The 71,395-nt window shown below is 38.8% G+C and overlaps 1 long non-coding RNA gene across 1 annotated transcript; it reads left to right on the top strand.

The window, feature by feature from the left end:
* The first annotated feature begins 18,375 nt into the window (after nucleotides 1-18,375).
* Nucleotides 18,376-19,994, top strand: LOC140014393 (uncharacterized). The gene is made up of 2 exons (XR_011821163.1): nucleotides 18,376-18,458; nucleotides 19,731-19,994. It is a non-coding gene; the product is annotated as an uncharacterized lncRNA (long non-coding RNA).
* The last annotated feature ends 51,401 nt before the right edge of the window (nucleotides 19,995-71,395 follow it).

Consider the following 71,395-nt stretch of genomic DNA (forward strand, 5'->3'; position numbering starts at 1 on the left):
TAGGTGTGATCTTCTTACTGCTGCACATCAATTCATGGCGTTGAAGGTTACCCATACTTTCTTTTGTCGCTCATTCATTTTAGTCTTTGTTCATGCATTGTGTAACCTTCATGAGCGCAAGGTGCTTTGGCAATAGTTAGTAGGGGTGAGTCCATAGGGGGAGCTGACAGTTTTTTTGGGGGGATTTTAATGTCATTGCTTGTGCGAATGAGAAAAAAGGGGGCCGTCCGTTTCGCTTTTGTGAGACTGAGTCGTTTCTGAATTTTATGGATGGTGTTGGCTTGATAGATTTGGGATTCTCAGGGGCTAAGTTTACCTGGTGTAATAATCGCATGGGTAGAGCCAGAATTTGGAAGCATCTAGATAGGGTTCTTATGAACCAGCAGTGGTTGAACTTAGAGGTGAATACATCTATGGCACACTTGAATAGAGTTGCCTCGGATCATTCTCCCTTGTTAATCACGTGTTCCTTTGCTTCAGGTGGAGTTCCTAAAAGCTTTTGATTTTTGGATGTTTGGAGGTCACATGCTGCATTTCATAAGGTGGTTAGTCAAGCTTGGGAGGTGGAATATGAGGGTCAGCCTATTAAGGTTCTGCTATTGAAATTAAAGGCGGTGAAGCAAGCATTGAGGTGGTGGAACAAGGAGGTTTTTGGAAACGTCCTCGATCGCGTCAGGGAAGAGGAAGTGAAGGTCCAGACATTGGAATGCTTCTTGGAGGAGAGGCCAACAGAGGAGGGTCAACATCAACTTATCTAGGCACAGGGTGATCTGAAGGCGTCCCTGCTACAGGAGGCCGGCTATTGGCGTTAGAAAGCATGCATTCAGTGACTAAAGGAAGGTGATGCTAATTCTAGGTTCTTCCATGCTCAAGTTAAGCAGAGGAGGGCTCGTACTTATATACAAAGAATGAAGGATAAGAACGGGGAATGGATTGACGAGTCCTCTAGGTTTGAAGAAATGGCAATTGCGTACTTTCGCTAATATTTTAGCGCAGTTGGATCATTCATTGTTAGGAGTTTGTGACGACTGAAAAATTCGCTCATATTTTCTTAAAATTCCCTCTTATTTTGATTAAATTCCTTCTTATTTTGATTAAATTACTTTATAATATCTTTACTACTCATTTACTCCCTCAATAGTTGTAATGAATAATAGAATTAAGAGTTTTGCCCTTAGTCTTATAGTTAAGGTAAAATAGGGTTTTTGCGTATTTTGGTAGTGTGATTAATTGTGGAGGTATTGTACTAAATTTGGTGGTTAAGAGTGAGTTTTATATAAGAGAAAACGTGTAATTAGAAGTTCTAATAATAAGCTAGTGAACCATAAGTAAAAACACAAGTACAAGAGAGCTAAAGAAAATAGGCTTGAACCGACGTGCACCGTTTGCTACCGAATGAGTACACCACTTGACCACTACTTTCTTACCCTAATCTCCTTGTTTTTATTTCATTTAATTTCCTCTAAATTACCCTTAAGTCAGCCACCATTTTTGACTAAAGAAAAGTGAGAAAAGAGAAAAAATAAGAAGGAAATCTTAAGTGACAAGTGTCAAGGATCCAAGCAACCTTTGACCCAAAACATTTCCTTTCTTCTTATCTTTCCTTTTGGCTAAGTTTCCTTCATTTTCCTCTTGTGTTGGACGAAATTTGGGAAAGAAATAAGAGGGAAAACCTCCAACTACAACCTTGAATCTTACCTTGTTTGAGTTGAAACCACAAAACTAAACCGATTAAACTAGCAACAAGGAGATAAGGAAGCTTGTTGTGGAGAGAACTACCTTGGTTCTTCACTTTCTTCAAGTGTTTTAGAAGGTATAAGTCTAAAACTTCCTTTTTCTTTCTTGTTTTAGCAAAATATAGGATAGATGCCTTGAATCTTGAATTATGTTGGATGATACTCTAGTTTTGGTGAAGATTAGCGAATTTCAGCTAGGGTTTGTGATTTTTCTGCTTTGATTTATGATGTTTATCTCTAACATGTTGGTATTGAGCTTGGAAATGGAATTTATGAGATGATTAGTGGCTTGATTGTGAAATTTAGTCTTAAAAGATGAAATTTCAGCTTTGTCAAGCAATTTCCAGCTTTGATAAGTAGACTAAATCAGCTTTTGGAAAAAATATGAAAGTTATAGGGATTTGAGTTAACATTCTACCTACAAAATTTCAGATCAATTGGACCATTTTAGCTTATGATTTGGCCAGAACACTTCTGACTATGCAAACACTCTAATTTTCCCGACCTGTTTTTCATGTGCTTCTGACCATCCATTTTTTACTCTAAAAATGCGAGAACTGGGTGTCAATGTCTTCATAGAAAATGTAGGTCTATGTCTTAGCTTCGAAACGGCATACAATTTACCTCTATCCGATATACCTAGCTACAGTTATGACCAAAAAAATCGAAGGATGACAAATCTGCCATTTATAAGTTCTTCTTTAAATTGGTTTCCAACTTTGGTCCTTGGTGATAAGTTATTATTTGGTTTGTTTGGTTGGTTTTGAGGCCTTGAATAGATGAATGCTGTTTGGTTATCACTTGTGGTTGAATTGGAGGTTTGTTGGCTTGTGAATCCAAGTTGTATTTGGATGGGAAAATGGATAAATACAAAAGGCATGCTGCCCAACTTTTCACTCGACGGATAAGCGAGTAAACTTGAAACTGGAGCGACAATTTGAAATCGAAGTGAACTTGGATTGTCTATGGTAGTCAAGTTACCGTTAGTAGAGGTATATGAGCTGAAATTTGGCCAAAAGTCGTACCCTTTAAAAGGCGAAAGTGGCGACTACTAGAAATACGTTTTCCTCATCTTTTAGACCCAAATGCGAATCCAAAGTTTTAATCGCTTCTTTATCAAAACTAAAAAGGCGAGCATGAATTTTTGCGAGTTTGAGAAGCCATATGACTACTACTTAAACAAGTTTCATTTACTTGATTTCCTTGAAGCGAAACTCATATGTTTCGAACCCTAGTGGATTTTAAACTCTTAAATGATATTTTATCATAGATTTGTACTCCAACCAAGGAGTTGTACCTGAGCGTGATTTTGACAAGCACTAAATCTTTGGTGAGTGCTTCCAAATACATGATTGAACTTGATTCTTGATTTAAATTCTTTACCAACATGATCAGATAAGATTTGCTTGGTTTGGTCGGGCAAGGGTGTACTTTATCGCACTTGCCCTAATGTGATATATACTTGTTTATTTGTTGCAATTGACTTGATATACTTGTGTATGATATGCGCACTCTCTGGGATTCCAGAAACCCTGTGTCTAGCTACTTGAGTTGAGCCGGCAAGGGCTTGGTTGATTAGGTAACGAACCCTGAGTCTCTTGTTTTGTCGAGTGGAGCATTATCTCCTCGACTAATCGATATACTCAAGTATTACCACCCGTATTTATTGAGGATTTTGAGCTCGGTAAGGGGTTTGAATGGTGGACGGAGACAGTAGTTAAGTGGTGCTCTACTGGATTGGTTACTTTACTTAAAAGTTGACGGAGTGTGAACTACTACTTGATCAAGCTCTGGTGAAGCAACGTGAATTTGGCTCTTGAGGGCCATCTGTATCCTTATACTTTGAAATGATTATTACTTGTTGTGCTATTGTTTCTTTTGAAAAACTTTTACACTCGCTCATTTTAAGAGTTCAAGTTTTATATATGGCTAACTTGCTACTTGGGTCTAATTCTTGACTTGTTATGCTTGCTACTTTGCTACTTTGATACTTGCACTTTTAAATGATGGTCAACTTGCTATTTGAAACCTCACTGAGTTTTAGCTCACTCTATTTCGTTAATTTTTTTTCCTTATAGGGGTTCGAGCAAGGGCATGAGGCTGGTATAGACTAGCTAGTTTTTGAATTTTTATCAATTGTATGCGCACTAGTGCTCGATTAGGGTTGAATGTATCTGGAAATCAATCTTTTGTTATACTTGGAAACTATTATTTCATTTACTCTTGAGGTCACTACAAGAAATTTGGCCTTTTGTGACAGCATTCTCTGTGACAAGAGAGAAAGTTGTCACAATTGAAAACTTTAGTGACGACCTTTAATGTCATCATACTTGATCGTGGGTTCACCCGTCAACAGTGACAACACGGAATAAGTCATCACAATATGGATGGCGTACAACTATCCAGTGTGGCGGGAGATCACTATTGTGACGACTGGAAAACATGTTGTCACTGAAACTCGTCCTAAGTGACAACTTGAAATATCGTCACAATATGGTTGCCAGATCTAAATTAGTGACAACAACTAGTTGTCACTGTCCAAAGCATTTATTGTCATCTCACTTTCACTAATTCTACTATGTCACCCTAATTTTTTCAATATGGCCCATATGTTGTAAATATTTTATTAATTCTACTATGACACCATAACTTTTACATTTTGACCACATATACCACCTTAATTTTTTTAATATAGCCCGTGTGTTGTAAATAAATTTTATTAATTTTGCTATGACACCCTAAATTTTACATTTTAACCCCATATACCACCTTAATTTTTTCAATATGACCCATGTGCTGTAAATAAATTTTATTAATTCTACTATGACACCCTAACTTTTACATTTTAACCCCATATGCCATCCTAATTTTTTCTATATGGTCCATATGCTGCAAGTAAATTTAATTAATTATGTTATGATACCCGAACTTTTATATTTTAGTGTGACGACCCCACTTCCCCCTAAGGCGAACCAGAGGGTTGGCAGGCCGTCTGCCTAACTCTCGCCAGGACTCACGCAAGCAAGCTAGTAAAATCTTTCCGAAGTATAACCTAATCTATTACATCATGGTTTCCTTCCAAATAGGCTCATAACTAAAACCACATTAACTTCAGAGATAACAGCACTACACGTCAGCTAATCGTCGATTCTTAGGATACCTTTCCAACTACAACCCATGAAACAAAACATACTATTCAAATGCATTCGTACAAGCCAAGTAACAAATTCGTACAAGCCACGTAACCAATCTAGGGTTTGCACTTTCCAGCTTCAAGTGGCAACCCTAAACAAAAGCGACATTGTTTAATACGAATTACAACCATACAAAGTAAAAGTAGAGTTCAAATCTTTCTCAAGTGCCAGGACCTGTCAAGGAAAACAAATAACGTGGGGGTGAGCTAAAGCTCAGTGATGCCCCGGAACATGCGATCACATAAATTAGACAGCGAGTAATAATCTCAACAAATTTAAACAATTAGGAAAGCGTATAACAGCACAAGGTAGGATAAAGGGGCTCTCAGGAGCCATTTTCCTCGCTTGATCACCATTCATCGTAGTTGACCCTCCGTCAACTCTCACTACTTATAGTCCATGTAGATCCTCTCATTTTTACTCCTAACTCGTCACCGTTCTTACCCCTGTCCCGGGCCCGAACGCCAACTAAGGAAGCAGTATACTCGAGATATACCCTTAGAAAATTTAGTCAAGGGATTCACCCAACGACGTTACTGCAGTTGGATTCAGGAGTCGAGGGATTCACCCAACGACGCAACTACATTTAGATTCGAGGATTCACGAGTCGAGGGATTCACCCAACAACGCAACTACATTTAGATTCACGGAAAAAATGTTTCACGCAAGTCACCACTCGAACGGCTAGTGTGATAAAGTACACACTGCTCACTTCGATGGATCAAAAACTAGTTTTGCAAGTATCACATTTCAAGTCAAGAAAGCACTTTAATCAAGTAGGAATAGAACAAGCAAGGACACTCACCAAGAGTGAAGTTACTGATCAAGCTGGGAATCAAAATCTGCGTCCTCGCTAAACCCTAAAATACCAAATTTTAACTATAAGTGGGCTATACTAGTTCTAGGATTACGTAGGAAAAATTATTCTTAGTATAGCTAGTTTATTTTCTTGGAATAATTCAACAAACCATGTAGTATTAAAACTAGTAAAGTACTTTGCAAAGTTTCTTTAATATTACTTTTCTAGTAAAAGTGTTACTAAAATAAATTTTTACGTGAAATAATGTTTCTTGCCGAACAAGTTTTCTGCACGTTTAATTAAAATCGCTAAAATCTCGTATTTTGGAAATTTCCTCTAGAAAACTAGCAAGGGACAGGTCTTAAAGAAAGGAAAGGAAATGAAACAAGACTTAGGGTTTTAAAAGCTAGAAAAATTATTTTCTATAACTATCAAGGCTAGTTTAAGCTAAAGGAAAATTGTCGGTTGGCAAGATTTAGGGCAAAATACTAATTACTGAATTTTATCGTTTAATACTAGCGAAAAATATTTTTGATTAGCTTGATCAAAATTGCTAGAGTTCACTGGGTCGAAACGACTTTCACAATTTCGATCCCATTTCGAAATCACATTATGGTTCAAATTTGCAAGCAAATCAAAATCACATTTTAATAGAAAATCCCTAGGGCTTCGTCAATCATTAGCCCTGAGTTTTTAATAGATTCACTTCTGATCAAAATGGAATAAATGACCAAGGCTTCGTCAATCATTAGCTCTTGGTTTTGGCAAGTTCATATCACATCACAGTTGAAGCAAAATAAATATAAAGCCTCCAAGCAATTCTAGCAGTTAATTTCATCACACTTTAACACTTGTATAAAATCATTCAAATGGCCAAGGGCTTCATCAATCATTAGCCCTTAGCATCCAACAATTATTTCTTATAACAATATAGCCAACATTTCAACCAAACTTTTATTGTTCAGAAACAAGGATAACTTAAACATTTTCCAGCAATTGTTATTCCAAACTATCAAGAATTCCATCTCAACATTTTAACCATAGTATAATCAAATTGTTATCCCAAGGTATACATGCATAACCCTCTTAATATTTCTTAAAGTGAAATCAATGGGCATAAAATATTTTACATCTTGAAACAGCAGTTTTGGAACTGAAATTCGCCAAAAGAAATCTGCAAAATTCCTTTACTATATCTATCAACACGCTTGAAAATTTTCCAGATCTACACTTCAACCTTTTTTTATTCAAACCTCCAAAATATCAAATGTTTCATAGCTAAACAACTTACACAGCTTAAAATATACATTTTTCATGCATTTCAAAGCCATTATATTCCAAGGAAAATTCCAGAAACAAGTTAAAATTTCCAAAAACAAACTAAAAATTCCTGCTCAAACCTCTCGGCTATCAAGAATTTTCCAGCACTTAGATGTTTATAAATCCAACTTTTCCTTGGCTAAAACATGGTATTAGGTACTCAAATTCTACATGCAAACACTTAGCTAGCTAATTAATATTTCTGGTTAAACAATCAGATTCGGTCAACAACAGAAATCATCCAAATTTCCATAAATTGGTTCGGCTAGCCTTGGATGAGGTTGCATGTATCGGATTTCTGTTTCATTATTTCTTTTCTTGCTTAACCGGCTATTGGGCTGCATGCAAAGCTTAAACACCTAGTTTCTAGTTAGTTAATCACAGTTGTAAGCTCAGATTACTTCAAATAAACAAGATTAAATCTGCAATTCCTAATCAACTCTCGGCAGAACCATTTTCTCCCAAACCAGATTTTCTCATGCTTTGGTTTCATCATCCAACTGCACAAACAATGCATGCATGTCCCTAGATGGCTCAATCTACCTCTGATCAATGCAATTTAGTCCAGAAATTACCTCACAGTGCAGCTTACTCACGTGGCAGAGCTGAAATTTTCTTCCTCTCGCTTCACCTTCTCAGATAGAACGAAAATGTAGCTCACTGCTCACTCTACTCTCCTTTCTCTTGCTCAGGCCGAGGAGCTCTCCCTCTCCTCACTACCGGTCGATGTTTACTAGGTGAAGAGGTGTTGCTGTTGTGGTTGGGGTGAGATGGTGGAGGTGAAGGTGCAGACGGAACTCATGCACGGCCTCTCCCTTTCTTCCCTAGGCTCACGGACAGAAACAGAAAAAGTTGCAGCTCGCGGTTTCCTTTCTTGCTCCAGCTTCTGATCAGAAAGGAAATGGAAGCTCTCTCTCTCTCTCACTTGGTCGATGATCACGAGGTGAGGTGTTGTGGTGAGTTGGAGATGAAATGGGGTTGAGCCGCGGTAAGGAAGGTGGAGTGTTTGAGTGAAAACAAATGCATCCGGCAGCAATGAGATGTTTGGATTTGAAGGCTGGCCAATGCAGCTCGATGGTTGCATGGTTATTTCCGGGATGGTGGAGGCTAAATTTGGTCTTTTCACATTTCGTCCTAATATCCACTTACGTCCTCGATTCTAACCTAATTCCAAAATTTACCCCAAATGCAATTTGGATACCTACTAGAATGCTAATCTTGCAAAATTCAATTATCGAGATTTTAACCTCCTAAGTGCACCCAATGTACTTGTAACGGTTTATCAAAAATATATCAATTCTGTGACGGCCCCACCTCCCCCTAGGGCGTACCCCAGGGTTCGGCGGGCCGCCTGCCCGACTCTCGCCGGGACTCAGTCGTTCACTAAAGTCCTCAAATGAATTACAAGAATAAACCTCAAATATACATCACATGGTCCACAAATATACATCCAAGTCTCCAATAATTACATGTCACAAATGCAGCGGAAACAAATTCCCAACTATACATCAAATGATTCCAAATCCAAAACTGTACGGGATATAGGTCATCCATTCATGTGAATAAGCACAACAAGTCCTGCCTTCACCTTGAGCCCTGTGGAGGGGAATAAAATATTTTTGGGGTGAGATAGAAGCTCAGCGAGTAACCAGAAAATCAGTAATCAAATCGGTTTAACAATATTTCTTTTCAATGATGTCATAAATCAAATGATAAGTCCAGAAACGATTACAGCATTTACAGAACATTAAATATGGAGTATCAATAATTCAAGAAACATGTACAATGGAAAGCGATAGTAACATTCATGAAAATGATACGTTCATTTTTTTATAAATAATCCCTCGTTCATCTTTTATTCGTTCATCTTTTTTTTTTTCCGGACGTTGGCCGGTCTCCACCCATCCGGACGTAGCCGAACTCCACCCATCCGGACGTAGCCGGACTACAAGGTAATACTCGAGTATACCAAATTCACCCAGGGTCACCATATCGTCCGACCGAGTCCGCTTCTGGCTCGAGTCGATCCGTAACGAAAGGCAGGGCCCAATTCAGCCAAACGGCTTACATTCATGCGCAACTAGCATTTAATCATTAATCATTGAAAATTTCATATTTATTTAGGTCGAGTGCGATAAAGTACACACTCGCCTAGAAAACTCGTTTTAACAATCATCGAAAGCACTTAACACGTTATCAATCAATAATAACAAGCCAATAAGTCAAGAATTACAGCAAACAAGGAACACTCATATGCAAGCACGCATGATATGCAAGAAAACAGTTCAAGAGTAACTTTGGAAACAGTTTAAAGGTAAATAATGCAAGAAAACAGTTCAAAGGTAAATAATGCAAGAAAACAGTTCAAAAGTAACTTTGGAAACAGTTCAAAAGTAAATAATGCAGGAAACGGTTCATAAATAACTTTAGAAATAGTTTGAGGTCACTCACCTCCATGGCTCAGAAACCATCCATCATATATCATTGCCTTGCTCAAATCCAAGTCTTAGATCACAAACTCAATGCAATTAAACCCTTTAAAACTTCGGACAGCACTTCCCCTAAATTTGCTTACTTTCCCAGCCATCATGGCTTCATTATATCTTCAGCCAGTCCCAAAGGTACACATACAACAACAAGTTTATCCAATAGCCATTCAGCAAGCTCCAAGTAATACGAGTACAATTCAAGCTAGGGAGAAGTTCGGAAATGAAAGTTAAGCTCAAAATCAGAAAAACAATTTTGGACGTCATTTTGCGGTAATGGTACCAAAGGCGTTACGATTGTCGGATGAAGGTGTAAGACCCACCATTTCGAAGCTAAGAGACAGGGCTACAATATTACAGAAGGTCACTCAACCCAGTTTCGAGTGTAACCAGGTCAAAAATGTAAGAAACTACACCAGAATCACAAAAACAGATTCACAGAACGCATTCTAGCGGAAACATCATAACTCAGGCTCTCCAAGTCCAAATCCAGAAATTCCAAAACCAGCTAATAGCTAAGAAACAGGGATAAATTTCATCAGAAGGCCTCAACAGCTAATTCAGAAGCAATCCTGACCAAAACAACCAATTACAGGCGCAATTCTTACATTCGGGTAAAACCAGAACAGCAATAGTAATTCCGTCTTTTCCAAGCTACACTACTCCGATTGACCTGAAATTTTGCAAGCACCTCTAAAATATCATTTCCTATAACTTTCATACCACTTAGTCCAGTTCTCACCCTAACTAGGTCAAAATTTCCAAAACAACTCCAGATTTTCCAGTTCGAAATTCACTGCAGAAATCAACTAGCAGTCTTGCTTTATTCACTCATATCTCAGTACACACAACTCCAATTCAGGTAATTCCAAAGCCATTTGAAAGCTAAGATACAGGGATAGAATTCTTAAGAAGACATCAACAACTAAATCAGTAGTATTCCCAGTCAAACTAACCAATTACCAAAGCTGATTATCAGTTTCGGACAGAAACAGGGTAGCAGGGGTATTTCGGTCTTTTCACAGGCTACCGAGCTCAGATTGAGCTGAAAATTTACAAGTAACTAGAAAACATCATTATATACAACTTTTATGTTTTGTGCTAAGGCCAATTCGGCCTCTAACCTGGTCAAACAGAAACGGGCAGAACTGAACCATAAGAAATCTCAATTCTGGAATTTTCTTAACAACCATAGAAATCACCAAATCTTCCACACAAACCCACAAAAGTGATATATAAACCATCATTAACCCTTATTAGCATCTTACAACATCAAAAATAATATTTCTACCCAATTGCTATAAGCTTTTACAAGAGTTCAAGGCTGCTTTACCTTCCAAAGGTGGGTTTACAAGGCTGCACTTCAAGAACCAAGTTCATTAGCTTTCTTTTGCTCTAACTCCCAAGCTTGTTGGATGGGTTGCACAAAACCAGAATTTTTTCTTGTTCTTTCTCTTATTTTCTCTTGGTTTTTCTCCCCTCTTTTCTCCCTAGAGCTGGCTGAAATTCTCCTTGTTGTTTTGGCCTTTGGTCTTGCTAAGAAGATATTAACTAAGTCCCTTGGTCAAAGTCCACTACCTTTTTGATTAGCCAATGAAAATTAAGCTTAGGAATATCATGGAACCTTTAGGAAGTCTAGCAACTTGTAATCAACCAAAGTCACACTATGGCCCAAACTTCTTTTAATCTTTACAATTAACTCCAATGAGTTGTCAAAAATATACCACATTTACCGCACTAGCGGGTCCCACGTCCATAATACACTTCAAACTTAACGTGGACTAACTTGTATCAAGAAAATGATTTGAAAACTATATTTCCTTATAAAAATGTATAAGAAATGAATATATTGAAGAAAGGTACAAAATTATAGACAAGGAAACAAAATAACGTCTAGAAAATATATTAAAAAAAAATTTTCGGATTCTCATACTCATACATTTCGGGGCGTCACAAATTCATCTTAATTCTAAGGTTCCTATTAACACTTAGCATTATTAACGCTTAAGATTAGCTATCGGAATTCAAAGAAATTAATTGTTATATCAATGAAATAATTTACCTTTGAAATATGAATTTAATGTAACAAAACTAGGAAATTTAATAATTTAGCACAATGCTTTCGTTTTGCACATAAAATTTATTTCTACGCACTTATTTAAAAACAATTAGACTTAATGCTAAAATTTATTAAAGAATTAAAAATGCAAATGAAATATGCACTGATATTTATATATATGTTTTCAGGGTTCTCACATTTAGCCTCTTATTTGATAAACTAATCTCATTAACTCTACCATGACACATTAACTTTTGCAATTTAGCCTCGTATGTGATAAAGAAAGGTTTTATTAATTCTATTATGGCACCCTATGCTTTTACACTTTAGGTTGTGTTTATCATTAGCAAAATGAGGAAGGTATTGTATAAAACAATATTTACGTATTTGCTAATTATTCCAAACATAGCTAATACCTTGTTATAAAGTTAAAAAATATCATGAATTCATTATTTAGTTCTCTTGACAACATATGGGAAATTACTGATTAACATAGTGTGAAAATAATGGAAGAGAATAATAAAATTTAATATGAAATTAAGTAAAAATCTTGACAATTCCATGACTGGAGTTTGTTATGTTTTACAATTGACAATAATCAAATTGTTTATGGTTTATGAATCAGTACATGTATCAAATAGATTTAGTGTTTCATGCATGTATTAGAAAACCATTTTGGTTATTTGATCAACTAGTTTATTATTAACTAGTAAACCAATTGCATGACTGGAGTTTATTATTAATTACAATAGTCACATTGTTTATGGTTTATGAATTGGTACTTGTACCAAAAACATTTAGTGTGTCATGCATGTATTAGCAAACTATTTTGGTTATTTGATCAACTAAATAGATTGGTAGGTCTTGTCAAACCATAATTCGTACATAATTCATAAAATTATTAAATTAATACCAAAACTATTTACATTAAAAGATTTTTTTTGAATCATAAACATATTTTTAATAAGCTTTATAGTTTTTGGACATTAATTTTTTGTAGAGCATAAAAAAACATGTGTTAGTAAACAAAATTATCAAAAAACACTAAATTTTCATATTCTAAAGTTTTAATGCAACAAATAAAGTTTTAATACAACTTGTGAGCTAAAAACTCAAAATAATAAACAACTTTAATTACACAAAGATGTAGAAAAGAAAAAGAGAGATACTAGAGAAGGCGTTGTTTTTGTAAAGAAAGGTCCAAATATTTAGTACAAAAGTCACTTGAAAGCGTTATTTTTTGGCTGAAGCTAAAATGTAAGTGGGAAGCTCAAAATTGGAGTAGAGGCGGGGGAAGCTGAAATTTGGAGTAGAGGCGGGCGAAGCTCAAAATTGAACAAAATTGAACGAGTAGAGACGAGTAAACAAAAGAAGCAGAAACGACGTCATGTTAGCAAGAGTTAAACAAAAACACTCATAACACTTAGAAAAATTTCGGATAAAATTTGCTTTCTCCCTTCTTGCCAACTTCGGACACTACATCTTCTCCTTCTTTCCACTATCATTTTGCTGAAATTATCCAGAAAATCATTTTAACCTACGATTTTCATCTGTAATTTGAGCTACCCAAAAGATTTGTGTAGCTTTAGTGGAGTTGTAGATAGCAAAAATCCCTAATTCCGTCGCCGCTCTCCATGTAGTTACCGTTATCCCTCTTGAGAATGAAATGGAGGCCGACGCCAACTCCCTCCCTCTGCCTGGCGTCATGAAAGCCCCAATCCGGCCAGACATCCTTCAAGACGTCCATTGCGCGACATCTCCAAGAACTCTCGCCAACCTACGCCATCTTTAGGTCCGCTGGCCACCAGACCTTTGTCAAGTATTGGGGTACTGGTCGCACAGTTTCTTGTATCTCTCGTGTTCCTTGCGGCGGCACTCACCATGAAGGCCAGGGTGCCTATGGCAACATATGCCGCGGCGGTCGCATGTTTGCTCCGACCAAGATCTAGCGCCATTGGCACCGCAAGGTCCCAGTCAATAAGAAACGGTATGCCGTGGTTTCTACCATCGCCCCCTCTACAGTGCCTTCCCTTGTCATGGCCTATAGCTACCGCATCGACTCTGTCCTGCAAATCCTGTGACACCCTGAAAGATAAGTGTGAGAACCCGAAACATTTTATATATTTCGAGACATTACTTTGTTTCTTTGTCTATAATTTTATGCCTTTCCTCAATATATTAATTTCTATACATTTTTATAAGGAAATATAGTTTTCAAATCATTTTCTTGATACAAGTTAGTCCACGTTAATTTTGAAGAGTATTATGAACGTGGGATCCACTGGTGCGGTAAATGCAATATATTTTTGACAACTTGTTGGAGTTTTGTATTCAGTGATATTATTTTACAAGCTACTAAGAGATAATTAGATGTTACCTATATGGATTAGTATTGGAGACAAAAAGATAAGTTTAAACCAAAAGGTGACAAGTGTCACCATCCAATTCACCCTTGGACTTTTGACCAAGATATTTATATCTTCTTAATGCTAATTTTGATCAAAATATTTCTTCATTTTAGCTCCTCTTGGCCGAAATTCTTGAGGGAGAAAAGAGAGGAAATACTTCATCTTGCACTCCAATTTCTTGGTTCAATCTTGAGTTTTAACCGATAGTTTTGGAAACTACACCATACAAGTGTTTATTAAGGAGGAACAAAGGTGTTGGTGGAGTTGTTTTGGAGGAGGAAAGATTAAGCTCCTACCTTTCTTGTGGTTTTAAGGTATTTTGCCAAGAACATCCCCTTTACATCAATTAATTGCTTATTAGTGGTTTTTAGTTGTTTTAGATGTTGTTTTGTGGAAGATTAGCACTTGAATGCATGAATTTCATATTAGGGTTTCTTTTTTTCCCAATTCTGCCCGGTACTATTACACCTAGTTAGAGGCCGAATTGGCCTCAGCACAAAACATAAAAGTTGTAGAGAATGATGTTTTATAGTTGTCTACAAAATTTCATCTCAATCGGAGCAACGTAGCCTGTGGCCCTGCTGTCCTGTTTCTATCCGAACATGCTAATCAGCTTCTGTAATTGGTTGTTTTGACCAGGAATACTACTGATTTAGTTATTGATGTCTTCTTAACATTTATAGCCTGGTACCTTAGCGTTCAGAAGGCTTGGGAATCACTTAATTTGGAGTTGTAGGTGCTGAGATATGATTGAATGAATCAGGACTGCTAGTTGAACTACGAACCAGAAAATCTGGGGCTGTTTTGGTAAATTTGACCTAGATACATTGCAAACTGGACTGAGTGGCCTTCTTCAAAATTGTAGCCCTGTGTCTTAGCTTCCAAATGGTATAAGTTGCACCTCAATTTGATAAGTGTAGCTCCAGTTGTGTCTATTCCGCAAAAACCCATCAAATCTGTCTTTTGTTAAACGTCATTTCCGCATATGTCCTCGCTTGATTTGGTAATCATATGACTTGGAGCCTATGGAATGGCTATTGAAATGAGATGATTCTGTATATGACTTTGAGTTTGTGATTTAGGGCTTAGATTCGGACAAGGTAATGATATATGATGGATTGTTCCTGAGCCGTGGAGGTGAGTGACCCTAAACTGTTTCCAAAGTTACTTTTGAACTGTTTCTTGCATTATTTACTCGACTGCATATCATGCGTACTTGCATGTGAGTTCATGACATGATTTGGTTTCACTGAGTTTTTGGGAAGTCTTGAACTAAACACCAACGTCTCCACCTCTGTTCATTTGGAGCAAATGGCTCCCTCTTACTGATATATTTGAGCGTTGGGTGTTTAAGTGCAATGATTTCACTGGCTCACAAGAGCAATATATGTACATTTAATCCTTGATTCATGACATCATTGAAGTGCATTATCTTGAAATATATTTGCTTACTGATTTTGCTGGTTACTCGCTGAGCTTCTAGCTCACCCCAAAAATATTTTATTTCCCCTCCACAAGGCTCGTGCGGAAGGAAGGGCTTATAGTGCTTATTCCTGTGATCGGATGGATTATTTCATGTGTACTTTAGATTTGGAATTCCTCCTGTATAATAGTTGGGATCAAGGATCAGAGTGGCGCAGCGGAAGCGTGGACGCTTCGCTTTTGATATGTAATTTTTGGAGAATTTGATGTATATTTGAGATTTATATTGTAATTTGTTTGAGGACTGTAGTGAGTGACTGAGTCCCGACGAGAGTTGGGCAGACAGTCCGCCGACCCCTTTGGTTCGCCTTAGGGGAAGGTGGGGCCGTCACAGGGTTTAGGGTCACTCACCTCCACGGCTCAGGAACCATCCATCATATATCATTACCTTGTCCGAATCCAAGCCCTAAATCACAAATTCAAAGTCATATACAGAATCATCTCATTTCAATAGCCATTCCATAGGCTCCAAGTCATATGATTACCAAATCAAGCTAGGACATATGCGGAAATGACGTTTAACAAAAGACAGATTTGACGGGTTTTGACGGAATGGACACAACTGGAGCTACACTTATCGGATTGAGGTGTAACTTATGCCGTTTGGAAGCTAAGACACAGGGCTACAATTTTGAAGAAGGACACTCAGTCCAGTTTGCAATGTATCTAGGTCAAATTTACCAAAACAGCCCCAGATTTTCTGGTTTGTAGTTCAACTAGCAGTCCTGATTCATTCAATCATATCTCAGCACCTACAACTCCAAATTAAGTGATTCCAAGGCCTTCTGAACACTAAGGTACCAGGCTATAAATGTTAAGAAGACATCAATAACTAAATCAGTAGTATTCCTGGTCAAAACAACCAATTACAGAAGCTGATTAGCATGTTCGGATAGAAACAGGACAGCAGGGCCACAGGGTACGTTGCTCCGATTGAGCTGAAATTTTGTAGGCAACTATAAAACATCATTCTATACAACTTTTATGTTTTGTGCTAAGGCCAATTCGGCCTCTAACTAGGTGTAACAGTACCAGGCAGAATTGGGAAAAAAAGAAACCCTAATATGAAATTCATGCATTCAAGTGCTAATCTTCCACAAAACAACATCTAAAACAACTAAAAACCACTAATAAGCAATTAATTGATGTAAAGGGGATGTTCTTGGCAAAATACCTTAAAACCACAAGAAAGGTAGGAGCTTAATCTTTCCTCCTCCAAAACAACTCCACCAACACCTTTGTTCCTCCTTAATAAACACTTGTATGGTGTAGTTTCCAAAACTATCGGTTAAAACTCAAGATTGAACCAAGAAATTGGAGTGCAAGATGAAGTATTTCCTCTCTTTTCTCCCTCAAGAATTTCGGCCAAGAGGAGCTAAAATGAAGAAATATTTTGATCAAAATTAGCATTAAGAAGATATAAATATCTTGGTCAAAAGTCCAAGGGTGAATTGAATGGTGACACTTGTCACCTTTTGGTTTAAAACTTATCTTTTTGTCTCCAATACTAATCCATATAGGTAACATCTAATTATCTCTTAGTAGCTTGTAAAATAATATCACTGAATACAAAACTCCAACAAGTTATCAAAAATATATTGCATTTACCGCACCAGTGGGTCCCACGTTCATAATACTCTTCAAAATTAACATGGACTAACTTGTATCAAGAAAATGATTTGAAAACTATATTTCCTTATAAAAATGTATAGAAATTAATATATTGAGGAAAGGCATAAAATTATAGACAAAGAAACAAAGTAATGTCTCGAAAATATATAAAATGTTTCGGGTTCTCACACTTATCTTTCAGGGCGTCACAAATCCCCTATGCGATCTCCGATTCTGCTGAGGCCATGGAGAAAACCTCCAATGCTATCAGTCTTCTCAAGAAAATTGGGGCTTACCTTGATGCTGAGAAGGCTAAAGACTGCCAGGGTATCCGCCCAGGAAAGGGTAAGATGCTTAATTGCCGCTACATCTACAGGAAAGGTCCTCTGGTTGTGTATGGTACTGAAGGGATAAGCTTGTGAAGGCCTTTCGCAAGGTTATCAGATATCATAAGTAGTAATTTCTTGTTATCTTAGACTTCCTTTTCAGGTATCAGATCTTGATTTTCATCTCCGAAAGTTCTTTGGAGGTAATCCCTCTCTCTTTATTATGCTCACCTGAACTTGTATGCAAAAAAGATAACAAAGATAGAAAAAGAATGCCCGCAAATCAGATGATTTTTTAAAGAAAAAGTTGTTAGAGATTGCCGTAGCATTAAGATCATCAATTGCTTGGAAGAAATATACATGAATCTTGATACTCTGAATCATGGTAACATACACTGACCTTAATTTTCCTGATGGCAATATCATGTCATTTACAGTTTACACCATAGACAAGTTCTTTGATATCTATTTATTCTACAATGAGTAGCAGGTGTAGTTTGTTTAACCAACATTTTCTATCTAAAGCTGTTTTGCACGCTATCAGCATTCAGAGAAGGCATATACCTTTCCTATACTAAGCTGTTTTGCATGCTTGGAATGTCTTGTGTTTCTTTCTTTGACTTATGATATCCCTTTGCACGCAGTAAGTTTGCCTGTCCTGTATGATGGGGTAGTACTGTAATGATTGTTGAAATTGGTAGCTATAAATCCACTGTCTGATGAAAATTGTGATGTGCTTCACCATAGTACTATAGTAGTGCAAACGTCCTCTATGCCCTTCAAAAGGGGTATGTTTTGCCCATCCAGCCTTTCTGTTACCTAGAAGAGCATTAGCTTTGGCAACATCAGCCTCTCTTTGATTCTCAACAAAAGTTCATTCATCCAACTAGCAGCATTAGCACCATTTCATGTTTAAACTGGTGGTCAGAGAAGCTTAAATAACCAATTCTCTTCTCCATTTTTAGGTTAAGGAGTTTGCGAGAAGATTAATTGAAGAGCAGGAACATAACTTAGAGGATATTTCACTTCGTTAGAAGGTGATGCTTACTCTCTTTCATATGTTTCTTCCACAAAGAATATTAGAAAGTACACGTTGATTCCCTTACTCCCTTGTGCGTAATAGCTTTGTTAACTTGGCTTTGTTGCATTTTTTCCAATTTGGCAGGAACTTCTCACCCATACAGGTAACTTTCCTTTTCTTTTTAGATCCAGCACCTTACAGTATTGGAGTTCAACTAGCAGATTTTGGAATCTTTTAGTTATTAAATTATTGTAGATTTACATATTCTAATTGATATAAGATTTTTACAGTAGTAACTTTGACATTTTAGGTAGAATTGCACTAAAACTGCATTTACACAAAAGAGGCCACCATGTATAATTAGGTTTCATTAATTTCCTGGCTGGTATGATACCAAAGATAAATACACTTGAGTCCCCTGTTTTTACTTTGTAAATTTGCTAGAGATTTGACATTCAATCGTTTGTTCATTTATTTTCAAGGACTGGAGACAATTTTGTGATGGTAATGGTGCTGAAAATTGGAAAATACTGTAAAATAATTTTGAATTTACAAAGTTTGTGTTCCTTTAATATTTACAAAGGTAAACATCAACAACAACACATGAAATTATACTTGGGTCTTGTTTCTAGGATTTCTATTTTAAAGAAGTTTTGAGTGTATTTTGATTAAGTCAAATACTATAAAGACTATTAATGCAAACAAAATTGAATTATCTTGAACTTTATTTTTTGTTAGAGAAGCATCAAGTGGCATGACATGGGAGGAGGTACTTGTGAATGGGGAGAAGAGAAGCATGTTTTCTATTTGGAATTCTTTTCAATAAGCATGTATTTATAATGTCGGTGTCTGAAAAACATGATATTTTCTAGTTTACTATGAGAACTTATAATTTACCTAGATGCAATGAGTTTGGGGTGCAGATTCAATACAAAATTTACTAAGTTGGTGGGGTCATTTTTTTATTTATAGAAGCCACTCTTTAAAATTAATTTGTCAATTATATCAAGTTAATTTTGGTTGAAATAACCCTTAATAGTAGAATTGAAACAAACTTGACTTTATTGATCTCTAACGAGGTATTTTGGGGGGATTTTATCTATATTCTAATTAGTATGTTTTGGTTGAAACTCTTGTTTGACTGATTCTTTTGTCTCTTATCATATTGACTTAATTGGACTTTTGTTCAGTATGACTATTCATTCAAATTCAATAGTGTATGCTTGTAATGGCATATTTTTTGACTGAAATTGATTCTAATGCGTATGATACTTTTCTTTCAATGCAGTACAATGCTATTAAATGCTCTTGAGGAGATGAAAAAGGTTGGCTTTTGGATATGCTCATGAAGATTACTTCAGTTTGACACAAATTGCTGCTTTGTCTATGTTTTTGTTTGGAAAGAGTACTTTGTTTTTTTGGATGCGTAATGGCTGTTACTAGTTGAACTGATGTGAACTTAGTACTCTATTGTTTGGATGGATAATGGCTGTTAGTACTTGAACTAATGTGGGCTTTGGAACCCATTTTGGTTAATGTGTGTTTTGATGAATTTAGAGATGTTTATAACCATATATATATATTTAAGGGTTCCACAATTTTCTGCTATGGTTGTTGAAAATGCAATAGAAGTAGGCTTTTTATGGCAAATTTCAAACATTTTAAACAAAGTTCAGTGACTACATTAGGGAAGGTTGTCACTAGCTACAAGTTCAACCAATGACAACAATTCTTGTCACTAATGAATAGGATTATAAGTGACATGTAAAAGTCATCATTGCAGATATGAAATTTTTGACGACTTTTACATTATCTATGACAAAAATACAGGTGAAGCAATGACAAGAAAAGTCGTCACAAAATGGTTTTAGTTAGTGACGAGTTTTTCTTTATCATAGAATAATATGATTCTGTGACGACTTATCTAAAGTTGTCACATGGACTCATTTGTGACATAGAATCTGTGACAACCACGTGACAACAGAAAAAGTCGTCACTTTCTCTTTATAATGACAACTTTTTGATTTTTAATGACGACATTTGGTTGTCACAAAAGCCTAATTTTCTTGTAGTGGGTTGTAAACTGTTTTATTTGAAATGAGTGAGTGAGTCCTGATGAGAGTTGGGCAGGCAGTCCGCTAACCCTAGGGTACACCCTAGGGGAAGGTAGGGTCGTCACAGAGTTATCCCTTCGGTTATATCTGAGAATGAGAACATGGATCTTCAACAATTTCCCACGGAGGAGGAGGTCAAAACAGTGGTTTTCCAAATGAATGGTGAAAGTAGTTCAGGCCCAGATGGATTTAAAGGTTCTTTTTTCACTTCTTGTTGGGATATAATAAAGGGTGACGTTGATCGGGTTGTTTGTGATTTTTTTGTTGGAGCTAAGCTGCCCTGGGGATATACATCTAAGCTGCTGGCTTTGATTCCAAAGATGCCAGGGGCGTCTTTTTTTTCTTCAGAATTTCATCCAATCAGTTTGTGTAACTTTGTGAATATGATAGCCCCACCTCACCCTAAGGCGAACCAAAGGGTTCGGTGGACCACATGCCTAGCTCTCGTCGGGACTACGGATCGGGAACAAACGTAAACCCTACCAACCGCTCAAGGAACTTCGAGAAGATAAACATTTAGAACCCAGTTGAGCCGAACTAAAATATATAATCAATCTTTAGTACAACGCTCCCACGAAAAATCAAAACGAAATGGAAGTGCCGCCAGAACTACTAAGCTAATTACATCCTGAAAAACTTGTTCCGAAAGATATTATAGTGCTCGAGCGCTACAACGACCGTTAAAAGAAACGAAACGGAAAATGAAAACAAGCCATGGATGAACAGTGACTGCCATGTCACAATCCGGCCGAAACCCAATCGAATACAGATAACGTTATATAACTCTAGAGAATAACATTTCCAAACCAAATAAAATGCATGAACATGATTAAACGATTTTATATACATACGTTTGTAATTTACAAATCGAAAGGGAAATATTTGGATCAAGGTACATTTAGGGTTTTCCAACTCCCGAGGAGCTAAACAAAAGAGTATTTACACTAGCTCATTTCATTCTTCAAAACATCAAAGTTCCAAAAAATGGTTCCTTGTAAGGAAAACAAGGATAACGGAACGGGGTGAGCTAGAAGCTCAATGAGGTACCAAAAGTATAAACAGTAGAAATCATGAGAAAACACTTTTAAGGCACATGTACAGATCAAATAAGAGAGATGAACGAACACCACAATTTAAAGGATACATGTGAGGACTCGCAAAAAAAAAAAAAAAACTATTATTTTATGCCTAATTTATGGCTTAATAAATTATTTAATTGGATTTTATTTCCAAAGAATATTTTCTAGTCTTATTAGACCTAAATACATGGTAATATAACTTCGTTATATTTTTAAAATGATTCGTTTCGAAAATTAATTTCCTAGAGCGCGTTTAGTAAAAATAGTGAATAGTACTTGGAGATTTTATCCGCGTTTTAGCACGATAAGCTTGGAATATTGGAGACTTGTACCATGGACCTAAAATAGGTAATTTTAAGCATAAATATTCAAGTGATAGTTAGTAGTGCAATCGTTATAAGAATTTTTCGAAAGTTTCGCGTTATAGCGGTAAAATGGGCGGTACGCGTTTTCACACGCGCGACTTTATTTGAGGAACTTTAGACCCTTGTTTCGAGACAATTAAGAGTGAATAATATTTATATTAACATGAGTGCATTAGAGGTTTAGTGCACTAGTGAACCAAACGCGCGAGAAAATCGAGCCTAAAAACGTGCCAAACGAGCCTCACAAGAGTTGACTTTGGAGCAATTTTTCACCACACATTTTATCTTCTTGGAGAAGCTAACTTAGATCAGAATTACACTCTCTCTTCTCTCTCCTCACAGCCGGCCAAGCTCCTCCCTCTCTCTAACTCATTTGCAACAAAAATTCTGCACACTAACCTCACTCAAAACCACCCCAAATCACCTCCAAATCACACCAAACTTGGAGACCTCTTAGCAAACCTTTTGGAGGTTGGTTTTAGCTAACAAAAGGCTGCATCTTCACGGTTTCTTGGAGCTTCAAGAGGGCCGAAATTTTCTGGTCTTGCACACCTAAGGAAGAGGTAATGATCAACCCATGAATTCTTGTCTTTTGGAGGTTATATAGCAAGATTAAGCTCATGCATGCACTTAGTTACTTGTTTATGGTGTAAAAATGTGATTGTGGGCTCTTGGAATTCCCACACTTGGGTTGTTGTTGCTGATGTGATGATTAATGGTGATTATATTGTTGGTTTAGTGATTATAATGATGCATTAGTGATGGGTAATTAGTGGAAACTTCATTGGGTGTAAGAAGCTAAACTTTCCGATTTTGCCCCTGCTATGTTCGGCCATTTCCAGGCCAAATTTTAATGGTTTAATGGCTTGGATTGGATGCTTATAGGATGTATTTGATGTGTGAAAAATTTCATTGGAAAATATTGGGGTTTGATGGAGCAAATGAATTTTTGTTCGAAACCAGCAAATCTGGAAACTGTCTCGCGTATGCCTCTGACCAGCAGTAGTATTTTGGCCATAACTCTGTCCTCGGATGTCGAAATCATGTGCCGTCGGTGGCGTTTGAAACTAGACATTCCTAGCTTTAATTTGGTATATAATGCACGTTCTGATTCCTTGTGAGCAAGCCGAACCAAATGTTTTAAGTTCGCTGTCCTGTTGCTCTGTTCATCTGGAATGAAGTGTTCAGGCAGCAACTTGATGCCCAAATTTGAACCAGATGGGTGCCGAATTTGGAAATGATTTCTTCTGTGATATTTTAACTCTATGAATGTATTTTCCAACGGCGTAAGCCATGCTCGATTTTGAGCTATAATGACTGAGTTGTGACTGAATCAAGTGAACTGCTCTGTTTTGGAAAACCCTAATGTTGGGACTGGTTTGGAACCAAATCTTGGAATGAACTTGTTAGTTGATGTTTTAGTATTAAACACTTACCAAAGATATTATGGGTGTATCTTAGACCCTTATTTCACAAATGAACCATGGTTGGATAACTTTCTTGGTTAGACGATTGCAAATTGGGAAATGCAAGTCAAAGGCAGTTTGCCTTAGGATTTTCTTGAACTTCGGTTGGCTCATTAACTACCTTACCGAAGGTATTTTTCCCCGAAATTCGATAGAGAGATACCTTCCATATAGTATTGAAACACTGCCAATTTTGGTGCCAATTCAAGTTCGTTTCGATACCTAATTAAAATTCCAAAGTTGGGGGTTCAAATCTGGAAATTCTTCTCCAGTCTTGAATTTGCTCAACTTCGGGCTACCGTATCTCGGTGCTCGAAACTCCGATTCTTGATCCGCTTGTTTTTTTCATACACTTCACTTGCAACACTAATTGAGCTGAAAATTTCAGAGGCCGGTTTGCAACGTACGAATCGTGCCGAATTTTCAAAGTTGGCCAAAAACCAACTTCGTTCTGCCATGAAAACCGACCCTGCATCTTCAAGCTCATTTTCGACCACTTTTCACTTTGATTCATGGAAAAGTGTCTTCTAGAAACTTATAGTACTCTCTAAGAGGTTTCCAACGGTATAAAGTTTTCCAATTTTCGACTTATACCGAGCGAGTTACGATTTTTCAAAGATTTATCATAAAACTGGAAAATTTTCCAATTCCAAGAAAATAGAGTTTTTCAAAAAAAAAAACTCTTTATTCTTTTATATTCTTAAACGTTTTGCTTACGATTTTCATGATAAAAACTCAAATAATATTATACCTAATAAAAGGCAAGTTGAACCTCGATTTACGTGTAATTGAGGTTCCTTTTTGCAAAATAATTCTTAGATTGTACTAGTGTACAATCTTTCTTGATAAGTGGGTTAATTGTGTGATTATCCACTACTAATTTGCCAGGCACACAAGGAGACCTTCAAGAGGATCTCACCGTGGACACTTGAACTTCCGGAAAATAATTCTTGTTGAATTGCTCGGTGAGTGTCAAGTGTATGAATTTGATACTTGCTTATTGTGATATTTGTTGAAAGTTTTAAAAATAAGGGCGGGTGTGTACTTTATCGCACTCGTTCTAATTTCAAATGAATGAATGGAATGTCTTGAATGAATGAATGAAATGCAATGTTATGTCATGAATGCTTGTGTCGTTGGAGTGAACCTCCTCGACTTTCAAATGAATGGGGGACGCCCAAACTCATAGGCCGTCCTTAGACTCGAGCCAGCAATGGGCTTGGTCGGGGATTCGAACGAGCCATGAGATTATAAGCTCGACCTAATAAGAGGTCTTGCTTGGCATACTTGTAGAGTATCGCCCAATAATAGACTTGTGGGCCCTTGAGGTGTACGGTGGACGGAGGGAAGTAAGTGGTGATCTACGGAAATGGAAATACCGACCCGGTTGACAGGAGGGTCAATGCGGGAAGGTATACGAATGACAACGGCAGATCGAGTGGAACTTAGCTCCTGAGAGCTACTATATCCTTGAATTGTTTCTGATTACTTTTCCTGTTTGAATAATTGATTATTGAAAAGACATGGTTTTATTCATTAAATTTGGGTTTGTTATTTGACTAAGTGCTTGCATGTGTGTTCTTGGCCTCACGAGCGTTTAGCTCACCCTATAGTTTTGTTTTCCTTAACAGGACCGACTCTGGGAGAAATATGGAGAAATTATCCGTTGTAGTTTTGTTAAGACTCCTGTTATGTATTTTGACTAGGCCCTGGTTTGGGTTGTACTTTTGGAAATTGTAAACTTGAAAAGTTTGGGCCCTGATGTGTACTTTGAATTTAAGTCGTTTCATGATTACCCGATGTACTGGATATACATTAAGTGACTTATTAAGCTTGAACGCTTCCGCATTATTGTATTCATGTTGCTCTCGTCGAAGTGTTTAGTTCGATTTTAAATGGAATGGATTTGCTCGAGTCCTGGCGTGAGCTGGGCAGGCGTCCGCGGATACCCTTTGGTCCGCCTTAGGGAGATGTGGGGCGTCACAGTTGGTATCAGAGCACTAGGTTAGAGGTCTATATGGGAGACATATTGGATACTCTACCTTTAAGACTCGATATGGGATGACTTAATCCTACCCTAAGTGATACTTGAGGCGAGCTAGCAACTAAGTTAGTCCTACCTCAAGTGACGATTGGGATGAACCAACGATTAAGTTAGGCATGCATTGCAGGATATTGGAATTAGGTAGTGATTTAAGTTTCTAACCCGAAAGGTATTATTATTGTTATTATTTTGCAGGGATGGCTGATGGAAACGGAGCCCCGGCAGCTAATGGGAATGGCCATGCGAATGGTCATTACGTGCCCCTTAGGACTATCTACTACCGACCTATAGCAGGAGGAGTTCGTGTACGCTACTCACCGCATGATAGATACCCTCGATGTTCGTGTAGGTTGACTTTTGCCTACCCGGACTATGTGGTGCTTGCTTTGGACGACGAGCGTCGTCAGTTGGTGGATGCCAACCGTGATTTACAGGCCGAGGTAGATGAGCTTAGGCAGATGGTTGGCGCTCAGGGTGAGCGGATTGCTGAGCTTGAGGAGGTGCTAGAGGGTGAGGTAGCCACGTCTGCAGTGGTTAACCAGGAGCTTCGGGATACTAGGGCTCGACTCGTTAGGTTAGCACGGGATGTCCGTACTCGGGCTTCCGAGATGCTGGTTGATGCTACTAGTCTGGTTGAGGACGCTACTGCAGTGATTCCTGAGGATGAGGAGGAGGATCCGGAGGAGGATCCCGAGGAGGAGGTTCCTCCTGATAGCCCTGCTATGGACTAGGATCTTGGTCGTTGACCTCTTTTGACTTTTGATGCGTACAGTTAGGACTAGTTAGGGTGACGCGAGTGCTGAGGCCATTGTATTTTGCATGCTTGTGTGGCCTACTTTTGGGCACTTGTTCTTACTTTAGTCTTCTGTGACTAGAAGTATACTTCTGAGCACCTGTGTGCTATATTTTGTGAATTGTCCCTAACTTGCTAATTGTACGAACTTGACCTGCCTATAAATGTAAATTATTGTTAATTTCAATGCTTTCTTGGTTAGTTCTAAATTTGATAAAATTCTTGTTTTCTGCTTAAATTAATTTATTTCTTGCACTAGGCACGTTTAGACTAATGGAAGGATTAAGGAGTGGTCGAGGCCGTGGACGAGCGTCTAGACAGGCCCAACCTCAGGGGGATGACCAGGGATCGGCAACTGGACCGACCCAGGGACAGGAAAACGTTGAGGGTAACCAAGTGGCTACTGCCATCAATAGGATGACTGATATCCTAGAACGTCTAGCGGAGAGACAGGGTCCTGGACCATTTAACCAACCTGGGGGCCAGGATAGAGGAGAGGATAGAGCCCTGGAAAGATTCCTAAAGTTTAATCCGCCTAAGTTTATGGGTGAACCTGACCCCGAAGTAGCGGAGAATTGGTTAGAAAGGATGACCAACATATTCGCCGCTCTAGACTATACTGAGGATAGGCGAGTGAACTTTGCTGCCTTTCAATTTGAGGGAATAGCCCGTGCTTGGTGGGATTTGATAAAAGGAAAATGGGAAAGAGCTCAAACCCCTTGGACTTGGGAGAATTTCACAAGGGAGTTTAATGAAAAGTTTCTTCCGCCCTTGATCCAAGAGAAAAGGGAGGACGAATTTATTAAGTTGAAACAAGGAACCCTTACTGTCGCAGAGTATGAAGGGAAGTTCACTAAACTTTCCAAATACGCTCCTGAGTTAGTAGCCGATGAACGGAGAAGGATTAGAAGGTTCATACAGGGACTTAATGTGGAACTTCAGGAGGGCCTGGCTGCAGCCCAAATCTCTACTTTTACTGAGGCTTTAGAGAAAGCGCAAAGGGTTGAGAATGCAAGATCTCAAGTGAGGGATTTCCACAATAGAAAGAGGAATTTCCCTAGTCGCACTACTGGGCAGACCAGTAAGTTTGTTCACCCTTCTAAAAAGGGAAGAGGGGAAGGGGGAACGAGAACTGCTGGAGCTTCTAGGGGAGCTCTATCTAGGGGAGGTCGTAGCGGGACGACTCAAGCTAGGGGAGCACCATCTGTTGGATCGACTGTGACCCCTCAAGTTACTTGTGGGTATTGTGGTAAACCCAACCACTCTGAGAATGACTGCTGGAGAAAGCTGGGAAAATGCTTACTGTGTGGGAGCACTGAGCATCAGATTGCAAGTTGTCCGAAATCGTCAAAGACAGGGGGAAGCCTGCAGAGACCTGAAAAATCAACCTCTAAGCAGACCAGTGCCGGAGGGAGTCGACCGAAAGTACCGGCTAGGGTCTACGCATTGGACTATCCACAAGCTCCAGATGCGACCGAAGTGGTCGAAGGTACAATTCCAATCTTTCACCGCCTAGCTAGGGTTTTAATTGATCCGGGTGCAACGCACTCTTTTGTAAACCCTGATTTCATGAGTGGAATAGACTTGAAGCCAATTAAGTTACCATATGACTTGGAGGTTAAAACACCCACTGGGGACAAAAGTCTAATTGCTAATATGGTGTATAAGAATAGTGAAATTTGCGTGAGGGAAAGAAAATTGCTGGCCGATTTGATAGGCTTAGCGATTAAAGGATATGATGTGATCCTAGGGATGGATTGGTTAGCCCGTTATAATGCTCAACTGAATTGTAGGACGAAAATGGTAGAATTGTGTATTCCAGGGGAAGCAACCTTGAAATTGGATGTGAGGGGTAAGTTAGCCTCGTCTGCACTTATTTCGGGAATTCGGGCTAGAAAGTTGTTAAGTAAAGGAGCTCAAGGGTATTTGGCTTTTCTTATTAATACTCCTAGCGATAAAGTGAATCTGGAGGACACACCGGTAGTAAAAGAATTTTCTGATGTTTTTCCTGAAGAATTGGAGTCTCTACCTCCGGAACGGGAAATAGCTTTTAAAATTAATTTAACTCCGGGAACAGCACCTATATCAAGGACACCATACAGGATGGCTCCAGCTGAGTTGAAGGAGTTGAAGTTACAATTACAGGATTTGTTGGAACGAGGTTTTATACGAGAGAGTGATTCTCCGTGGGGAGCCCCAGTTTTGTTTGTAAAGAAGAAAGATGGGAGTCTGAGGTTATGTATAGATTATCGAGGTTTAAATGATGTTACGATTAAGAATAAATACCCACTACCCCACATCGATGAACTGTTTGATCAATTGCAAGGGGCGGTAGTGTTTTCAAAGTTGGATCTAAGGCAAGGTTACTATCAATTGAGGATTTTGGAAAAGGACATACCTAAGACTGCTTTCAACTCGAGGTATGGGCACTTCGAGTTTGCAGTGATGCCTTTTGGGTTAACCAATGCACCTGCCGCTTTCATGGATTTAATGCATAGGGTTTTTAAGCCTTACTTGGATCAATTCGTGGTGATTTTCATTGATGACATTTTAGTGTATTCTAAGAATGTGAAAGATCATGAGAAACATTTGAGAATTGTTTTACAAATCTTGAGGGAACATCAGCTATATGCTAAGTTTAGCAAGTGTGAATTCTGGCTGAAGGAAGTGACTTTCCTAGGGCATATAATTTCTAAGGATGGGATTAAAGTGGATCCAGCTAAAGTGGAAGCTGTTTCGAAATGGAAACGACCGGAAAACCCAACGGAAGTTCGGAGTTTTATAGGATTGGCAGGATATTACCGGAGATTCATCCAGGATTTTTCGAAAATTGCTGGACCTATGACTGAGTTGACCAAGAAAAATGGAAAGTTTATTTGGAGTTCTAAGTGTGAAGGAAGTTTTCAGGAGTTGAAAAGACGGTTGACTAGAGCGCCTGTTCTAGCTCTACCAAATGGACATGATAGTTTTGTGGTTTACACAGATGCATCTAAGGAAGGTTTGGGATGTGTTTTGATGCAAAATGATAAAGTGATAGCTTATGCCTCTAGAAAATTGAAGCCGCATGAAGGGAACTATCCGACCCATGATTTGGAGTTAGCGGCTGTGGTCTTTGCTTTGAAGAAATGGAGACACTATTTATACGGAGTGACATTTGAGGTTTTTACAGATCACAAAAGCCTTAAGTACTTATTTTCTCAGAAGGAGCTGAATTTAAGGCAACGTAGATGGATGGAATTTTTGGAAGATTATGACTGCACGATTAAGTACCATCCTGGAAAGGCCAATGTAGTGGCCGATGCTTTGAGCCGTCAGGTACAAATGGCTGGATTGATGGTTAAGGAATTTCGATTGTTGGAAGAAGTTAGCTATTGGAATCCCCGATTAGAACCAAGGAAAGTGATTTTGGGGAATATTGTGATAACCTCCACTTTATTGGGACGTATTAAGGAATCTCAGGAAAAGGACCCTGAAATGCAAAAGTTGGTGGAGAAAGTCAAGATGGGAGACCAGACCGATTTCACTTTGGGATCAGATGGAATATTGAGATTTCGAAATCGGGTGGTTATGCCAAAGGATGAAGGACTTAGAAAAGAAGTTTTGGAAGAGGCACACCGATCAAAGTTTACAGTACATCCAGGAGGGAACAAAATGTACCAAGACTTGAAAGGTCTATATTGGTGGAAAAATATAAAGAAGGAAATTGCCCAATTTGTCCAGACATGCTTGGTTTGTCAACAGGTTAAAGCCGAACATCAGAAACCATCTGGGCTTTTGCAACCTCTAGAAATACCTGAGTGGAAATGGGAAAATATTACCATGGATTTTGTATCAGGCTTACCAAGGACACAGAGAGGCCATGATGCCATTTGGGTGATAGTAGATAGATTGACTAAATCGACTCATTTTCTGCCGATTAATATGAAATATCCATTGGAGAAGTTGGCCAGATTGTACTTGGATGAGATCATCAGATTACATGGTATACCTGTGAGTATTGTGTCAGATAGGGATCCAAGATTTGTTTCGAGGTTTTGGCAAAAGATGCAAGAAGTGTTGGGGACTAAGTTGAACTTTAGTACCACCTATCATCCCCAGACTGATGGACAATCTGAAAGAACAATTCAAACTCTTGAGGACATGTTGAGGACTTGTGTACTGGACTTTGGAGAGAGTTGGAGTAAGTTTTTAACTTTAGTGGAATTTGCCTATAACAATAGTTTCCACTCTTCTATTCAAATGGCTCCATACGAAGCACTTTATGGTCGGAAGTGTAGATCCCCAATTTGTTGGGATGAAGTAGGTGAACGGAAAATCTTAGACACGACTATTGTATCTTGGATTGAGGAGGCTAATGAGAAGGTGAAATTGATACGGCAAAGAATTCAAACCGCTCAGAGTAGACAAAAGAGTTATGCCGATAATCGGAGGAAGGATTTGGAGTTCACTGTTGGAGATATGGTATTTCTCAAGATTACGCCTTTAAAAGCAAGTTTGATGTCCGGAAAAGGGAAGAAACTACAACCAAGGTTTGTAGGGCCTTATAAGATTATTCAGCGAGTTGGGAATGTAGCCTATAAGCTGGAATTACCACCGAGTTTATCTCGTATTCATAACGTGTTTCATGTGTCCATGCTTAAGAAGTATCATCCAGACCCCTCTCATGTTTTACAACCGGAGAATATTGAGATTGATGAAACCCTGACCTATGAGGAGAGACCGGTAAAACTTCTGGATCGAAAGGTAAAGGAATTGAGGAACAAGCAGATACCACTAGTGAAAGTTTTATGGAAAAACCATGGAGTAGAAGAAGCAACATGGGAAGTTGAAGAGACAATCAAGGAGAAGTATCCAGACTTGTTCATCGACCAAGGTAAATTTCGAGGACGAAATTTTCTTAAGGGGGAGAGGATGTGAGGACTCGCAAAAAAAAAAAAAAAAACTATTATTTTATGCCTAATTTATGGCTTAATAAATTATTTAATTGGATTTTATTTCCAAAGAATATTTTCTAGTCTTATTAGACCTAAATACATGGTAATATAACTTCGTTATATTTTTAAAATGATTCGTTTCGAAAATTAATTTCCTAGAGCGCGTTTAGTAAAAATAGTGAATAGTACTTGGAGATTTTATCCGCGTTTTAGCACGATAAGCTTGGAATATTGGAGACTTGTACCATGGACCTAAAATAGGTAATTTTAAGCATAAATATTCAAGTGATAGTTAGTAGTGCAATCGTTATAAGAATTTTTCGAAAGTTTCGCGTTATAGCGGTAAAATGGGCGGTACGCGTTTTCACACGCGCGACTTTATTTGAGGAACTTTAGACCCTTGTTTCGAGACAATTAAGAGTGAATAATATTTATATTAACATGAGTGCATTAGAGGTTTAGTGCACTAGTGAACCAAACGCGCGAGAAAATCGAGCCTAAAAACGTGCCAAACGAGCCTCACAAGAGTTGACTTTGGAGCAATTTTTCACCACACATTTTATCTTCTTGGAGAAGCTAACTTAGATCAGAATTACACTCTCTCTTCTCTCTCCTCACAGCCGGCCAAGCTCCTCCCTCTCTCTAACTCATTTGCAACAAAAATTCTGCACACTAACCTCACTCAAAACCACCCCAAATCACCTCCAAATCACACCAAACTTGGAGACCTCTTAGCAAACCTTTTGGAGGTTGGTTTTAGCTAACAAAAGGCTGCATCTTCACGGTTTCTTGGAGCTTCAAGAGGGCCGAAATTTTCTGGTCTTGCACACCTAAGGAAGAGGTAATGATCAACCCATGAATTCTTGTCTTTTGGAGGTTATATAGCAAGATTAAGCTCATGCATGCACTTAGTTACTTGTTTATGGTGTAAAAATGTGATTGTGGGCTCTTGGAATTCCCACACTTGGGTTGTTGTTGCTGATGTGATGATTAATGGTGATTATATTGTTGGTTTAGTGATTATAATGATGCATTAGTGATGGGTAATTAGTGGAAACTTCATTGGGTGTAAGAAGCTAAACTTTCCGATTTTGCCCCTGCTATGTTCGGCCATTTCCAGGCCAAATTTTAATGGTTTAATGGCTTGGATTGGATGTTTATAGGATGTATTTGATGTGTGAAAAATTTCATTGGAAAATATTGGGGTTTGATGGAGCAAATGAATTTTTGTTCGAAACCAGCAAATCTGGAAACTGTCTCGCGTATGCCTCTGACCAGCAGTAGTATTTTGGCCATAACTCTGTCCTCGGATGTCGAAATCATGTGCCGTCGGTGGCGTTTGAAACTAGACATTCCTAGCTTTAATTTGGTATATAATGCACGTTCTGATTCCTTGTGAGCAAGCCGAACCAAATGTTTTAAGTTCGCTGTCCTGTTGCTCTGTTCATCTGGAATGAAGTGTTCAGGCAGCAACTTGATGCCCAAATTTGAACCAGATGCGTGCCGAATTTGGAAATGATTTCTTCTGTGATATTTTAACTCTATGAATGTATTTTCCAACGGCGTAAGCCATGCTCAATTTTGAGCTATAATGACTGAGTTGTGACTGAATCAAGTGAACTGCTCTGTTTTGGAAAACCCTAATGTTGGGACTGGTTTGGAACCAAATCTTGGAATGAACTTGTTAGTTGATGTTTTAGTATTAAACACTTACCAAAGATATTATGGGTGTATCTTAGACCCTTATTTCACAAATGAACCATGGTTGGATAACTTTCTTGGTTAGACGATTGCAAATTGGGAAATGCAAGTCAAAGGCAGTTTGCCTTAGGATTTTCTTGAACTTCGGTTGGCTCATTAACTACCTTACCGAAGGTATTTTTCCCCGAAATTCGATAGAGAGATACCTTCCATATAGTATTGAAACACTGCCAATTTTGGTGCCAATTCAAGTTCGTTTCGATACCTAATTAAAATTCCAAAGTTGGGGGTTCAAATCTGGAAATTCTTCTCCAGTCTTGAATTTGCTCAACTTCGGGCTACCGTATCTCGGTGCTCGAAACTCCGATTCTTGATCCGCTTGTTTTTTTCATACACTTCACTTGCAACACTAATTGAGCTGAAAATTTCAGAGGCCGGTTTGCAACGTACGAATCGTGCCGAATTTTCAAAGTTGGCCAAAAACCAACTTCGTTCTGCCATGAAAACCGACCCTGCATCTTCAAGCTCATTTTCGACCACTTTTCACTTTGATTCATGGAAAAGTGTCTTCTAGAAACTTATAGTACTCTCTAAGAGGTTTCCAACGGTATAAAGTTTTCCAATTTTCGACTTATACCGAGCGAGTTACGATTTTTCAAAGATTTATCATAAAACTGGAAAATTTTCCAATTCCAAGAAAATAGAGTTTTTCAAAAAAAAAAACTCTTTATTCTTTTATATTCTTAAACGTTTTGCTTACGATTTTCATGATAAAAACTCAAATAATATTATACCTAATAAAAGGCAAGTTGAACCTCGATTTACGTGTAATTGAGGTTCCTTTTTGCAAAATAATTCTTAGATTGTACTAGTGTACAATCTTTCTTGATAAGTGGGTTAATTGTGTGATTATCCACTACTAATTTGCCAGGCACACAAGGAGACCTTCAAGAGGATCTCACCGTGGACACTTGAACTTCCGGAAAATAATTCTTGTTGAATTGCTCGGTGAGTGTCAAGTGTATGAATTTGATACTTGCTTATTGTGATATTTGTTGAAAGTTTTAAAAATAAGGGCGGGTGTGTACTTTATCGCACTCGTTCTAATTTCAAATGAATGAATGGAATGTCTTGAATGAATGAATGAAATGCAATGTTATGTCATGAATGCTTGTGTCGTTGGAGTGAACCTCCTCGACTTTCAAATGAATGGGGGACGCCCAAACTCATAGGCCGTCCTTAGACTCGAGCCAGCAATGGGCTTGGTCGGGGATTCGAACGAGCCATGAGATTATAAGCTCGACCTAATAAGAGGTCTTGCTTGGCATACTTGTAGAGTATCGCCCAATAATAGACTTGTGGGCCCTTGAGGTGTACGGTGGACGGAGGGAAGTAAGTGGTGATCTACGGAAATGGAAATACCGACCCGGTTGACAGGAGGGTCAATGCGGGAAGGTATACGAATGACAACGGCAGATCGAGTGGAACTTAGCTCCTGAGAGCTACTATATCCTTGAATTGTTTCTGATTACTTTTCCTGTTTGAATAATTGATTATTGAAAAGACATGGTTTTATTCATTAAATTTGGGTTTGTTATTTGACTAAGTGCTTGCATGTGTGTTCTTGACCTCACGAGCGTTTAGCTCACCCTATAGTTTTGTTTTCCTTAACAGGACCGACTCTGGGAGAAATATGGAGAAATTATCCGTTGTAGTTTTGTTAAGACTCCTGTTATGTATTTTGACTAGGCCCTGGTTTGGGTTGTACTTTTGGAAATTGTAAACTTGAAAAGTTTGGGCCCTGATGTGTACTTTGAATTTAAGTCGTTTCATGATTACCCGATGTACTGGATATACATTAAGTGACTTATTAAGCTTGAACGCTTCCGCATTATTGTATTCATGTTGCTCTCGTCGAAGTGTTTAGTTCGATTTTAAATGGAATGGATTTGCTCGAGTCCTGGCGTGAGCTGGGCAGGCGTCCGCGGATACCCTTTGGTCCGCCTTAGGGAGATGTGGGGCGTCACAATACAAGTGGCTCTCAGGAGCCAAATCCCCGTTGCAATACTTGATCCAACCTTGTTGACCCTCCGTCAACGTTTAATGAAACACACATGTCTGTAGACCCCGTTTATGCCAAAATCCCGATCACCAAACATACCTCTTACCGGGCCCGAATGCCAAACAAGAACAGGAATGGTAATACTTGAGTATACTGGAAATCTAGAGTCTCCAATACCCAAATGTTTTCTAGGAACAGGCACCCATGGATTGTCAAATTTTCTCGACCAAGCCCTTGCTGGCTCGATCCAATTGACTCCCCATGAGGCTAACAGGAAAGTCATTGGATGCACTTCCAAAGGACATTATAATAGGCGCAGGTAATAAATTCAAGTATATACAAGAAACAAGTCACACAGGCCAGAGAACGAGTGCGATAAAGTACACACTCGTCTCGTACAAAATAAACAGTCGGTAAGGACATTCAAATAGCAATATAGATAACCAGTTTAACAATAATTCAGGGGAGTGGTACACTCACCAGTTAAAGCAAAGATACATCAAAAGTTTCAACCAAGGTAGGGCTCTAATCACTAAGAAACCCTAGAATAACCAAGGTAAACAATTATGGTTCCCACAGTCACAAATCCAGTAAATAAAATGCACAAATGAGGCTTGACTACAAGTCATAGACCTCGTCAAATAATTACCCATTCAAGTGTGCAAAACATGATTTTGGAACGAAAAGGTAACATGAAGACCTAGGGTTCGAACAACCCCAAAAGCCCTTCTTAAATGTATCCCAAACCAAACCAAACTCGAAGAAATTCAACACTCCCAAAAATTGGACAGCATATCCCCTACATTTCCTTACTTTTCCATCCTGCAAGCAACACCAATTCATCTCAAATCAACCACATACACATCATAGACTATAAAATACACCTTTCGGTACAATAAGCACAACTGAAGCTACACTTATCAGATTGAAATGAATCTTATGGAGTTTCGAAGCCAAAAAATATACCTACATTTCTTATGAAGACCTCCAAAGCCAAATCATGCATTTTCATGGTCAAAAATGGAAATCCCCACGAAAACAGAAATCTGCCCGCGAAACAGGGTTCATGGACAATCAAGGGTATTTTGGTCATTTAATTGGTCACAGTGCTCTGGTTGAGTTGAAATTTTACAGGCAGGTATAAAACATCATTTCCTACAACTTTAATGTTTTAAGCTAAGGCTGATTCGGCCTCCATCATGGCCGAACAGACCCGGGCAGAACAAGGTTAGTTGAAACCCTAAACTGGAATTTTTGCGCCAAACCAGAAATTTTCCGCAACCAATCATACCCAACATATACCAACTCCATTTTACACTATAACAAACCATCAATCCATGACTAAACAATAATTACTATATAAAAACAATAAAATCAATAATAAATCAAAAATCTATGAAAACTCCACTTCCAACCATCAAACCTGCTACAAATCACACATATTTAGTCACAAACGCCACTAATGGACCATTATTAAGAACAAACTATGAATTTATACACACCATACCTTGATACCTCAAGAAAAGTAATAGCTTAGGTTTCTTCCTTCCAAATTGACTCCACAAACACCTTGGAAACTATCTTGGCTAACACTTTTATGGAGTGATTAGAACTCTTGATGGTTAGAACTCAAGGATTGAGGAAGAAATTGACGTGGAAAATGATGGCTTCTCTTGTATTTTTGCTCCAAGAGGTTCGGCTAAGGCAAGCTTAAAATGGAAAGAAATTGGTCAATTTTGAGATTTAGTAAAGGTGATGAAAATTAGTCAAAGTCCAACTTGCAATAGGGTCATGACACTTGGCCCTTCTTAAGTTTATTCTTATCCCTTTGTCTACCAAGCTTAACCTAGATAACTATCCTCTAATTATCTCCTCACACCTTGTAAAATAATATCCCTCAATATGACACTTAACCTAGTCGTCAAAATTTTATCGCACTTACCACGCTAGCGGGTCCCACGCCCTTAATACACTTCCAAATTAACCCGAACTAACTTATACTAGAAAAATGTTTTGAAAAACTATATTCACTGATAAAATCTCTGGAAAATCAATATAATAGGGTTAAATGAAGAAAATGCATGCAATAAAATAAAATAAAATATTATAAAATAAAGAAAATTTATGGGTCCTCACACTCTCTCCCCCTTAACGAAATTTCGTTCTCGAAATTTTCTTAGCACCAGGATGTATAAAATCTAATGTAAATGGCGGATCGTACCTTCTACGTCCTCAGACGGGGTCAGGGGCTTGATGTGACTCTAGGGAATACACCCGAGCCGACACCTTTGGTCCAGTCCCTTCCTCCTTTGACCGGTTAGAGTTGGTCTTGGTTGATTGTCGATTCCCAATCCCTTCGCTAGCTCGGCCTGGGCAATTAGTGATTTGATGATCTGCACTCCCGTAACGTAGACATTTTCTTTCTTTCTTCCAGCAGACATCCTCCGTGTGATTCGGCTTTCCACAGTATTCGCAGGGACCATGGGAAGCAGAGCTCGAGCCTCTCTGTGAAGCATCACTTGACATTCCAAGAAATCTTAACCCTCCAGTTCCCTTTCCGAGCTTGGGAGGTGTACTCGTATCCTCTTGTCCTATGCTACTTTCAGGAATAGCTCTTTTCCTTGCTTGAAAGGTTCTAACTTGTAACCTTGCGCTTTCAACTCATTGAGCTTTTTCCATCGCTTCACTGAATGCACTCAGTTGGGCTACATCCAGATCCTTCTGAATCTCAACATTTAACCCCTGGACAAAATGCCTTATCCTCCTTTGCTCAGTCACGATCAGCTTGGGAGCGAACTTCGACAACCTAGTGAATTGGCTCTCACATTCGGCAACAGTCTGAGCTCCCTGGCGAAACCTAATGAACTCATCTTCTTTCTTTTCTTGAATTAGGGGTGGGAAATACTTCGCGTTGAACTCTATCATGAAGTTCGCCCACATTCTCGGTCTTTGTGCTTTTTTCCATTTCAATCTTATTATATTCCACCAAGAATGGGCTGCTCCCTCCAGTTGGAAGACAGCAAATGTCACTTGTCTTTCCTCCGTATAGTGCAACGCCGCAAAAATATCAATCATCTTCTCTAGCCACCGCTCGGCCACATCAGGGTCTGGTACTCTACGCCTATTCCATTAATTGCTTTTTTCGATACTGGTGCTTCTTTATCCATCATGAAAAAAGACGTTCGAGGGTCCTATCTTCCACCTCTATATGGTTACCTGGGTTTTCAGGTTGAAGAATAAGGTTTTGGCCCTAATACTCGATTACGTGAGCTAAAAGATCAGTCATGCGCTGGATAGCGGCAGCTACTTGAACGTTAGGATCTACTCCAAGTTCAGGGTTGGGTTCAGGCATTGGTTCCCGATTTTCCCCTTCATTCGAGGGTTGCCTAGGTCCACGGCCCCGGCCTCGTCCACTATGTGTTTCTTCCATTGGATTAACTAATTTAGGCTCGAGGCGCGAATACAAGATACAAACTAGTGAGGTCAGTCAATCAGACATACATATAATACGTCTGCATCAATTCAAAAGCAAATATACATATAACACGACTATATCAAACAAATCACACAGTAACAATCAGTCAGATACAAATAAAGGAAATCCTATGGAAGTAAGGGCATCATTCAATAGTACATACTACGAACTAGACCAAGAGTACAAGAGCAACTGATGAAAAGCTTCCCCCCTAGGGTTCCATCCGTAATCTACAAGAAATCACAATTTATCTCTTAGGCAGGGTTAATCATTCACAGATCATATAAAGTTCCATAGAATCAGATATCTAATTCACCCAAGTCATTTCTAACCTAGGCTTTCATCCCTTTTCGTATTCGGGTACGAGAATCCAAAATAAGATAATTCACCACTCGAGCTGGCCAGTCCCAAGAGTAAATCATCTATATTTGTAATTCCTACTTGACATATGTATCTACAGTCTCCAAGTACCAGAATAATGTTTTGAAACCTATAATACACCATGATTCATAGCTTATGCTCCAAAGAGTACTTAGTTCCTTACACTCATTCACATGAGCAAGACCACAACACCACTTGGCCCTAAGCTTACTCCACGCACAGACCACACGAAGCGGCTCTGATACCACCTGTGACAGCCCCACCTCACCCTAAGATGAACCAAAGGGTTCGGCGGACCACCTGCCCAACTCTCGCCGGGACTACGGATCGGGAACAAACGTAAACCCTACCAACTGCTCAAGAAACTTCAAGAAGATAAACATTTAGAACCCAGTTGAGCCGAACTAAAGTATATAATCAATCTTTGGTAAACGCTCCCACGAAAAATCAAAACAAAATGGAAGTGCTGCCAGAACTACTAAGCTAATTACATCCTGAAAAACTTGTTCCGAAAGATAATACAGTGCTCGAGTGTGACGTCCCCGCTTCTCCCAAGGGCGAACCCTAGGGTATCGGCGGGACGCCTGCCTAGCTCACGCTAGGACTCAAAGTTTCAAAACAATAGAACTAGATAAACCCACAAGCGTACTATTCACAATATATCTAACGCGAAAAGAGTTCTATTTACATTCCCAAAAGTAGCTATTCAAATCACTATTTACATTATAATAATAACCAACAGAAGATGGACCCTAAGATGGGTCCTTATACAAATCACCAAAACAAAAAGGAACATCTTAACTATTCAACTAATACAAACTAAACCTAACTATACTAGCGGCAGTGTCCCAAAGTTCCCCGCGTCATCCCCTGCTAAGGAAAACAAAGGAAACGCGGTAAGCTAGAAGCTTAGTAAGTAAACAGGGGTAAAAGCATAAATTTCACATTTAAATGAACAACTATTGCACAAAATGTCAAGTCAAGTACAAAAGTAACAATACAAAGGAAGGATACAGGTTGGCTCCAAAGCCAAGTCATTTGCCATGCGTGATCTCCTGTCGACACTCCGTCGACCATAAATAAGGTCCATAGAACTCCACTTGTACACCCACCGAACACCTTATCACCCTCACTAGCCAGTCACCACACTAACTTGTCTGGGCGAACGAAATCACAAACTTGAGCTTGAGTCACAAGCTCGGGTCACAAACTTGGTTCACAACTGGAACCTACGAACTTGGTGACCTCAGACTAGGTTGGACTGGCTCCGACCAAGCCCCCGCCGGCTCGAATAGTCCATCCAGGTCATGAGATCGGGCCCACAACTTCAACATATTTCACGAACTCACGAAAGTTCCCCGAGCTCCAAGCTCAAGGGGTTCAAACCCAAAATAATTCATTTAGACTTGTCATGTATAAATATGCATGTAAATTAGGGTTTAGGTCGAGTGCGATGAAGTACACCCTCGCCTAGGTACCCTTTCATTCACCTGAAACACATAAGTAAGTTATGTACAAAATGGCCTGAATACTTACCCAAAATACAAAAGTAGTACAAGGGCAAAATCACTTCGCGCGTGTTTGTTAGTAGTGGGCCCCACCGGCTCCGCCTAGCTCACCACCGTCTGAAAAAGAAGATTGTATCACATTTTATCACAAACGGCCACTAATTTGCCCAAAACAAGCAAAACAGCAAAATCGGCACATGCAAGTGCGGAAACGGCAAAAAGGGGCGCACGCGCGCGCGCGGAACGGCAAACGGAAATGGCCAAATCTGCCATCTCAAACCGTTTTGATCAAAGATTAGACTAGGAATATCCGATGAAGGTGAATGAAACACCGTTTTGAAGCTATGAGGAAGGGATACAATTCTCCTGAAGACACCTTAATCTAAATCTGAATGGAAGCAAGTCGAAATTATGGAAAACAGTACCAGAAATTTACGTCTTAAGGTGACGAACAGGGTTTGTTTACTGGACCATAACTCACAGCTCACAAATCCAAATCAAGAAATTCCAAAGGTGTTAGAAAGATAAGACATAAGGCTATAACTTTCATGTTTGGATCAAAAGCTGAATCAGTACAGAGCATGGAGGAAAATGGGTCCAAACATTCCTGTCAGAACTGTCCAAATTCGAAGGCAGTTCTGACAACCAATCTTGTTTTGGTCATAACTGAAGCTACAGGACTCGGATTTGGATGAACTTTATACCGTTTCGAAGCTAACAGAAAGGGTTAAAATGTTGAAGAAGGCCACTCAGTCCAGTTTGTCGCGCCCCATTTTTTGATAAGAAAAATAAATCGTTTGAGAAAGATGTATTGTTTCAATTTTGATTGGAAAATGATTTTTGTGAGTTGAAAAGACATGGGTCTCAACGGGACTTTGGAAAGCGACGATTTGACCCAAAAAATAGTTTTAAAAAGGGTTTTGAAATGAAAAGTTTGGAGCCGCCACTTGGTAATGATTTAAGGTGTACCAAGTCACCTAAAAATGAATTAAGTAATAATAAACCCTTTTTAAAACGACTCCTAGTCTACGTAAAACAAAGAAAAAGGTTCGGGAGTCACGTTTGACAAAGGGGAAGGCAAGGATAGACTCCAAGGCACCCCTTTGACCTAGCCAAGGCTAGTTGCGTAACTTAACCCTAACTTTCCTGACTTTCTACCCAGGGTATGTATTGCATGTTGGATTATGCCTATATGAATGCGAAAACGAAAAAATGCAATCCTAAATTCTACGATGTCTCTCGTGAGGTTTTTGGTCCCAAACCACATGAATTGTGGCGGTCAATAAAGGGAAACCTCATAGAGGTCGATTGATGCAAATGGTGACTAAAGTGCGAGTGTGCAAGTGTATGAAAAGATTCGTGTATGAAATGGTGTAAAAAAACAAGGTGTTTGTGTGCACATGTGTAATGAAAGTTCACGTGTGAATTTGGATGAAAAATCAAAGTATTAGTGTGTGAGTGTGTAAAGAAAGTGCACATGTGAATTTGGATGAAAAATCAAAGTATTAGTGTGTGCAAATGAATGAAGATAGGATTATAAATATATATGTGAAATTTGAATTCTACTTGTGGAGTAAGATGAGTAAAACATAGTGAAAAATATGGATTGAGAAATGTGGAAAGAAAAAGTGATTAAAAGAGCATGGAAGTGAGAAAAAATGAAAGTATGTCCCTAAGGGAATGCAACAAATTGGGTACGGGGATGACGCCTAATTTTCGACTTTGATTTTCCCTCGGATTAGAAGGTAAAACTAGCGTGCTAAGGCTATCGAGTAGCCACACTCGCTCGTTTCCCTTATCAAGAGGGGATTTTCACGCAAATGAACCCTAACTAGCATGAGATGCAAGTCCTAAAGTGAAGGGGTTTGAGGAACATACCAAGTGATAAACTAAGGAAAAATGCGTGATATGTGGTGATCATGCACTTAATGAAAAAGGGAAAAAAAACCTATTGGGTCTAGCATTGGACTAGCCCATTCTATGAATTCCGACTAGCGTTGGACTAGTGGAAACGATAAAAGAAGCCACAACTAGCGTTGGACTAGTGTGGTGACGTACATTCATCCATTCCATTCATCTATACTACAAAAAGCGAGTAGACATGCGAATCACTTATAAACACGTAGCACATAACACTTAGCATGCTTGACTAGATGCAAAATCCTAATAAAGCATTTAACATATAACACATAGGCATGCAACCATTACATTTGCTAACTAAAACAAAAGGGAAAGGGAAAATGGACCAAATTACTTGCTATGCCCTATCTATTACAAGCCAAGAGGTGTACACATACCCCATAATGAATAATTTAAATAAAAGTAAAAGTAAATGAAATAAATGCAAGGAATTAAGAAAGCAAAGTAGACATGCATATTCACGTAACACGTAGGAGCACGTAAGAGAGAAGTAAAGAGGATAAAAGAAAGTTATACCTTCCCCTAATGGTAAGCAAATGAAGGAAAATGGCTTCAAAACAATAAAGGGGTCAAGGCATCAATTTAAAAGTAAAGTATAAGCAAAAACATCAAAAACCACCTAATTGCAACTTGAATGAGCTCAAAAAATGCTTAAAGACCAAGAAAACGGAATAACCCGTTCAATTTCCAAATATAGCATCTACTAAAGACCCAAAACAAGCATTACTCAAACATTCAAGTCCAAATAAATCGTTTAAGCATTTCAAAGATCTTAAAAATAAAGGAAAAAGTCAAACAATGATTGAAGTTGCAATGATTTTAGGACTTAATTACAAGATACTAGAACATGCTTGGGCTCTTGTGGAACAAAAAGAAACTTAGAAGGATCAAATTGATTAAATGTTCCAATTACTTGGGCCCTAGTGAGTCAAGAGGGGACTTGGGGGGTTAAAAATGTAATTTTTAGAGATTAATTCATGCAGTTTTCATGCAAGCTACGTGAAAATCAACATGAGAAACAACATTCTGCAGCAGAAATTTCTGCTAAAAGCTTTCGGCAACCCAGAAGACAACCGTGACTTTCATTTTCTCAACCTTAACACCATTTTGATCGAAAAAACTTCTAACCAACACATTAAAGCATGAATCTAACAACCAAACAAGCAGGTAAATCAAATTCAAAATGAGTTTCTGCAATATTTTCTCTCATGTTTGCTCAAACGAAACCCAACTCAAACTCACATCTTATTTTCCAAAAAATCAGATCTCAAGCTCACATACATAGCTGCAAACTATGTCATTACCATCGCCTCAACAGGTAGAAAACTTAGAAGGAAAAAACATGCAAGTTCTATGCAATAGCCATGAAACAAGTTTCTGCAATTACTTCACATACTCTAGCAACCGAAGACTGCTGCACTTTTGTTACAAAAACCCACTCAAAGATTGGTGCATTTTCATTTTTTTTTTCAAACAGATTTTGGCAAAACTAACGCCAAGCTTGGACAAATTTTATCTAGCAACATCCCCACTTTGAGTCAAACAACATAACTCCCAACTTGATTACCCAAACAAACCAAAACATATCAGGAACAAACATGCAAGTGCTAGGAAATTTTATGCCAAGAAGATTCAACATTTCTAATCTCATCAAAAATCCAGCAATGTTTAAAAATGGGTTCACAATGTTTAGAGCCGAGCATACAACTTCAAAACCAATCAAACACCACCCCTTTCTACACCTAATTCAGCTAGCGAAAAGAAATGAGCAAACCAGCTTATGTATTGTTGCGAAAAGCTAGGAAAACAGCAAATTATGAAGATGAACTACAGCAAAAGAAAGAAAACCATCTACGACGAAAATTTCTGTTGCTATGTCGCAACTCCCTTCACATGAACCTCGCACATATAAAGCTCATCAAGCTTATGGGTTTATGAAAAATGCAGCGAAGGAAACAAAATGATAACTCACGGCTAAATGAAAAGTGCAGCTAAGGAACTAAGATGTGCAACTCATGGCTAGATGAAAAGTGCAGCAAAGGAATGACCAAAGGAAACCACGGCTAAATGAAAGTGCAGCAAGGGAACAATTATGAAAGCTCACGTCTAAACTGGAAAAATTCTTTCTCCCTCCCTCGGATAAATTGAAACATTTCCAGCAGCTATGTGTCAACAATTTTAGCCAAATCACTGAATTATGTACTCAAAGCTATCATGCATGACTAATAAATGAAGTTACTATCAATTCTAGTCCAAAGCAGGGTCGGTCACCAACAACATTCATCCAAAATTCCAGAATTTGCTCAACTATTTACGGATGACATGCATGCAACAGATTTTTGGTTTCATTCAAATTTCTGGTTTACACACAGCTAAATCATCTCATGCAGGGCTTAATCATCCAGCATTTAGTTAGCTAAACACACAACCAAGTGAGAATCAAACACTTTCCAGCAAATCTCATACTAAAATACCCATACAACTCCCAAAACAACTCCATCAGCTAAGCTGGGAAAATTGGTTTAGCAGTCCAACAACTTCCAATAAAAATTTCCAGCCATGCAACCGAATTTCTGGCCATAAAGTTCACATGCAAAACCAAATAACAAGTTATCTATCAGATTAGATCCAAAACCAAGTTCGAATGTCATCAAAATCACCATCTTACCAGAAATTCATCCAAACTCTCTCTCGGTTAACATGCATGTAAACAGATTCTATATTCCTTCACTATTCTTGCTTAAACAAGGTTGATTAACCTCATGCAAAGAATAATCATCCAGCTATTAACTAACTAACCACACAACTAAGCTCAGATCATCACAAAGTAACAAGTTAAAGCTGAAATTTCTAGTTCAAACTCACGGCATTTCCAATTCTTTTGAAACCCATTTCTGGTAACTCAATTCTTCATCTAAACGTACAACTCTCACATGCATGCCTCTAAACAGCTTCATCTACCCATAATCAATTAGTTCAAGTCTAGAAATTACCTCAGCTTGGAGCTTAATACACACGACTAATAGCTGCAACAATCCTCCACTCTCGGCTGTCCAGAATTGCAGTCCGCAACTCTCCCTCTCCCTCTCCCTGGCTCAAACTTGCGGCTGTATTGGAGGAAGTTTGACTCTCGGTTCTTTCTCTCCCTCTCTCGATTGGTCTTGAAGTGAAGCTGGAAGATAAACTAAGTCCTCACCTCTCTCTCTCTCGTCGTTATTTCCAAAGAAGCTGATCACTCACAGCTCACGGCAGCAAATGAAAAAATGGAAGTGTGATATCGTGGTGAATTGGAAATGATATAGCTTAGTGGGATGTATATATTGAGGTATTGGGAGTGGAGTGGAGTCGGCAATAACAATGGAAAGTGCTAGGTTGAGAAGTGGAAATGGAACCGGCAGAAATAGAATTGTGATTTTTTGATTTTTTTGATTTTTTTTTTTGAAATTAATTAAATAAAACTGATAATAAAAATAGATAACAAACAACAAAAACAACAAAAAAAGTAATTTAATTAACATTGGATAGAAACTAAATAAACTAGAATCAACAAAGCACAATTTTCCATTTTTCGTCAATTTCCTCTTTTCTTTTTTTTTTCACAAATTTTACGTTAAAACTTAAAACTAAAACTAAAACTAAAACGTGAACAAAATTAATATGACAAATAATTAGCAAATAAAAGACAAATAAAAAGGTAACAACTAAAATGCAGACAATCTAAAACCAAATCATGAATTAGATGCAACATACAAATTATTTAAAAATTTGGTGTCTACAGTTTGCCCCTCTTTGTTTGAGTTTTGAAAAAACTTGAGACAAAGAAGTAGACACCAAATACTTACCTGTGTTATTCGGCTGCAAAATGATTTGAACGGACCGGAATTTTAAAAACGGGAATGATCCGAACAAGGAATTTAAAACGGGACTGACCCGAACAGGAATTTAAAACGGGACTGGCCCGAACAGGAATTTAAAACGGGACTGGCCCGAACAGGAATTTAAACGGGACTGACCCGAACAGGAATTAAAACGGGACTGACCCGAATAAGGAATTTAAAACGGGACTGGCCCGAACAGGAATTTAAAACGGGACTGGCCCGAACAGGAATTTAAAACGGGACTGACCCGAACAAGAATTAAAACGGGACTTCACTGGGGAAGTTTAAACAATGAATTGAGTTTTTTTTTTTTTTTTTTTTACCTGAGAATAGTTCAACTTTTGTACCGAGAGGGAAATTTGGATTTCTGTGACTGAAGCGATCGCTGATGTTGTTTCTTATGATCGAGCTTTGCAAATAACATCGATCCTTGCTTACTGGGGAGCTTTGTTTGCCATTGATTTAGGTGCCAAAAGGAGAGTGGCCGCTTTTGTTTGTGAATGCAACATTCCTGCAAGAAAAAAAAGAAATAATGGGCTTGCCACCATTATTTGATCCGATTTGCCTTGAGGATCGTGTAAACATGAGTCTTGTGATGCTTTTATTTCTGCTCGGCGGCGTCTGCCTTAAACCTTTCAATTTCTGAGACTGATAAAATGCAGATTTACCACGTCACCCAATCCAGGTGGTAGCTTTGTTGTATGTTACTCCCTGTAACTGATGATTGAATCCCCTATCTTTGCACAAACCTCAAGGTTTATCATTCATTTGAATTTAATGGTGAAAGAATGATGCATGAAAATTAGTCATATAAAAATCAATGTATATGCAAGATGATTTCCTATGTTAGGCAAAGATGAGCATGCAAAAGAATGTAGACAATCATAAGCATTCATACACAAATAATTTGAGAATAACCAAGAGGTTTATAAAGATACATTTTGCAAAAGAATATTTGTAAAGAACAAATACAAATTTAACCAACGAATATCATATTCAAAACTTTGGATATTTTCTCTTCGGAATCCGATATTGGCAGAAGTATCACAAATATGAGGAAAACCCCAAATGAACCAGGTCACCGGCTGTTCCTTCTTGAGCTTGTCTGTCGAGAAAACCTACCTTGGCGCCCTTTCGGGTTTTCACCAAGGTTGCCCCCACCTTTTTTGTTGTTTTTTTTTTCTCTTTTTTTTTTCTTTTTTTTCTTTTTTTCTTCTTTTTTTCTTTTTTTTTCTCTCTTTTTTTTTTTCCCGAGGCGCCCTTTCGGGTTTTCACCTAGAGAACCATGCAATATCTCGACCATTATCGGCTCAGAAATATGAATTGAAGATTTCTGGCATCAGTAGAATGCATTTCCCTTGTGAGATTAGGCGAAAGCATTATAGACATCACCTGCCAGTTGATTAACAAATTTTCTAATAGAAATGCAGCAAGTGACGAAAACCAGGACTTTGGGCTTTTGTAATGAGGTCCGGTGGGGTGTTTTTCAAGAAAGGTTGAGGCTTGAAGGCAGATTTGATACGAGGGGTGAAATAACTTGAGATTGCACCCTTTTGAAAACAACTCCGATACTGAGGAAAATTTGCCCCAGTTTGATCAGATTTTCTCTCTTTGCATTTTTCATTGTATTTTCCTCACTTTTTGCATTTTTCTTTGAAAACTAAATTTGCCCCAGTGTAGGGTTTTCTTCTTCTTTTTTTTTTTTTTTTTTTCAAACAAATTTGCCCCAGTGTGGGGTTTGCAATTCTCAAGGGTTATCAAACGAAATTTGTCAATTCTGATGGCTCAAAGGGGACAAGTAGAGATAAAATATTTTTTAGTGTAAAAGAAGATGGCCTGACTTGCATTTCGCCATTTGCATGAATTTCTAAAGAAAATTTGCATGATCAAATGAAAAACTTTTTGCACATATCTGAGTTGATGGATTGAGGGAAAACCCGTCCATCCATTTCCGCCAAAATAAGAGCTCCGCCAGGTAATACCTTTTGGATAATGAACGGCCCTTGCCAATTTGGAGCGAACTTGCCTTTAGCTTCATCTTGCATTGACAAAATTCGCTTCAGTACCTTATCACCTTCTTCAAATGCCCGCCGATGGACTTTTTTTGTTGTAAGCTCGGGCCACACGTTTTTTATAGCATTGCCCATGACAGATAGCATTGAATCGCTTCTCATCTATCAAAGTCAATTGCTCATGGCGCTGCTTGATCCAATCGGCCTCCTCCAATTTAGCTTCCATAAGGATTCGTAGCGACGGAATTTCAACCTCAGCTGGTAATACAGCTTCCATCCCATACATAAGTGAATATGGCGTTGCCCCAGTCGATGTCCGAATAGAAGTCCGGTACGCCATCAATGCATAAGGCAACTTTTCATGCCAATCGCGATGCTTTTCTGTCATTTTGCGGATAATTTTCTTCAGATTCTTATTTGCGGCTTCTACAGCTCCATTCATCTGAGGCCTATAAATGGCAGAATTGCGGTGTTTGATTTTGAACTGCTCACATAGTCCATCTACCATGTCATTGTTCAGATTCTTGGCATTGTCCGTGATAAGCGTTTCGGGTACTCCAAAACGACAGATGATGTGATCTCTCAGGAAATTGGCCACTACCTTCTTCGTGACATGTTTGAATGACTCTGCTTCAACCCATTTGGTAAAGTACTCAATCGCCACCAATATAAATCGATGTCCATTTGAAGCAGGAGGATCTATTGTACCAATCACGTTCATACCCCACATTGAACAGGGCCATGGGGCGGTCATGCTATGCAGTTCAGTGGGTGGAGCGCGTATAATGTCACCGTGCATTTGGCATTTTATACATCTCCGGACAAAATCTATACAATCATGCTCCATGGTAAGCCAGAAGTATCCGATTCTCATGATTTTCTTCGCTAGCAAATGGCCGTTCATGTGAGGTCCACAAACGCCACTATGCACCTCTTTCATCATATATTGAGCTTCATCTTCATCAATGCACCTTAAAAGGTTCAAATCTGAGGTTCTTTTGTATAACACTTCTCCATTTAAGAAAAATTTTGAAGCCATTCTACGCAGAAAACTCTTGTCTTTTGTACCAGCATGCAGAGGGTAAGACCCAGTTTTGAGAAACTCTTTAAGATCATTAAACCAAGGAATAGTATCCGAGGACTCGTCTGCAACCCAGCAGTGAGCAGGCTTGTCTTGAAGTTGAACTTGGATTGGTTCGATCTTCAATTCATCAGGATACTGGATCATAGAAGCTAAGGTAGCCAAAGCATCGGCGAATGCATTCCTGGCTCTCGGGAGATGTCTAAACTCCAAATTTTGAAACTGCTTGGCCAAAGTGAGCAGACTACAATGGTAGGGTAGAATTTTTGAATCTTTGGTTATCCACTGCTTCAAGGTTTGATGCACGAGCAAATCTGAATCACTAAAAGCTATCAACTCTTTGATTTCCATTTCTAAAGCCATTTTGAGACAAAAAATACAGGCTTCATATTCAGCCATGTTGTTTGTGCAGGCAAATTGCAATTTGGCAGCGGCAGGGTAATGTTTCCCTTCGGGTGAAACCAGAACGGCTCCAATTCCAACTCCGAGAGAATTCGAAGCTCCATCGAAGAAAAGCCTCCATTCAGGGCTTTGTTCACTCATATCATCTGTAGCGCCTACGAATAAAACTTTCTCATCAGGGAAATAAGTATGAAGTGGCTGATAATCATCATCCCTTGGATTTTCTGCCAAATGATTAGCTATAGCTTGCCCCTTGACCGCCTTTTGTGAGGTGAAAACAATATCGAATTCTGAGAGAATTATCTGCCATTTCGCCAAACGCCCAGTCAGCATCGGCTTCCCCAAAAGATACTTCAAAGGATCAGACCGGGAAATAAGATACGTGGTATGACTCAACAGATAGTGTCTCAACTTCTGGGCTGCCCAGGCCAATGCACAGTAGCTTTTCTCAATGAATGAATAATTAGCCTCGTACTGCGTGAACTTCTTGCTTAGATAGTAAATGGTTTGTTCTTTCCTTCCGGATTCATCGTGCTGACCTAGAACACACCCTACTGCTCCATCGAGTACAGATAAATACATAATCAAAGGTCGGCCCGGTTTGGGCGGCACTAAGACTGGTGGATGCAACAAATAATCTTTAATCTTGTCGAAAGCCTGTTGACACTCCTCATTCCAAAACAACGGCACATTCTTTCTCAGTAATTTGAACAATGGCTCGCATGTGGCAGTTAGTTGGCCGATGAACCTCCCAATGAAATTGATCTTCCCTAAGAAGCTTTTCAAGTCCTTCTGAGTTTTCGGCACTGGCATATCTCGAATTGCTTTGATTTTCGCCAGATCTATTTCTATGCCCTTCTTGCTAACAATGAATCCCAACAGCTTACCCGCAGGTGCTCCAAAGGCGCATTTCGCAGGATTTAACTTCAAATTGTACTTCCGTAATCTTTCGAATAACTTCTTCAAATCAACCAAATGGTCCTCTGCCCTCTTAGACTTGATTATGATGTCATCCACATAGACCTCCATCTCCCGGTGGATCATATCATGAAATAGGGTTGTCATGGTCCTCTGATACGTTGCTCCAGCATTCTTTAAACCGAAAGGCATGACTCGGTAGCAAAAGGTACCCCAAGGGGTAATGAAAGCAGTTTTCTCCCTATCCTCTTCTGCCATCAAAATTTGGTGGTAGCCAGCAAAACAATCACAAAAGGATTCAATCTCATGTCCGGCAGTATTGTCTAAGAGAATGTGAATGTTTGGTAGAGGGAAATCATCTTTAGGACTGGCTTTATTAAGGTCTCTATAATCAACGCAAACTCGCACCTCTCCATTCTTTTTTGGAACAGGGACTGGATTCGAAAGCCAAATTGGGTAATGGGAAACAATGATAATGTTGGTTTTGAGTTGTTTTTCAATTTGCTCTTTTATTTTGAGGCTTATATCTGGTTTGAATTTTCTGGGTTTTTGTTTTACGGGTGGAAAAGAAGGGTCTGTGGGTAACCTATGCACCACCACATCAGTTGAAATGCCAGTCATATCATCATAGGACCACGCAAATACATCCTGGAACATGGTCAAGAATTCAAGCATCTCCTTTTTCTGCCTTTCATTCAAATGAATACTAATTTGCACCTCCTTAACTTCATCCTCAGTGCCAATGTTAACCTTTTCTGTTTCTTCCAGGTTCGGTTTTGGTTTTTCCTCATATTGTTCAAAGTCCTTTGCAAAAGAATCGAATACTTCCTCATTATCACTCTCGCTTTGGAGTTCGGATTCACAGACCTCCAAGTCGTGAGTGATATAGAGATTGCCATTATCGTATTCCAGAACTGTGATATCCAAAGGATCAAATAATTTTATTTTTGGCCATCTGAAAGAATTAACGAATGTGGGATAATAAGCAAATAAGCAACAAACAATATGAATATAAACAAGCGAATAAACAACAATGACAAGAAAAACTTGTGCATTTTCATAAAACCTTTGATTGAAAGCAAATGGAGGTGAAAACTTAACAATATTTACATGCACAAACGTTAGTCAAAAAGGAAAATTGTTTTCATTGGCTATTTACAGATGCAAAAGTATTTTCATGAGTTCACATGAATGATAAACCCCTTTCAGTTTACCGAAACTCCTTCCGAACGGGCAGGGACTCGGCTGTCCAATTAGAAATTGACCCTTCGGGGATGTCAGGAAAGTCAGCCTCATCTGGAAAACTATCTTCAAATGTTGCCCCTACGAACAATTGGGCCAAACTAGCTTCAATTTCTTCAACTGGATTAACCTCTGATGTGATAACCTCTGTTGGTCGCGGAAAAGTATACCGCAGTGGTGGAATGTCAAAAACCCTTTGCCTGCCCTCTTTCTCTGCTCTTTTGTGCTCTTTCATCTCTTTGATGTCCTTGGCGGTTGGTTTGAAACCCAAACCGAATGTATCCCTTTTTCCCATAATCTCCACTGGCTTCAGGATCCCTTGCAGTTCACGCCCCAATCCTCTGTCTAATTTGTATCCTCCACGAATCATTTCCTTAGCCATCATTACACTTGCTTTTGAGAGAGCTTGTTCCTCCGTTGTGATCCAACTTACAGAGACTATATCGGATGTGCTATGAGGGGACATGGTGGCACTTCGACTTCCCTCCTCTTTAGATCCAGAATTGGTGATTACCAGGCAGTCCTCTTCGGCAAAGATCAGCAATTGATGCAACGAAGATGGCACAGCCCCAGACTTGTGAATCCATGGCCTTCCAAGTAAAATATTGTAAATGCTCGGGAAGTGCATTACTTGGCAAGTTATTTGAAATTGGGCGGGCCCCATCTCGATTACTAAATCTGCCTCTCCTATCGGCTCCCTTTGAGCTCCATCAAACCCTCGAACGATAGTCCCTGAAGGCCTCAGCTTAATGTCTTGCAATCCTAGCTTCTCCAAGGTACTCCAAGGACAAATATTAAGCGCGGACCCGTTGTCAATTAGCACCTTCGGCAGCATTTTCCCGTTGCACCTCACTGTTATGTACAACGCCCTATTATGTCCAATGCCCTCTGTCGGCAATTCATCGTCAGAAAAAGCAATTTGTTTGTTGAATAATACGCTCCCAACCACGTTTGAAAAATTATCAACAGAAATGTCCCTCTGAATTTGAGCTTTAGTTAATACGTCGATCAATGCATCCCTATGCACGTCTGAAGAGAAAAGTAAATCCAACATGGATATCTGGGCAGGCGACTTGCTCAGCTTTTCAACTACATTGTACTCACTTCTCTGAAGTCTCTTAAGGAAATCCAAGGCTTCTCTCTCGGTGATTGTTGGTTTAACGGGCGGTTCGGAGTTATCTGCTTGAATCGGAATGGTAGCTTCAAATGGACTTGCAACCTTCCCCGATCTGGTGACTGCTGACACTTCTTCCTTTTTAGCAATTGACTTTTCCCCAATCCGTACGTCAGGTTCATCATAATTCCATGGCACTTGTTGCAGGCTTAAAACAGGCTCTTGCTGCGGGAATTCAATAACCACCGGCTCCAAAGCCTCACTCTCGGCTGGCGTGAGATCCAAAATAAAGGGCTTCTCGTCCTCTTCAAGTGGCAATTCTATGACAAAGGGTTGGTCTGTGACCCCAAACACTTCAGTTTCCCTTGCCAATTCTCTGACTGGTTCCACATACTCCGTATCATCCAGAATAACCCCAATGATATTGGCATGTTCCGGTAAAGGGTTCCTATTTACGTTCGGCCCTTGTGTCTCCCTTTTTCGGATCACAATCTCCTCGGCTTCAACCATATCTTGGATTTTATGCTTAAGCGCCCTGCAATCAAAGGTGGCATGTCCGGGGGCCCCAGAATGATAAGCGCAGACAACTTGTGGATTATACCACGCGGGCATGCCATATGGGTAGGTAGGAGGGGGTACTGTACCAATTTTCCCGGCGGCCTTCAACTGGTCATACAATTGGTCCAGAGGCCTGCCTAAATTGGTGAATGTACGGCTAGGTGGTCGGTTGTAAGGTTCAGGAGGTTGAGAATGGTTGTAAATAGGTCTATTTAGTGGAGGAAATCTTGGGTTATATGGAGGGCGAGGTCGGTTTTGGGGTGGATTTGGTTGGGAAATTTGAAAAGGGGCTGAAGGTGGGTTAGGATAGCTTGGGCGAGGTCGAGGGTGATGGATGTTGGTAGTATATACAGGATGCGGATTCGAGTAGTAAGGGTAATGGGGTTGGTAGATTGGGCTGTGTTGGTATCGGGGTCTGGGTGAAGGGTTTTGGTTCCAAATAAATGTTGCATCCCCCTCTTTCTTTTTGAACGGCGGCTTTTTCACATTGCTTCCTTGACCTTGTAAAGCATCCAACTGAGATTTCAGGGCAGAGACATTGACAATCTTCCCGGCTCTCACAAAGTCGTCAAACTCTTCCAATTTATTCACAATTGCAGCAAAAGAACAACCAGTCATACGGAAAATTTCTTCGAAATATGGAGGATCATGCGCCTTTATGAATGTGCGAATAATTTCATCCTCAGTCATCGGTGGCTCCACCTTCGCAGCTATCTTTCTCCATCTCTTGGCATATGTCTTATGATCTTCAGATGGTCGCCTTTTCGTTCCTTCCAGAGTAGTCCGAGTTGGCGCTAGCTCACAGTTATACTCATATTGTCTAATGAAGGCATTGGACAGATCGAGCCAGGTCTTCACTTCCTCCGGCTTTAGGTTGGAATACCAGTCAAGCGCATCCCCTTCTAAGCTTTCTGGAAATAATCTCAACGGCAAATTCTCGTCATCCACTGGCTTGCCCAACTTGTTAGCAAACAAGCGCAGGTGCGTTTTAGGGTTGCTTGTTCCATCATATTTGTTGAATTTAGGGGTCTTGAACCCCACCGGCAATTGCACGTTCGGAAACAGGCACAAATCATCATAATCCAACACCCCTTGTTTGCTTAAACCTTGGCTTTTCCGGATGAATTCATCAAAACGATCCAAGCGTTTAAGTAGCTTCATATCAATCTGGGCAGACGACTCTCCCATTTCTGGCTTATTTTGAAAAGTGTGCTCCGGCACCACGGGCTCCGCGGTAGCCTGGTAAAAAGTTTGTGGATTCGGGTGCATGTTTGGGTCGATTTGAGGCTGAAACCCTTGCCCATAAGGAGGATAGAACGGAGGATTTTGAGTATAAGCATATTGCGGGTTGACAATTCCCTCAAACGTGGTTTGCATTGAAGGAATAACAAATGGTAACGTGGTCTGGCTGGGAGGAATAACAAATGGTTCAGATTGTGGTTGTGTGACGGGCACAGGCTCAGGTTGCACTCCGCTACTAACGAGTTCGTCGATTAACCTCTTTTGAGCGGCCATTTCGGATGCCATTTCCCCAAATTTTGCGAGTAATTCAGTCAACTGAACCCCAGGACTTGCGGCCTCCGGCTGGGTAGTTGCAACGGCCTTATCGGATGATTCTGGTTGAGTACTCATGTCTACACGATTCCTTTGGGCTCTACTTCGGGATCGCGTAATAATGGGGTTTTTCCGAAAAGCTATTTTGAAAATTGACCTGAGAATGCAAAAGGCTTCTTTAGATAAACCAATCGTTACTGAATTTCTGCAATTTATTCAAAAGAGAAAAAGAAAAAAGAAAAAAAAGAAAAAGACATGAGTTAGTAATTATTTGAACAATTCGGATGCATGTCCTATTTGGGGGGCCCTTTTTGTGCCAAGGGTAGGCCTAGCATGATGCAACACCTTTGAAATGGGACCCGTAATACAAACCTGTTTTCGACAATAATCCAAAATGAGAGCAAAAGAAAAATCATCTTCATTGATAAACCTGCCAATATTTACATCATGTCACGAAAACGATTCCGTACAAGATTGCCAAAACTTTTGAACCTATCTAATACAGAGTCCTTTGTTTCCCTAGCATATGGAATTCTAACACATTCAGTTTGGTCATATAATTCTGCACATTTCCGTTTCAGCTCTTGACGCCTTCCTCGTTCATTTTCATACAATTGCTTGCTTTGCTCGGTCAACCCTTTGTATGCTTCGACAGACTTACTTAACTGCAGAATTTCCTTATCCTTTGCTTCGATAATGGCTTTCAACTTTTTCACCTCCTCAGATGGCTCATCTTGAATTTCTTGCGCAACGGATCTTCCTACCCAGTCTTCGTATTGTGAAGTCGTCAAACCCTTCTGCTTGAGCTCCGGGATGTATCTAAAACTCACATCATCAGATAGCGTCACCCAGGCGTCAATAATCCGATCTTTCATAGGGATTTGATTTGGGCACATTCCCCAGTTAAAAATAATGGTGACTTCGCTCATGTCAAGCACGGGTGGTATTTCTTGAGTACGCCCTAATTGTCTGAGAAACCTTTTTGGGACGTACGCGGTAATCCCTTGAGTACCCAGTAGGAGAATGAATTCGGATGCCTGAGTGCAAAGAACAGGTTTAGTACAATCGGTCCAATCCAACACCCATCTAATATTTTGATCGGTCACGTTCTTCAAGAAATCCACAAACTCAGATGCATTGCGCGGCAAACTGTCTCTGTTAATCCTCTTGTGATGCGTGGTTATCCAGTTGTATGCGAACATTGGTAGACTCGATAAAATAGCCGGTCGCCTCATGAAATGCTCCATTCCCCATATATGTAAGATCAAATTTGAACCACAAAAGAACTTTTTCCCTTTCTGACAGGTAGTGCAGGCTATGAAGATGTCGGCCAAAATGGTAGGAATAATGGAACACGGCCTATCATTAATTCCGAGAAACAAGTCATACAGGATTCTAGTGAGCTTGAAGGCTATCTTTTTGTCTTTCCTAGGAAAAAAGTAGGTTCCCGTCATGACTAAACCGTATACCCAGACTCTCTTTCGATCCCACGCTTCCTTGGAAGTAAACGAGAAGTCCCCTCGATGCCTCTCAAAACTATCTCTTAGCGCAAATCGATCAAATAAGAACTTCACCTCTATATTTTGGTCTGCCTCTTGTAGTACTGATTCCTTTAACCCAGTGAAACGGCAAAATTCAGCTTTGTTAGATACTAGCGGCAATACCACGGCAGTTCCTTGAATCGGCAAATTGAGAAATCCGGCGACTTCCTCAATCGTTATGGTCATCTCCCTTTTTCCAACTCTAAAAGCAGAACAAGTGGGGTCCCATAGATGCACCAAAGCTTCTACCAAATATCCATCGGACTTAATGTCCTTGAAATCCCCGATGTGTCCTAATCGATCGGCTATTTGGTTAACCTCATTAGGTGAGAGTAATGTGGGCCATCTTTGTACCTTCGGCGACACTACTAACATCTGTTGCACTTGGCGAGGGCTTTCCATCTATAAACCAAAATCGGAGTTAAATACCTTACCTACAGGTCCCATTTCTCTAGTTAACAGAAATTTAAACGTGCAAATCCCAAAAATTGGGTTAAATACCCATGGGAATTAGGTTGGCTTGTCCCTAATGTGGGATTCCCTAAGTGGCATTCCCTTTCTAAGGCTTATGCATGATGCCATTTTTATCAAAGCAGGGAAAAATGCAATTTGAAATGAGACGTGACCTAAGGAGCCCTTTGTTTGCCAGGGTAAGCCTAAAAATGGTATGGCATTAATTTATGAACAAGATATATCACAATTTTCACATGTGCAATAGCCTATCTACAAGGGTAGGTTTCTAAAAAAAAAGTCATGCCAGACCTCTTATTTGCTAGGGTTTGTGAATGCAATTGGGACACAAAACCAAGAAAAGTTAACTCAGTCCGATAAATACACATAACACATTGTGGCAACAAAACCAACACAAGGAAATAAAGCAATAAAAAGAAGAAAGGGGTTGGACCCCTCCCCTCGTGAATAGTGTCCCTAATAGGGTTTGGCTGACTCTACCCTAGGCAAGCTAAAATGGATGCATGAGGTTAGGGTTTACTAATGCATCTAGACTCGATAAGCTCAGGTCCCCGAGCCTTCAGACTTGGAAACCAAGAGTCATCACTCCCAAGGTTCCTTGTCGGTGGCTCGAGCGATTCCCCAGACGTTGCTACGCACACGTCGTGTTACGGCTACCCGTCTGGGCGAATCTAAAAAAACCTCAACCTTCGACTAAAAACTAATAGGTCATCAACCTAAAGTTTAAAGCGGAAGATCGAGTGACCGACTCGAATCATGCTACGCTCACGTCGTGATACGATCACATGTCCAAGTGGTCGCCTAAACTCCTAACAGGGTGGAGTGGCGTGACAAGCCACTAAAAAAAATAAAAGGGATAAAAGAAGTAAAGCGTATGCTCGTATGCTAGTGCTCGTTTGGAGGGGAAGGGTCAAGAACCAACGCGAGGCTCTAGGGTGACCCATACCTCCAAAAAATGCAATGCAAGCGCGAGATAACAAGTAAACATTCACTCAAACATACATTCGTGAGTCGAGGGATTGGTTTGATTACGTACATAAGACAAAAGGTCCTAAAAATAAAAAATGCAATCCTAATATCCACATGCCATGCATAGAAAGGGTAGAAAAAAAAGGAAACAAATGGTTAAGTCAAAATGCTTGGACCCACTTAGGAAGTCCCCAGTGGAGTCGCCAACTATCGCGCCCCATTTTTTGATAAGAAAAATAAATCGTTTGAGAAAGATGTATTGTTTCAATTTTGATTGGAAAATGATTTTTGTGAGTTGAAAAGACATGGGTCTCAACGGGACTTTGGAAAGCGACGATTTGACCCAAAAAATAGTTTTAAAAAGGGTTTTGAAATGAAAAGTTTGGAGCCGCCACTTGGTAATGATTTAAGGTGTACCAAGTCACCTAAAAATGAATTAAGTAATAATAAACCCTTTTTAAAACGACTCCTAGTCTACGTAAAACAAAGAAAAAGGTTCGGGAGTCACGTTTGACAAAGGGGAAGGCAAGGATAGACTCCAAGGCACCCCTTTGACCTAGCCAAGGCTAGTTGCGTAACTTAACCCTAACTTTCCTGACTTTCTACCCAGGGTATGTATTGCATGTTGGATTATGCCTATATGAATGCGAAAACGAAAAAATGCAATCCTAAATTCTACGATGTCTCTCGTGAGGTTTTTGGTCCCAAACCACATGAATTGTGGCGGTCAATAAAGGGAAACCTCATAGAGGTCGATTGATGCAAATGGTGACTAAAGTGCGAGTGTGCAAGTGTATGAAAAGATTCGTGTATGAAATGGTGTAAAAAAACAAGGTGTTTGTGTGCACATGTGTAATGAAAGTTCACGTGTGAATTTGGATGAAAAATCAAAGTATTAGTGTGTGAGTGTGTAAAGAAAGTGCACGTGTGAATTTGGATGAAAAATCAAAGTATTAGTGTGTGCAAATGAATGAAGATAGGATTATAAATATATATGTGAAATTTGAATTCTACTTGTGGAGTAAGATGAGTAAAACATAGTGAAAAATATGGATTGAGAAATGTGGAAAGAAAAAGTGATTAAAAGAGCATGGAAGTGAGAAAAAATGAAAGTATGTCCCTAAGGGAATGCAACAAATTGGGTACGGGGATGACGCCTAATTTTCGACTTTGATTTTCCCTCGGATTAGAAGGTAAAACTAGCGTGCTAAGGCTATCGAGTAGCCACACTCGCTCGTTTCCCTTATCAAGAGGGGATTTTCACGCAAATGAACCCTAACTAGCATGAGATGCAAGTCCTAAAGTGAAGGGGTTTGAGGAACATACCAAGTGATAAACTAAGGAAAAATGCGTGATATGTGGTGATCATGCACTTAATGAAAAAGGGAAAAAAAAACCTATTGGGTCTAGCATTGGACTAGCTCATTCTATGAATTCCGACTAGCGTTGGACTAGTGGAAACGATAAAAGAAGCCACAACTAGCGTTGGACTAGTGTGGTGACGTACATTCATCCATTCCATTCATCTATACTACAAAAAGCGAGTAGACATGCGAATCACTTATAAACACGTAGCACATAACACTTAGCATGCTTGACTAGATGCAAAATCCTAATAAAGCATTTAACATATAACACAGGCATGCAACCATTACATTTGCTAACTAAAATAAAAGGGAAAGGGAAAATGGACCAAATTACTTGCTATGCCCTATCTATTACAAGCCAAGAGGTGTACATATACCCCATAATGAATAATTTAAATAAAAGTAAAAGTAAATGAAATAAATGCAAGGAATTAAGAAAGCAAAGTAGACATGCATATTCACGTAACACGTAGGAGCACGTAAGAGAGAAGTAAAGAGGATAAAAGAAAGTTATACCTTCCCCTAATGGTAAGCAAATGAAGGAAAATGGCTTCAAAACAATAAAGGGGTCAAGGCATCAATTTAAAAGTAAAGTATAAGCAAAAACATCAAAAACCACCTAATTGCAACTTGAATGAGCTCAAAAAATGCTTAAAGACCAAGAAAACGGAATAACCCGTTCAATTTCCAAATATAGCATCTACTAAAGACCCAAAACAAGCATTACTCAAACATTCAAGTCCAAATAAATCGTTTAAGCATTTCAAAGATCTTAAAAATAAAGGAAAAAGTCAAACAATGATTGAAGTTGCAATGATTTTAGGACTTAATTACAAGATACTAGAACATGATTGGGCTCTTGTGGAACAAAAAGAAACTTAGAAGGATCAAATTGATTAAATGTTCCAATTACTTGGGCCCTAGTGAGTCAAGAGGGGACTTGGGGGGTTAAAAATGTAATTTTCAGAGATTAATTCATGCAGTTTTCATGCAAGCTACGTGAAAATCAACATGAGAAACAACATTCTGCAGCAGAAATTTCTGCTGAAAGCTTTCGGCAACCCAGAAGACAACCGTGACTTTCATTTTCTCAACCTTAACACCATTTTGATCGAAAAAACTTCTAACCAACACATTAAAGCATGAATCTAACAACCAAACAAGCAGGTAAATCAAATTCAAAATGAGTTTCTGCAATATTTTCTCTCATGTTTGCTCAAACGAAACCCAACTCAAACTCACATCTTATTTTCCAAAAAATCAGATCTCAAGCTCACATACATAGCTTTAACTAAGCTGCAAACTATGTCATTACCATCGCCTCAACAGGTAGAAAACTTAGAAGGAAAAAACATGCAAGTTCTATGCAATAGCCATGAAACAAGTTTCTGCAATTACTTCACATACTCTAGCAACCGAAGACTGCTGCACTTTTGTTATAAAAACCCACTCAAAGATTGGTGCATTTTCATTTTTTTTTTCAAACAGATTTTGGCAAAACTAACGCCAAGCTTGGACAAATTTTATCTAGCAACATCCCCACTTTGAGTCAAACAACATAACTCCCAACTTGATTCCCCAAACAAACCAAAACATATCAGGAACAAACATGCAAGTGCTAGGAAATTTTATGCCAAGAAGATTCAACATTTCTAATCTCATCAAAAATCCAGCAATGTTTAAAAATGGGTTCACAATGTTTAGAGCCGAGCATACAACTTCAAAACCAATCAAACACCACCCCTTTCTACACCTAATTCAGCTAGCGAAAAGAAATGAGCAAACCAGCTTATGTATTGTTGCGAAAAGCTAGGAAAACAGCAAATTATGAAGATGAACTACAGCAAAAGAAAGAAAACCATCTACGACGAAAATTTCTGTTGCTATGTCGCAACTCCCTTCACATGAACCTCGCACATATAAAGCTCATCAAGCTTATGGGTTTATGAAAAATGCAGCGAAGGAAACAAAATGATAACTCACGGCTAAATGAAAAGTGCAGCTAAGGAACTAAGATGTGCAACTCATGGCTAGATGAAAAGTGCAGCAAAGGAATGACCAAAGGAAACCACGGCTAAATGAAAGTGCAGCAAGGGAACAATTATGAAAGCTCACGTCTAAACTGGAAAAATTCTTTCTCCCTCCCTCGGATAAATTGAAACATTTCCAGCAGCTATGTGTCAACAATTTTGGCCAAATCACTGAATTATGTACTCAAAGCTATCATGCATGACTAATAAATGAAGTTACTATCAATTCTAGTCCAAAGCAGGGTCGGTCACCAACAACATTCATCCAAAATTCCAGAATTTGCTCAACTATTTACGGATGACATGCATGCAACAGATTTTTGGTTTCATTCAAATTTCTGGTTTACACACAGCTAAATCATCTCATGCAGGGCTTAATCATCCAGCATTTAGTTAGCTAAACACACAACCAAGTGAGAATCAAACACTTTCCAGCAAATCTCATACTAAAATACCCATACAACTCCCAAAACAACTCCATCAGCTAAGCTGGGAAAATTGGTTTAGCAGTCCAACAACTTCCAATAAAAATTTCCAGCCATGCAACCGAATTTCTGGCCATAAAGTTCACATGCAAAACCAAATAACAAGTTATCTATCAGATTAGATCCAAAACCAAGTTCGAATGTCATCAAAATCACCATCTTACCAGAAATTCATCCAAACTCTCTCTCGGTTAACATGCATGTAAACAGATTCTATATTCCTTCACTATTCTTGCTTAAACAAGGTTGATTAACCTCATGCAAAGAATAATCATCCAGCTATTAACTAACTAACCACACAACTAAGCTCAGATCATCACAAAGTAACAAGTTAAAGCTGAAATTTCTAGTTCAAACTCACGGCATTTCCAATTCTTTTGAAACCCATTTCTGGTAACTCAATTCTTCATCTAAACGTACAACTCTCACATGCATGCCTCTAAACAGCTTCATCTACCCATAATCAATTAGTTCAAGTCTAGAAATTACCTCAGCTTGGAGCTTAATACACACGACTAATAGCTGCAACAATCCTCCACTCTCGGCTGTCCAGAATTGCAGTCCGCAACTGTTATTCTTGGTTTTGATGATCACAAAAGTTTGTTTATACAGACCAAGAAAGTGAACACTTTGATCAGGTCTGTTGGAACAAAGAAAGCATATGTTCGTTTATCTCCTGACTACGTTGCTTTGGATGTGGCAAACAAGATTGGAATAATATGAATGAATTTAGTCATTGTTTTGTTTTCGATCAAAGATATTGTCTTTTAAGTATGTCTAGTTTGTCATTCTTGGTACTTTGAAATATTTGTCTAACTTTCTTCAAATACAAGTGTTTTTTGTCTATCCAAGAATCAGGTTCAAATATGTCATGAAATGTAAAACAACCAAAATGAGAAGCAAAAACAGGACAATCAGGTCGGACGGCCGAAAGGAAACTGTCGGACGTCCGAAAAGATAAAGAACATCAGGAAGGAAGCACCGTCGAACGCTCACATGGAAGCATCGGACGTCCGGAAGGATCGGACGCTTGCCATCGGACGCTAATCAACCGCATCGGACGTCCGAAAAATTCCAAGATAACTTGCTAGCTCTCGGCCCAAGGTCGGACGCTGTGCTGTCGGACGACAAAGAACTTATCGGACGTCCGAACCTCAACTTGGCTATCATCGGACGATTGGTTCGGACGATGATTCGATCGTCGGACGTCCGACAGCCCCAACGGCTAGTTGACTCTTCAGCTGCCTTCTATCCGTTGGAAGCATTGATGAAGCCCATTTCTGGATCCCTTTAAAATCAAACTGGTCTAAACGAAGTAGAGACTTTTGCACACTTTGTTTACAAGATCTAGTGAGATATTTTAGCTAGAAAATAGTCTCCAAAGCAGATTTGTTTTAAAGTGGTGTGAATTTCTGTTGAGCATTTCTTTTGTGGTTGAAAGGATCTTTAGTGTAGCTTTGTTGAGGGTTTTCTGAGTGATTGTAAAACTTCCTAGCTTGACTAAGTGAGGCTTAGGGCAAGGAGGAAGTGCTCCCTCCATTGTACATCTAGTTGATCTTCGTTCATCAAAGAGAAGTTGCTCTTCCTAGTGTTTGGTCTTCAAGTTTGGGTAAAGCTTGGTAGACACTTGGTTTGTTTCTCTATTTTACATTTCTGTTTAATAAAATCTTCATTGCTTATCTATACTTGCTTCTCTGATCAATATTGCTATTGTCTTCTAATCTACTTGGTTGATCATTACTAAAAAGGAAGGTAAATTTTCATTAAAGAAAAAGTGCATAAACTTGGTTAAGATTTTAATCAAACCAATTCACCCCCCCTCTTGGTTGTCTGTGGGACTAACAATTGGTATCAGAGCTTGGTCTCCTTGAGATTAAGCTCTAACGGCTTGGAGTAAAGATGACAACCAGTCATGCTATGTTTGTTGAGGGGCAATCTGTTACTAGGCCTCCCATGTTCAGTGGCTCTAACTATGTTAGCTGGAAAGAACGGATGATTATTTTTTTACAATCTATTGATATTGAACTATGGTTTATTGTGAGTGAAGGACCGCATGAAGCTAACTTTCTTGATGCAGATACAGGGTTGCTTCGGCCAAAAATGAGAGCTGAAATGAATGCTCAAGATAGAACTAACCTCACATTGAATGCCAAGGCCATGAATGTTATTTATAGTGCCCTAGATTCAAATGAATCAATCAGAGTAAAAGGCTGCAAATCGGCTAAAGAAATGTGGGATAAACTAAGAGAAATCCATGAGGGTGGTGACAATGTGAAAGAACAGAAAAAAGCCATCTTGGTCACAAAATATGAATCATTTAAAATTGAACCTCTTGAGCATATTGACAAAATGTATTGCAGGTTCACTGACTTGATCAAAGATCTCGAGGCGTTGGGCAAAGAGTACACCTTGGGAGAGAAGAACAGGAAAATTCTCAATGCTTTGGGCAAAGAATGGGAAAATAAAGTGACTGCAATATAAGAGGCTAAGGATTTAAGTTCTGTGCCTATTGAATCTATCATTAACTCATTAACCTCTTATGAGTTGAAACTGAAATCTAAAGTGCAGGAGGAAGAGGATGCTAGAGCAAAGAGAAACATTGCTCTAAAGACTACTCAAGGTGAAGATGATACAGCTCACTTGGATGATGAAGACTCAGATGGTGATGATAATGATCTTGCTCTCATCACCAGAGGCTTCAAGAGAATCTTGAATAAAAGAAAGTTTAGAAGGGGAGGACCTAGCAATCAATTCCAGAATCAGCCATCTATCACAAAGTATAAAGGTAAACAAGATTTCAACAAGAAACAGTTGGACAAATGCTTCGAATGTGGACAGATTGGACATTATGCAAACGAATGCCCCATGAAGAAGATGAAAGATGGAAAAGCTGATCGAAAACCAAGATTCAACAATTTTCAGATTACTTGGAATGAATGCAACTCCGAAGGAGAAGTTGAAGAAGAAGAAGAATCTGCTCAAATGGCCTTCATGGCTATTGGAAATAATGAGGTAACTTCCACACACTCTCAATCTGAAAGTGATAATGATGAAGATGATGATCTTGAATCTTTTGTTGAAAAGCTGCATAATGCCTTGAAGGAATCTTATGATAAAAACAAGCAGTTAAAACAGAAAATGGCTTTTCTCATTCAAGAAAATGCAAGTCTTTTTCAACAAAATAAACAACTAAAGACCGACAATGAAAGTCTTGTAAGAGCCGGATGTAATGTTCAAGATGAGCTTGATAGAAAGACAAATATTTGTGAAATGCTGAAGGAAAGACAGGGTGATTTGAAAAAAAGGATGGACAACTTGGATGAGACTCTGAAAGCAAGAAAGCAGGAGTTTAGCAAAAGGAACATGTTATTTACCCATCCTACTACTTTTCAAAGAACATTTGCACACAACAAAATTGCACATGGGTTCACAACATATAGAAGAGGTGGATTGAGATATATCAAACCAGTACATGTTAAGGACTCTTCCATTTTGTGTGGTTTTTGTTGTCAAAGAGGGCATTTGAAAGGTAATTGCTATGTGAAAAGAAATCTGAACAAAGGGATGAAGTGCATGTGGTTAGTTAGATACAATGCTAACTATTATGGACCCAAAAATTAAAAAGGGTACCAAAAACCCTTTCTTTTCAGGAAAAATGCTCAAACAAGTCCAAATGGTTCATTGATAGCGGTTGCTCAAGGCACATGACCGGTGATCCTTCCTTGTTCATAAAGCTGAAATCAAAATCAAGTGGAAAGGTAACATTTGGTGATGATGTGAAAGCTAAGACAATTGGAATAGGTGATGTTGGTAAGGATGGTGAAACTTTTGTTCATAATGTGCTCTTGGTTGATAACTTAGGTTATAACTTGCTTAGTGTTAGTCAATTGTGTGATAAAGACTTGTATGTGTTGTTTAAAAAGCTTGAATGCATTGTACTTGATTCCAAATATAATGTTGTGTTCAAAGGAAAGAGGTTTAATGACATATATATTGTGATTCTTGATAAAGTTGATTCTTCTAGCTTAAAATGTCTTAAAGCTTCAAATGAAGATCCTTGGTTGTGGCATAGAAGACTTTGTCATTTTAACATGGACTTACTAAAGGAAATTTCGAAAAAGGAACTAGTTAGAGGCTTGCCAAAAATCAGTTTTGAAAAGGATAAAATATGTGATGCATGTCAATTTGGTAAGCAAACAAAAGTTTCTTTTAAAACAAAGAAGTGTGTATCTACTTCAAAACCCTTAGAACTCTTGCATCTTGACTTATTTGGCCCTACTCAAATCTCTAGCTTGGGTGGTAAGAAATACTGTTTTGTGATTGTGGATGATTATTCTAGATACACTTGGGTGATATTTCTTGCTCATAAAGATGATGCCTTCAAGAATTTTACTTCATTGTTTGCTAAAGTGCAAAATCTGCTTGGTTTAAAAATTGTTAGAATTAGAAGTGATAATGGAACCGAATTCAAATTTTGTGGTTTTCCAGAATTTTGTGATTATAATGGTATAACTCATGAGTTTTCTATTGCAAGGACTCCACAGCAAAATGGTGTTGTAGAAAGGAAAAACAGGACTCTCCAAGAGGCTGCTAGAACTATGTTGAATGAATGTAGATTGCCTAAATACCTTTGGGCTGAAGCGGTAAACACTGCATGTTATGTGATGAATAGAATTCTCTTGAGACCTATTTTGAAGAAAACTCCTTATGAACTGATTTTTGATAAGAAACCTACGGTTGGTTATTTCAAAGTATTTGGTTGTAAATGCTTTATTTTGAATCTAAAGGAACATCTTGGCAAGTTTGATAAAAAATCTGATGAAAGAATATTTTTGGGATATTGTGAAAATAAAAGAGGATATAGAGTTTTTAATAGAAGGACTCTTGTGATTGAAGAAGCTATACATATAACATTTGATGAAGCCAATGATGATAATTCCAAAAGTTTGTGTGAGGATGATGATGTAGGTGTTCGAGAAGGAATGGAAAAGCTATCAATTGGGAATGAAGGAAGTTCTAAACCAGCAGCAACTGAAATGGAAAATGAAGTTCATAATGATCAAGAAGTGGAAGATGAAGACAAAAATGATGATCCACTCAAAGATCTTCCCAAGGCTTGGAAATTCAGCCAAAATCATCCAAAAGAACTTATAATTGGTGATCCATCCGAGAAGGTAAACACTCGTTCCTCATCTAGAAAATTGATTGATAATTTTGCTTTAGTTTCTCTTTTTGAACCTAAAAATATCAATGATGCTTTAAAGGATGAAAACTGGATTTTGGCTATGCAAGAGGAACTTAATCAATTTGAGAGAAATGAAGTTTGGACACTTGTTGATAGACCTCAAAATCAGCCTATCATTGGCACAAAGTGGATTTTTAGAAATAAGTTGGATGATAAAGGTGTTGTTGTAAGAAATAAAGCCAGATTAGTTGCTAAAGGATATGCACAAGAAGAAGGAATTGATTTTGATGAAACATTTGCTCCCGTAGCAAGATTAGAATCTATTAGAATGCTTCTTGCTTTTGCTTGCTTCAAAGGTTTCAAATTGTTTCAAATGGATGTTAAAAGTGCCTTTTTAAATGGTTTTATTGATCAAGAAGTGTATGTGGATCAACCCCCCGGTTTTGAAAATACAAAATTTCCAAGTCATGTGTTTAAACTTTCTAAAGCTTTATATGGTTTAAAACAGGCTCCAAGAGCTTGGTATGAAAGATTAAGTGGGTTCTTGATTGAAAAAGGTTTCAAAAGGGGTGTTGTGGACACCACACTTTTTACTAAGCATGTGTTGAAAGACCTTCTTATTGTGCAAATATATGTTGATGATATTATTTTCGGTGCTACTAATGAGTATCTATGTAAGGAGTTTTCCACCACTATGCAAAATGAATTTGAAATGAGTATGATGGGAGAATTAAATTTCTTCCTTGGACTTCAAATACATCAAGCTCTTGAGGGAATTTTTATAAATCAAGCAAAATATACCAAGGAATTGCTGAAAAGGTTTGGCATGGAGGACTCAAAACAAGTTGGAACTCCAATGTGCACTTCTACAAAGCTTGACAAAGATGAAGAAGGTAATCATGTGGATGAAAAGCATTATAGAGGTATGATCGGAAGCCTACTTTATTTAACCGCAAGTAGACCTGATATTATGTTTGCTGTTTGCTTGTGTGCTAGATTTCAATCTTGTCCAAAAGAATCACATTTGAATGCTGTAAAAAGAATTTTTAGGTATTTGAAAGGTACATTAGACTATGGTCTTTGGTATGCTAGATCTAATGAGTTTGCTCTATATGGTTATTCGGATGCTGATTTTGGAGGTTGTCATGTGGATAGAAAGAGTACGAGTGGAACTTGTCATTTTCTTGGAAATTGTTTAGTCTCTTGGTTTAGCAAGAAACAATGTGCAATCTCTTTGTCTACCACCGAGGCGGAATATATTGCCGCTAGTGCATGTTGTGCTCAACTTCTATGGATGAAGCACACTTTGAATGATTTTGGATTGTTGTATGACTGCATGCCTGTATTCTGTGATAATACTAGTGCTATCAATTTGACCAAAAATCCTATTCATCATTCTAGGACAAAACACATAGATATAAAGCATCACTTTATTCGTGATCTTGTTCAAAAAGGTGAAATTTGTGTAAATTATGTTTGTTCTAAAGATCAATTTGCTGATATTTTTACGAAAGCTTTGCCATTAGAACAGTTCATTCATCTAAGATCAAAATTAGGAATAATCGAAAAATCATCTTAATTTTCTTTGGGTCTTCGGACGTCCGAAAGAAGATGAACGGACGTCCGATGATGTTCTTCAGTCATTTTCCAGATTGCGCCTGTTCGGACGCAGCTGTCGGACGCACAACTTCGGTCGGCCGTCCGACAGTGCAACGGCTCATTTTTTAAATCAACTTTCTTCCTTATTTGCTTCAGTCTCTTCATATCCTATTTCCTCTCGGACGAAAACTCTCTCTTCCCTCACTCTCAAATTCGTACCATTCTGTAGCTACCATTCCCAAATTGACTCAACCAAAACATTTCCCCATCGTTTGCGTTTCATTTCTCCTGATCATTTCACCAAACTGAGTAACATTTCGCAAATCCCCAAATTTTCCTCACAACCCTACTCTTGCATAACCGCTCTGTCAAATCTCGTTCAAGGTGTTTTTGTCCCAAAATTTCTGTGCGATTCACTTCCCTACTGCTGTGTGCATCATTTGCATCCTCCATTCCACACATTTAGAACAATGGTGAATCTAAGGGGAGGAAAAGTTACTGCCGGACGCAAGCATCCACTCAGGGATGAGGATGAGGATCTTCCTACTGTCAAACGGACATCCAAACGCTTCAAAAGGGGAGCTATCAAGGGTCAAATGTCACGGCCTACTCCACAACCCACATCTCAGCCTGAATCTGGACAGGGGACCTCCTCTCAACCGCCTCCAAAATCAGTCCCTCTCCCTCCATTCTTTGATGATGCTGCAAAAGACAAATACGCCTGGATATCACAGAAGGGTGTCATCCCTCAAAGAACCGTAAACCCCTCTGAATTTCACTCCATAGGTTTAGAATCCATTCTGAATCTATTTGCTTTCCAGAAATGGTCACATCTCATTTCCATGCCAAATGTCTACTACCCTGATATGCTGCATCAATTTTTTGCCAACCTTAGGAAAGGAACTGACCAAACTGAGATCATGTCTAGGGTAAATGGGGTAGACCTAATCTTTGATTCTGATACTGTAAATTCCATTCTAAAGACTACCATTGAACGTTCATGCAAAGATAAGGTTGCTAATTTCTTTTCTTATGAAGAGCTTCCTACTGCTGCAAATCATTTTGATGGGACAAAAATGTTAACCTATTTCAAAAGAAGTTTTTCCTCACCTGCTGATGCTAAATTGAATGATCTGGCTCCTGTGAATTTAATTGCTTTTTCTATCATTTCAAACCTGCTTGTGCCCACTGATGGGCACAGAACTGATGCAAACAAAATGGAGTTGTATCTCTTTTATTGTTTTCGAGAAAAAATTCGGATTGATTTTGGTTTTGTCATGTGCAAGTTTTTACTTCGCTATGCTACTGACTCTCGAAGAAAACTTTCCTATGGAAAGTTTCTTCAAAAGATTTTTGACTTTTACAAAGTTCCAATTCTAGGTGTGTGTCCAAAAGAAGCATCTTCTTATGCCTTTACCAGAGCATATTTTGAAAGAAAAAATCTTGTTTTTAAAGATAATCTGTGGGCATATAAGGGGGCATCATCTAGTGAACAAAGGTCCAAGACTGTACATGATCCTTCACCCATTTTACTCACTCCCATTCACCCTAGGAAATCTGCCACTAGACCATCTTCCTCTTCCAGTAATGAAGTAATTGAGCTTCTTCATGAACTCAAACAGCATGTTCTTCTTCTAGAACATGGCCTAATGCTCACCATGTCTTCTGAGCAGCAAACTGCCTTTCTTGACAAAAAGAATCTTCTTTTTCCTCCACCTGTGGTTGAGGAAGTCTCACATGACAAAGAACCTCGAACCACTGATCCAGGTTCATCAGTTCCAGATCCGAATCCAGCAACTCCTGTGACTCCTCATGGCCCTTCCACATCAGACAAAGGCAAGGCACCAATTGTAGAAGCTGCTGAAGATGATGAAGACACTGAAGAGGAGGATCTCGACCAATATCAGCTTTCTCGGAGGACACCTGGATCCACGTAGATCATCATTTAGGACATTTGCATTTTGTTTGTCTCTTTTAGAATATGTTATGTTATGGATATTCTAAGTTTCTTTTGGTGTGTTTTGATGGATGATCTAAGTACTGTGGTGTAATATAATGGATATTCTTGTTTATGTTTAAGTTCTGTGATGTTTCTAAGTATCTTGATGGAAGTTATTGGTGATGTTTAAGTACTGGTGATGTTTGTTTATTCTGTTTATGTGAATGGAATGAATTGTTTTTGGTTTACATTTTGGATAAGATGTATTTGTGTATAAGATGGATGTTTTTGGTTTGCTCTTTTGTGATGACAAAAAGGGGGAGAGATCTGATTGATGATTGATGATCTGATTGATGATTGATAATGTTGGATATGATGAATTGATTGATGGTTTAATTAAATTTGGATTTTGATGATGGATTGAATTGGTAATATGTTGGTTGTGAGTTGCTTAATTGATGATTGATAATGTTGATCTGATTGATGATTGATAATGTTGGATATGATGAATTGATTGATGGTTTAATTAAATTTGGATTTTGATGATGGATTGAATTGGTAATATGTTGGTTGTGAGTTGCTTAATTGTCATGTTTTGGAACTCGGTTGGGCAGCCTAGTGAGGGGGAGGTTTTCACATTTTTTATGATTCACTAAGAAAGGGGGAGTTCTAGTCTATTTAGAAAGGGGGAGCTTTCATTGCAATCAGCAATCAATCAAAATTCATTTCAAACTTTTGTTTTGTCATCATCAAAAAGGGGGAGAAT

This window comes from Coffea arabica, chromosome 9c, assembly GCF_036785885.1.
Source record: "Coffea arabica cultivar ET-39 chromosome 9c, Coffea Arabica ET-39 HiFi, whole genome shotgun sequence".
Lineage (NCBI taxonomy): Eukaryota > Viridiplantae > Streptophyta > Magnoliopsida > Gentianales > Rubiaceae > Coffea > Coffea arabica.